Raw genomic sequence first — 71636 nt, 5'->3', positions numbered from 1 at the left:
CAAGAAAGCTGGAGCTGTTAAAATGCTTCCAGCATGCAATGTCCTCAATATAATGTAATTAACATTATGACCACTGGATGCTACTCTTGCTCCAAACATCTGCAAAAGGGACTGCTGGGTGAAGACTTACTAGCAATGCAATGTTGTAATTTTTTAACCTAGAACCTAGTTAAATCAGTCAGCGACCTGTGAAGAGGTGTTTATTGCCTGCCCATCAGCTGAAGATGAATAGTTAGGAAGTCTTTATGAGGATATAAAGGAATGTCTGCATTAGCTACACACAAGCAGATAATTAAATTAATGGTAATGGACTGAGATTTTAGTAGTGAGGAAGTGATTTTTCAAACCCTTAGGCCTGGGATTTCTAGCACACTGACCGAGACAAAGAAATGGTTTTGTATGTATTATATCACTGGTGCCCAAAGCCCAGCAATAAGCCACATTTTTTAGGCACATTTGACAATTTATACTGCTCTCTACTCACTATTACACCTGCCCTAGAAGAGTTAGTAAGCCTTATGTGTAAGCAGGTTCTTTTACCTTTACTGTTATTAGTTATTATTATTATTATCATCATCATTGTCATCAGCATTGGCAAACATTCGTGAACATTTCCCATTCTCTACTTGTTTTGCTCTCTCCTACGTGCCTCCCCCCAGCCTTTCTGCATGGCTCCCACGCACTTTGTCCCTGCTGCTTTCATTGATGTGAAGCAAAGCCTTCCCATCAGATGAGCACCGTTGCTATGGTTGAGATATGCCCAGAGCAATTCATCATTTATTGATTGGTACCTCTGTGAAATACTTCCTTTGTGCACACTGTGTTGCAGGAGCTCCTGTTTTCATCTTCCCCAAAGGAGGAGGAAAGCCTTTTAAATGTGCATGATAGTTTATCCACCCTGGGCACCATGAGGGTAGCTGATCTATCCTCCTCCAGGTGGACACAGCCCACACCCTATACAAACTGAAAGAAATTCTGTACGTTTACCTTGTACTTGCACAAAGATAATTCTGCTGCTCTCGGTGTTTTTTTTTGATTCCTCCCATATTGCAGGAAATATCCAGGAACAGTTCCCTGAGCAAGGCAGTGTTTTCTTACAGTTTAATTCTATCTGAAGACCCAGTAGCTTATTTACACATTTCCTTATCATCCCACAGTTCCAGTATCTTTGAGTAGGCATGTAGAAGAACAGGTTTTGCATGCTTTTCTGAGATCCTCAAGTGATCTCTGGGCCAGTTTGCCATGTCTGTAGAAACACTTTGCTTGAAATCAGAGGTAAAGCAAACTCCTGTTCAAGACATGAAAAGCATGAATCCTCACAGACAGTATCTAAATAGGGAACAATTCAAGGGTAATTCACATTGCCTAAATGTAAATGTTTAATGCTCCTAGAGGGGTGAGGCAACTGATACATGGCAGAAAACTAATCCAGGAAGAAATGAAGCTCATGATAAAAATGCTGGTTTCAGGCCATTTGTGTGTTGAATGGCAAAGGGAAGGCTTAATCACTCTGTATACCAATGCAGCATATTTTTATTAAAACCAAAACCAATCAAACAAAATATACTTTCTCTTTTTGACTCAGTGTTATCACTTACAAAGTCGCTGGCCAAAAATTCTGAACCACTTCCTTTATCTCATCCTGATAAATTGTTAGAGAATAGATACTTAAAATAGTTTATTTATCAAACTTCCTCTCTCTCAATTTTGTTTCTACCTTTTCTCTGAAAGACTGCTAGTGGGCTGACAGGATATTTTAACACAGAAAATGTGGGAGCTTTTTAAACTGACGTGTAAAAGTTCTTTCATGTTTGAACCTCCTGATCTAACTCTGCTTGCTTGCTAGGATAGAGCAATAGAGCAATCTACAGCTGTTGCTACACACTTGCCTGTTGTCATGATTTATGAAACAGATTAAGGTGAGGGATAATAAATTAACAAAGCGTACCTCCATAGTGCATGATCCTCATGCTTTAAATTAGAACTGTCTCTGGTGGGCACAAGAGCAATCGGAGAAGAATTTTGCCCTACAGGCAAATTTTTCACCACCCCATCTGTTGCCCCAGATACTAGGGATGGAAATGCCCATTGTGCTAATTTTTTTTTTCCCTTTAAAACCATTTTTCTTATATTTTCTCTCTCGAGACTGTTCCAAATGACATAGGAAAACAACATTCAAAACAGGGCACAGTAGTGGAATGCATGCTACATGCCAGAACAGCATAAAATATTCAAAGAAGGAATACGTGTGTATTCAGGCCAAGTAAAGAGAGGGATTCCTGCAGTCAGGAACCCTTTCAGTGGCTTGAACAAATTGTTACTCCTCAGTAATCATTTGCCAAGGATGCCCTCTTCTTTTAGCTCTCTTCAGCTGAAGAGCTGATGGCCCGACATTTGGTCCCTGGAGCCTTTCTATGAGATTTGCCTTCATCCCATGTCAATCCTCTTTCCAAGAGCTTGAAGAAGCAACTTTATCTTCCTGTAACCCAGAGTCAGGAATGCAGGACACCCAGAATAGAATAGGTCAAGTTCAAAGCATGAGATTATCCCTCTGAACTTAATCAAGAGCTGGTTTCTTTGGGATTCCTCATGAGTTAGTCAAAGTGAACTCTTAGCCAGATTAGCTCTGAGAGATTTGGAGAGAAGTATCCAGCTGCAAGCCAGAGCACCATATACATCAGCTTTACCTATAAGAGCTTTGCTTTCCTCTCTCCCTTTTTCCTCACTTCAGGACCATTATTTCCTGCTATGAGCTAGAAAAACATTTATTCTGGGTGAAGATGGAAACAAAGGACACTATTATTGTGAATTATTTGCCTTTTACTAAATCCATTTGATTCTCCATTGTGGCAAATTCAGGGCAAACAGTCTATTTCAAGGTTTCCTAATTGTGAAAAATTCCCTCCACACATACTTTTGGTGGTTTTTTTTTCTTCACATATTCTGTATGTGATATTGCAGCAGTGACAAGCCTCTTTGCCATGCTTGGATCTTGCTTAGAGCAGCCAATATGTGGGAGTTCAGAAAAGTTCAAGCTGCTCATTTCCCACAGCAATTTACCAATTAATGAAATGAAAACTGCTAGATCAGTAAATAAGCATAGTCAGGTTTTTAGGCTTTGCACATATAAATACAGGCCTAACTCAATAAGTGTTCAAAGCTTATGAATGACTGGACACTCTTGCATTCATCATTTCACATAACTTTTCAAATATTTATTCCTGAAATACTCCTGAGCGGTATGACTTTACAGCTAAAACTTTGCAGTTCCCTCCTGCCCCATGGAAAGAGCCAGCATGTTCCAAATACTGATCTTGATTTACACAGATGTAGGATCCCTGGAGGTCCTGAACACTGACCAGCAGCATCCAGGCTTCAGGTTGTGCCAGCTGCTGCTGAGAAAGAGCTTCTTTGAGGGTCTGTTGTTAGATCTTTGCAATTTGTTGAATGAAGGTGGGGAAAAATGTCCCTGGTTTTTGTGATCTCCCATTCTGTCACAAAGGGTATGTCCGCTGCTATGTCTAGAAAAGAAGAGCCCTGGACATTCAGTCATTTCAAGTCCAAATTATCTGACAGTGGTTGCTTCAAACATTGCTGCTCTCTGGTGGGATCTGCTCCCTGTAAATGTCTCTTTCCACCCTCAGAAGCAGATAAGTGATATCATATTTCTGCTGGTTCAGCAGGGAATTGCTGGCTGCCACAAGCAGGCAGGTCCCTCTTCCCAAGGCAGACATTGGGAGTTACTCCACCAGTGAGGAGTCCTATGAAACATCAGAATCAACCTCTGGGTCAGGATTTCCCTGTCTGACTCTGCACACTGTCTAATTTCCCCTTTCTTTAAACCTAACATATGCTCCATCTCCAACACGTGACTGCTCACCTCCAAATATTTAAGTAATACGACAAGCACTGAAAAGTTTATATATTTAATACTGTAATTGGTGCACATATTCCCTCTCGGGGTCTTCGAGTGCTCCTTGCCTTCTCCATTACTGCTTCTTATCACCACACATATCTATGCCTGTCCATTGCATGAAATTAATAAAATGAAAGCAACCACGTTAATCAGACTTTTTCTCTTTTCAGAGGCATCAGCATTTGTATAGAAGAATTAGGAAGGAGAGCTTGCTCCATATGCACTTTTGTCTGGTGCTGCTGGGTCCAGACCCAGCACTGGCGTGCAGAGCTGTTCCTGGCAAGGAAAGCTGCCAGGCTGCCCATCTACTTCAAGCCTAATAGACATTAATAGACATTTAATAGACATTAAAGCCACACTTAGAGCATGATCCCCCCAAAGTGGTAGATGTGCTTAGTAGTGGGAGCATTCATAGCAATAAGATGTATTTTGTGTGACTTTTCACCAGGGATGGGCCAGTTCCTCTAAATGGGTTATTTGTTTGACTGGGATAACCCCTCCCCCTGGTTTTCATACTCCCTGCAAAGAGCAAGCAGTATGTTAAGAAGATCTTCCTCTATCTAAACCCATGTTCTAATCCCCCAGATGTATTCTTAAAATTAAAATACACTTGCTTTCTTCTTTTATTGTGAAGTCACTCAAAAATCAGCCTGCTGAAGACTTGTGAAAATTTTAATTCATACTAATGAGATGCAGTTCTGTCTGACATCTGTCAAAAAGAGGAGGAGAAGGTGGAGAAAATTATATTTCTAAATAGGGATGGAAAAATGGAATCTCCGTGCCAGGACCCTGGGCAAATATCCTTCTGGAGCATAGCTGGCTATGTCCAAGGTCAACCAAGCTCCACTGATTGGGGCTGTTGGGAAGACACACAGAAGCACAGGCCTGTCCTCCTGCCTCCTGGGGGCTGTTTTTAGCTGAGGTTTTACCTCTGGCCTCACCTGGGCTGCACTGTTGCTGTGCTGCAGTGGTGCCTGTGCCCTGGATGCTGCTGCTGTGATTCTGACCCTGACCCAGATCCTCCAGATCAGCTTCCTGACTTGCCCTGGTACATGTCCTCTTGCTCCAGACTTGCTTGGTGACCACCCATCTGTGTCTGATGCCTGTTGCTGCCCTGGAGCCGATCCTGTCCTGGCTTCCTTGCTGGTGAGGACTCAGCTTTGCTGGCTGCGCTGCCAGGGAGCAGCACTGTACTCCTCACAGTACCCTGACTCATTTTTGGGTTTTCCAGAGAACAATTTAACCACTTTCTCTAAAATTGCCTTCAGTTCAAAACTCAAGTGAAACTGAATTGCCTTGTGCTGCACATGCTGAAGCTGTTTCTGCCCAGCTCATTATTTCCAATGAATAGCATTGGAATAGATTTTTATTTATATTTATATTGCCTCAGTAGATATTTATATTGCCTCAGTAGAAGTCAGCTTGTCTAAGCTGAAGTCAATATCAACTATACTGATTCATGCTGGTTGAAAAATCTGTTCACATTTTCTAAACACTTCAGTTGAGTTAAAACCCTTGCACCTTTAGAACAAGAAATATCTTGTGTTAATATCTCCGTGTTAATATTTTCCCCTTATGTAGATCACAGGCTTGAGGAACGACATTAGCACTTTCCTTCAGCACCATTTATGGCATTTGACAGCTTCCTGACATTGATAAAGAGTGTTATGAAAAGCAGAGTCAGCAGGCTGAAGACACTGACTGGGTTATGTTTTTATTAAAAGCATTATTCAGCTGTCACATAATGTCACACATAAATATCCTCATGAGGTTCTAGCAAAGCAATGTCATATAAGCAAAAGGTCTCTGTTTCCCGTGTTGCCTTTGCTGTAAGACTATCACACCAGCTGTAAGAGAAGGGAATGGGGGCCCTGAAGCCCAAATCCACCCCTCCTGGTTTGTGGGCATTCCTGAGGTCCTGGGCACAAGACACATGAATTCTCAAGCTATACGAGAGAGGTGTGACCTTCCAGATAGGTACCTCAAAATCTAAACAAATATTTAGAACCACTATTTTAACTCCATTTTTCATGTGAACAAGTGTGATCTGTGTTATAAACTCAGCTCAGAACTCAATTGTGATATACTCTCTGGAGAGTATCACCTCTGAACTCGGTTGTAATATACCCTGTGGAGATTATTTGGACTACTCCCACTGCAGTGTGCACCCCACAACAAACAAAGACACCTCTTTGCATACTGGTCTCACCACTAAAGCCATGTCCTGTGGAGTATGCCCTGACTAGCTCAGGATCTGATTATGTGTAGCTGTGCAAGCCCAGGACTCACCTGCAGTCCATATTTCTGCTGCCCCATGGCTAGATGACCACCTGCAATTCAATTTCTCGCTCTACAGCTACATTACTGAAAGTCCCAGAGTTAGGTACTGCAGAGCTGGCCTGGAGTGGCTGCAGTGATTGGTACAGCAGGTCCTTCTGCCTGCCTTGACACAAAAGGGTGATGGACAGCAAGAGAGTTCCACAGAACCATAAAACAGGATCACAGAATCATTTAGATTGGAAAAGACCCTTAAGAGCATCACCCCAACCATTAACCTAACATCACCAAGTTCACCACTAAACCCTGTCCTCAAGTGCTACATCTACACATCTTTTAAATACCTCCAGGGATAATGAATCAGTCACTTTCCTGGGCAGCCTGCTCCAATGCTTTATAACCTTTCAGTGAAGAAATTTTTACTAATAACCAATCCAGACCTCTCCAGGTGCGTCTTGAGGCCACTTCCTCTCCTGTCACTTGTTACTTGAGAGAAGACATTCACTACCACCTCCTTTCTGGCAGTGAGAGTAGAGAGTGATAAGGTCCTTTTTGAGCCTCCTTTTCTCCAGGCTAAACAACCTCAGTTTCCTCAGCTGCTCCTCATGAGTATATATATACACTAATAAAAAATTAATAACAATAAACAAATATGTCTCTGTTTATTGCAGCATCACAACTAAAGATGCCATGTGATTGACTGGGCCCACAAAATGCATTTCTGTTTGAATTTGGCATTGTTTTGCAAGTAATAAGCTTGTAGGAGTGATATAAAAATAGTAACTAATGGGTTTGGAAAATGAGTTCTGAGCACAAGACATCAGATTTGTGGTGAGCAAGTCTTGCAGCTTGATCTAAACGTAATATTTGGTGGGTTTTGCCCAAGTTTTGCTGTCTTCCAGTTCTTGATTATGTATGGCATTCACCTCCATTTTTCTTCTTTTTTTATGAAGTAGCATTAACTAAGCTGTTTTGACCTCAGTTTGCACATGAAGACAGCACTGTGTTGTTAGAACTGCCCAGAAGGCAGAAAGGTGAGTCTGAGGGCATGAAGCTCCCTCGAGGTTCTTGATGGGAAAAGAAAGTTAAAAGAACCAGAATTATATCAAATTCCATTTAAAAAACCCCATTTTCATTATTTTGGAGACTTTATCTTGTTTTCAACAGTGGCAATAAAGAAGTTGGAGCCTGGCCACTGATCACTGCTTACATGCCCAGCACACACACATTCATTAAGGCATTCATTAAGGCTGTGAAAGGGTGCATTCCTGCCCAGTCCTTTTAGTATTTATACTTCTGTTGACTAGAAAGAAGAAAAGGTAAATAAAGACAAGCCATGTAAGAAGCTTCATGAGAAAGGCAGGCTGTTGGAGCTTTGTCTTTTTTTTGTCTCTGGCAATGCCTCCTAGGAATGTCTTCCTCCAGCTGCTGTCTTAAGGGCTGTTTTTACTCTTTGGTCTGCTGGTCTCTCCTTTCCTCCTGTTTTGATGGGGGTGGGGGATCCATGGGGCTTGCAGGCTGGGAAGCTGCAAGCAATGCAAGGAGGGAATTCACTGTCAGCAGACCAGACTGCTGAACTCCAGCCCCTGTAAAAATGCATTGCACAGCGCCTGGAGGTGTTCTGAGGGAAGCTCATAAACATCACATGGGGGGTGCTGCCATTTTCTCTGGCCTGATAAATGATTACAGGCACCTTCCAAATGTTGTCCGAGGACAGTGAGACAGCACAATGGCAGTGAGGTGGCAGCTGCCACAGAAATGGGTCGCTGGAAGAGTCATGCAGCTAAGTAAAAGCCAAGAAATCATCCATGTGGAAACTGGCTTCCTAAACACCCACACCTTCTCTTATTGTGTGCACGTTTGTGCAGAGAGATGGAGCGTGTGAATAGGTGGAGTACTTATCATCAGCCAGTTTAGGAGGATTGTTGCTTTGGTTTTATTTGGGGGGGGAGGGGCAGTGGGCAGGGCTGAGCGGAAGTAGTGTACATCCTTTTTAAATATGAAAGAAATGACCACTTAGAGCTTTTCTAAAAGCTCTGTCTTCCCCAGCCCTTATTTATTATTTAGTTCTTCAGCTAACATATTTAATACTGCAAGGCCCTTGGAGACTCTAGTTTGACAGAAATACTCTGCACAAAATCAAGCTTCCTCACAGGAGCAGGATACATCTTCAAATGTTAATTACTTTTTCACCATTAGACAAACCTCTTTTTTACTGCTTTACTCAATAAGGAAAAAGAATGTGCAGCATGTCTTTAATTTCTTCAGGGTGCATGCTAAACTCCCCTTTCATTTTCTGTTTTGATAACAGTGAAAACTGCACACCAGTGAGTTGACTCTGACTGTGTCTTGGTACACAGAAGAAGAGAATTAGCTGTGTTATCTATTATATTTCCTCTTAATGCTGAAATTGGCTGGAAACACAGAGCCACATAGTGATTTACTTTATTAACCCCAAGGATAAACCATGTAAGAGCTGCCAAAGAAACTATGGGCCTTGTCATAGGCTGCTTTTATGTTGACAGCAGTAGATAAAACATGAAGTTGAATGCACACTGAAGATACCATTATGTACAATTTTCACAAGAGAAATAAAAATAGAGAGTTCAGTGTTCTGAGACAACAGCCACAAATATTAGTTTTTCTCCCGGAAAAGCAGGGTCTGGCTCCAGGCTGAGCAACAAAACCCTTCACATGCTTGTTTTCCTTCAGCAAATCAACATATTGCTCATAAAACTACTCTGAATACCTCGATTAAATGATTAATTATCATGAACCTGTGAGTTGCAGGACATGCTGCCTTACAGCTTTTGAACTTACTCACTCTTTTATGCCTTTTAACTACAGCACCTAGAGATGTCTGTGAGTGTAGGAGGGCTGTCATGCATTGATTTCTGGTTTTAAGTGAAAGGGAGTACATTCAAATACTTTCAGCAGAAGAAGGAAGAACAGGCAATCAGCTGTTTCCCTAGACCTCCTGTTGTGTTTTGCATTCTACCAGGGCTTTACAGAATGGATTAGGAGCTTGTCCTTGCAGCACCCCTTACTGCAGTGCAAAGTGAGTGTCATTATGTGTAGCATGTCCCTGCTTGGAGCCAGGAGCTCAGTGGACCCATCCATAGGAGATTTAAAAGTACGAGGCTGTGACCAAAACTCTGGGTTGCTTTGTGGGGTCCTGCCCTGCAGTGGGGTAGGAACATCCATGTGCCTGGAATGACTTTCCTCCAAAGTAGCAAAAGAAAGCTGTGTTGCCAAGTACACAGTCAACAGCCTCTGCTGCCATGAAGGAAACAGAATCTGTACTGAAACCAAGTCTAGCTGTTAGTTTGATTCATATTCAGACTATTTATTTAGTGAAGTAATGGGAATGAAGAATGTGTAATGAAAAAATACAGTTTTGGGAGAGTGGAGGGAATTTCTCAGACACAGGAGCTTCACAGTTATTCACCCAGTTCACGTCTATATATTGATCTGGAGAGCTGCTGCTGCTGCAGTGAGGACTGAGACTGAAAGGCTCAAAGCATGAACTGAGGACAACCTGAGGTCGAGAAGGAGCTGAGAGATACAAATTTAGAATGAAGGCATAAACATCTATATGTGGCCCAGCTAGTGCTGTAGGAGGGCAGGGTACTGCTTTAAGAGGCATAAATTCTCCTTTGGGTCGGTGGGCAGGTAACTGCACATGCACTGCTTGCCATCAGCCTGCAGTGTAGCTTTATCACTGCTTCCAAGCACAAACCTCAGTGAATGCACAGACAAACAAGAATGCCTTCCTGCTTGCATTTAGCACATGCAGCAATGTATAATTCAGACACAAAACCTACAGGCTATTGCAAATGAAATAAGTACAGTAATTTTCTCTTTGAAGGGAAAAAACTAAAACTGGAACCTGTTTGGACTGGGGGCTGGCTGGTGTCTGACTTCACAGAACCACCTCTGTGCCTCCTTGCCACTGATGGGCAGGGAAGTGGCCACCCCATTTTTGAAAAGTTCTGTTGGAGGTTTAGGCTCTCTGAGAAACTGGATAAACTTTGTGCTGCTTTTAAACAAATAGATATGTTGTGGGAAAAGAAGGGAGGAGACATGCTTTATCTGTTTTGTTGTGACTGGAATTGGAAGTATGGTCCATCTTCTTTGGGGGTATTTCAAGGCATGGTTTTTGCAAGGAGTTTCGAAGTGAGCTTTATAAGATCAGGTAGGAACTATGTTAAGACATGTAGCATAGTTGGCTTCACAACAGTCTGGAGGAAAGACTAACTTATATGAGTTATATCTGATTTGTGCATCTCTTACTGAAAACATTTCTAAGTGAGACTGTGATGGAACTGCCTAGTCACTATAATAATGGCAGCAGGGAGTAGACAGTGTTACTAGTAAAATATTAATGAGATGAATGAAAGTTTAATCTCAGTGTTTATAGTCTAATTTGTTGCTGTTATTTTCACTTTACATTGTCTAGCTCAATGGTATGCCTTTTCAATGAAAACAGCTATATATTTAGAAGCCTGAAACACAGATTTTGTCTCTTCAATAGGCTAGATGTTACATTATCAAGGAACTATGAGTCTTGACTTCTTGTTTGTAAAATGGATAAGGAAAAAATGTCTGAGGGAATTCAAAAGGCTGGAGTCCTACAGCTTCTGTTATGTAAGCAAGCAGGCTTTCCCATTAGTCTTCTGCCTGTAAAATACATAAACAATTTGCAGCAATTTTAGTTAATTGGATTGTTGCTTTTTTTCTCCCTTGTAACTTTGTAATTGCACTCCTACATATTTCTTCTGGCCCCAGTTCTGCTTTTCTTTTTTTTTGTCTGCGTCTAAAAAACATTAAATAATACTTGTGTTTTGGTTTACCAGTAATAAAGTGGACCTGGTAGTACATCTCACAAGAGCATACTGAAAGTTAACTACAATTTAAACCTGAATCCTCTGGTTCTTAATTATCATGTAGTAACTGTACAACACTGCAGCCTTAAAAATAATTTAGTAATGAGTTACTGCAGACACGACCTCATTTTATTCCAGTATCAATTTTAGAATGTTAAAATGTTCTATTTCATCTATTTTCTGAAATAGAATCATTGTGACTAATTAGCAGCAGTTAATTGCCATGGATTTAGTTTAGCTAAGGCTTTATCTACAGTATGTTTACTACAGCAATAAAGCTTGCTGTAGATGATGATGCATGTTGAAAAAAAAAAAGACTGTGCTCTCCAATCAATATATTTATGTCATAATTGGAAACAGCTAGAAGGCTTGAGAACACTTTATCACATCATTCCTGGAGCTATAATTGAGCAAATGCTATCAAAGACAGTTGTGGTACAAGATAAATAGGTAATGAGAAATTTGAAACATTTCTTCCGCTCACAAGTGAAAGAAGCAGGGATGGGGAGAGGGGGGAAAGAGAAATATGAGGTATTCCTAGATATACATTTACAGCATTCATGCATCTGTGTGCACATCTGCGCTCAATTTCTTGTATGTACGTCATGCAAAATGAGATCTGTTTGGAGATTTGGGCACTTAATTAAAATAAACATATAATTACTCTTTCTTTCTTGGGAGATAATGAAGTAACCAAGAGACATGCAAATTCCAAACTCATGCGGTGCTCTAGCCCTCCCTCTAGTGCCCCTGTAGCAGATTTAACACGGGATTAGTATTATTTACTTATTTATTTATTTAAAATGTTTACTTCCCACCCCAAGCCCTTTTACCCTGCACCTGCTAGCAGCTGTACACAGAGGATGCCAAAAGCCGCTACAGGTGGGAGGTACAAACTCCCAGTGAACAGCCTTCTGCGTGCACCCAGTCAGATTAGTCACAGGAAACAAGCTCGTGTAGGCACTTGAAGCTTGGTCCTTTGAAGGTTTAGTGGAAGGTTTAGTTCCTATAAAGATTTTGGGATTTGGCCCAGGACAAACAACAGTCTCACAGCTGGCTGACCACTGTGCAGTGCTTGTGGAGGCTTCTCTATGTTGGTCTACTCAGCTGAAGACCTCCAAGTTCTTTTGGAGTCATCTCCAACAGCCCTGCCCTCAATGTGTTCTCACTCAAATGCTTGAACTGCAGGGTGTTCAACATTTAACCAGTTCAGGATTGGTTTCAAAAGTGGCCTTGGACTTGGAGACACTCAGGCATTTAAAGAGGAAAGGCACCCACAGATATTTTCAGCAACGTGCTGCACTTTGCTTGTGGTGAGGCAGGAGCCTATGGGATTTTAGAATCCCACCAGGCATCTTCTTATCTATCCCAGTGGGTACCATGATATGATCTTGACCTGTAGACACTAAGAGGTATGAAGAATTGATTTTCCACATAAGACTTTTAGCAAGAAAAACATCATTAAAAACTATAAACTCTTTGACTTTTGGGTCAGATGATACCAGCCTAAAAAGGCTCTTTCTTGTTCAGTGTCTCTTTTTGATTGTACAGCTGATTTGGAATAAGCAGATCTGATTTTAGGGACTTGAAATACTTCCTCAGGAGGGACACATTGCATAACATTTCTGATCCAATGTATATGCCCCTCTGGCTGCCAGGACTTTGATCCAATTAAGTGCTTTCAGGGTTATGCTTGGTGCCTCAGGCAATAATGTAGTGGGAGGGAGTGTGCTTGCTGGTCTGTTTTCCTTCCACTAATATTCCAGTGATATTCACCTGGCATATGGTAAATACGGGTTCATTACAGTTTTTATTTACCTGTCATACTGATGGTTCAGAATGAGCATGTGTCCTCTGCTAAAGAGGTTTTGAATTTTTACTTTGCAAGAGTGCTCCCAAGCCAGAGGTTATGAGGAAAAGGCTACAAGATGAGCCAGAGAATGGTGTGCTTAGCTACATCATAATGAATATTGATAAATGTCCTTAGTGGAACCTAGCTAAGCAACAAGGCTCTTCTCCCGCTAAAATTGAATGTCACACTCTTTTGGTCCTGTGAATTTTTTTTATATGCACTGGAACCATTTCCATTGGAGGTTCCGAACATGATCCTAAACATGAACGTTGGATGTTCGGCCACATGATCCCGTGGCAGAGTACTTCCTCCTGAGCCTGGGACAGGTTTATGGGAGCTAAGGGCTTAATTCTCTGCCTAGAAGAGGTAGTTGAACAGAGGTTTAGCTTAATAAAATCATTCCAGGCTTTGAAAGAAACCAAGCCAATGGTGCTCTTTTACTGCATTTGAAACAAAATGGAAATAAATTAGTCTTAAATGTATATTCTTCAATATACATTCACTTTGGCAGTATTAATTCTTTGACACCTTGGCCTTTACTCACTTCTGACTGCCTTGCCAGTTATTTTCAATAAACAGCTGATCTAGAGGGAATGTATTTTAAATACATGGGCTCTGACTCCACAGTGGGAGACCAAGCCTATCAGTATGGCACAGTGCTGGGAAGGCTCCAGGGTTGTGAGTGGGAAATTAAATGTGACATGCAACCATAATGTCAGGTGTTTCTGTGTTTGTTGCTCTACTCATATTCCCTGGCAATAAACACCCCTTGCACAGGACAGGCAGGCCCAATACCACTCAGGACAAAGTACTTTCAAGTCCTGTTTTTAGGTGATTCAAAGTTCTAATAGGCTTGCCTTCTATAAAATCCTAGTATGGCTTGGGTTGGAAGGGACTTAAAAGATCATCTAGTTCCAACCCCACTAAAGTAGACAAGGACACCTTCCACTAGACCAGGTTGCTATACATGCGTTTGTTTTTATTTGTTATAACTGATTGGAGAAAACAAAACCTCGCAGGCAGTGAGCTCCGTACACCCCTAGCCCCATTGTCCTACATGTCTGTCCTTTTTCATAGACACAACAGGACCTTCAGGACAGATGCAGTCTTTTCTTCTCAGTTCATGTGTTTATGTTCTGTGATCATAATTGGAGCCTGTAGGCAACATTCATACAACTTTTAACAGGCTTCAGTGTGAGTAATAAATGCTTGTTGCAATTCCATCTCCTTGCTAGTCAGGGCAATGAGTAAAAAGGCAAAGCTGTATTCATCATTGCATTTGGAGATGGTGGGTTTTAACTGTGTCTCTTGTATCTAAAATTTTTCTGGGCAGGACAGCTGGGGACCTGCTTGGGACCTGGAACCCTGTTGCTACTTTGAGAGGGCCACAGCTGCTGGGGAAATTGGACAGCACAGTATCCAGCAGGACTGGGAAGGGGATATTTCTAAGCTTAGACACTTAGTTCAGCAAACTGGTAGCAAAACTGTGCATTGAGGCTGCACTTGCATTGAACAGGGTGTTCCTCAGCTGAGTGGGTGGTGAGTCAGCAGTGCTCTACTCTACCCAGACTGAGGTGGTGGGAATGCCACTGCCAGAGGGTATTGAATCAGCTCTCCAGGTAGCAGTCCTTTCCTGATGGCTAGTTCTTGCTTTTAGGGATGTGCTGGTGAAATGTCCCTTCCCCTACAAGAGGTATTGAGATGCTGACAGCTTCACTCCTCTACAAGTTGGTTCTTGACAGACATTTTAGAACTGCCAGGCCAGCTGGTAGTGAAAAGTACCTGCAAAGGAGGGCAAATTTTATTGCTACTGATATTCTTCCTCTGCAATTACAGATAATGTATCTCATATCAGCTGGTCAGTGGGAAAGCTTGGAACTTCAAGTGGAATACTGTGGGGAAAAAAATCTGTGGTTCTTTTTAACAGAAGCAGAGGTGCCCTCTCAAATATCTATTTGAATTTATTTTTTGAAACCATCATAAAACATATCTGAGATATGTAGGATGAATTTGTGTTGAGTCATATATCTGGGAAAAAATATAGTCATGCAGGGTATATTCTGATTGACTTCCTATTTTTATGGCATCACTCTGACAACCTCCTGCTGCAACTATGCATATCCTAGAACAACAGACTATAAACATGCTTTTCTTTTCCCCAGCAAAAGCTCACATTCCTCAGCTGCCTTGTGGATCGAAAACTACCTGGATTTGCTGCCGCTGTTTGTTATCCAGAGCAAGGACATTCTGAGTTGGCACCTCATGACTCTCTATTGTGCTTTGCTTTAGCATGTGACTGTGCATGCTGAACGCTGGGGACAATTTGGCTATTCACACAGCCCTGCCATGGAGGCCTTGCTGCTCATTCTGCACAAACATTGATCTTTTCAAACAATCAAATCCATAGATGTCAAGGCCAGAGATTTGAAAAGGGTGAAGCAAAGATCTATTTGGTAGCTTAATATTCTCGGTAAGGCAGCCTGCTGGTCAAATCGCATAATGAAAACTCTGCACTTAATGATATTTTAATCGAAAGAGCTGTGATTGCAGCTAGGATTGCAGGTAGAACAGTTTTGGTTTTCTCTTCAGCTGCTGAAGTCTCTTTAAGACAGCCACGGCCATTAGCTTGCCTGGTATAAATGCTAGTGAGTCTTGCAGGGCAATCTCTAAAGTGAGAATAAAATCACTTTAGTTAGACAGAAGTTTAACTTCCGTCACGCAGCACAATTTGTGTGGGTGGGTATGTTTTGATATACAACCAGAAGGAAGATTCCACAGCCGCACAAACGTGCTAGGGCATGTCCAGAGGACAAAAGCTGGTGAAGGGTCTGAAGCACAAGTCTTGTGAGGAATGGCTGAGGAAGCTGGGGTTGTTTAGCCTCGGGAAAGGGAGGCTCAGGGGTGATCTGATCACTCTCTACAACCACCTGAAAGGAGGTTGTGGCCAGGTGGGAAATCTACCTCTTTGCCAGGCAATCAGCAACAGGAACAAGATGACACAGTCTTAAGCTAGGAAGAACTTTTTCACTGAAAGAGGGATTAGATGTGGGAATGGGCTGCTCAGGGAGGCGATGGAGTCACTGTCCCTGGAGGTGTTTAAGCAAAGACTGGATTTGGCACTTAGTTCTATGGTCTGGTTGACAAGCCGGTCATAGGTTGGACTCAGTGACCTCAGAGATGTTATCCACCCTAACTGATTCTGTGAACTGGATCTCTTCGGTGCTAGCTTTCTCCTGCCCGTCGCACCAGCTGCGGGCAGCAGCTTGGTTGTCCCGCTCCGCACCGAGCCGGTGCCACGCGGTGTCAGCCAGCATAAGCCGAGGAGCAGCAGCTCTGCAGAGCAGGCGCTGCCCTGGAGCCAGGGTACAGCGGCGGGGCTCTGGCCGAGGGGCAGGCTCGGGGCTCACCTGTGCGGGGCGGGGCGGGGCGGGCGGTGCTCGCTCACCTGGGCGGGACGCGCCGCTGAGTGACGGGCGCGGCCCCGCCCCGCGGGCACGGGCGGTGCCTCCGCTGCCACCCAGGCGGGGGCGGGCGCCGAGCCGAGCCGAGCCGGGGCAGCCGCGACGGGCTCTGGAACGGGTGCGGGGTCGCCATGGAGCCCCCGCGGGACCAAGGTAGGGCGGGGGGTGGGCGCTGCCGCTGTGCCCCGGGCGGCTGGCGGCGCTGGCGCGGCGGGGACGGCGGTGGCTCTCGCAGCCCTTCGCTGCTCGGCCCGGACCTGCCCTGCTCAGCCCAGCCCAGCCCTGCCGGGCCGGGCAGCGCTGGGGCCGGGCCGGTGCGGAAGGGGCTGCCCGCGGCCTGCGCAAGGCTGTGCCGGCCGTCGGCTCGGGAAACGCGGAACCGGGGCCGGGCTGCGGAGCAGGGGCGGCTGCCGGGCCCCCAGCCGCGGATGCACGGGCAGCGCATCCCGGCCTTCCCGCGGCGCTTCGCGGGCAGAATAAACTTTCTGCTTTCACCCTGCAGTAAAAGTAAAGCTCTTCCATTATACGAGTGTGCAACTTTCGGTTGACCAGCGCTGTGCGCAGGGTTTGTTCCCTTTTAATTCTCTCCAGCCCGGGGTTGCTCCACAGCTGGCAGCTCCGTTTGGGCAGCTGTCCCTCGGCCGCTGAGCGGCAGCAGGGCCGGCGCCTCTGTGGCTCGGTGGTGCTCCACTGGTGTGCATTTTGCCTGGGAAGACTGTTGTCCTGCCTTCCGTGGCTGCAACACTCTTCCTAAAACTTCATAGTTTATTGAAACCCAAAAACCGTGGGACTGCTTGCCCAAGATAATAGTTGGTGCCCTGATGAGAACTGACATGAATGCAAGCAAAGCACGTTCTCTTGCTGTATAAGCTTAAGCCACAGAAGTGTATTACATTTATCCAACCCATTCATGAATCAGTTGGAGCCTTTTATATGGTGTAGTACTGAACGACAGGCCAGCTGCTCTCCTCTAGACGAGGTAGGGCAGGCTGGGGTCACTAAGTTACCTGCAGTAAGCTGGCAGGGTTGCTTGGCCCAGCTCGGTGTCTGTGCCCTTGGGCTGATTTCATTCAGGGTTTTCCTGCTTGGCATGCTGGGGATGGCAGGAAGCCTGCACTTGTGGCGGCTGGGATGTTGGAGGTGCAGGAGCTGCTGCGAATATACCCCTTACTCTGCCACGGTCAAGCTCTGTGCTCTGCCAGCTGAGCAGGCGCCAGCCTTGATTTGCTCGCAGTTAAGTGTTTCGAGGATTGTGTAGTACACTTGTACAGTTAACAATGCCTACTGAGTTTCTCTGTATTTACAGAAAAGGCTATCTCTGCCTGACCAGAAGGGGCTGAATCACCTCAGGGAGGTTCCTTCAACCATTTTGAAGTCCTGTGTCTATTTTCAGTATAAGTATAAATTAAAAACGAAACAATAATAAAAAAAAAAAAAACCGAAAAAAACCCACAAAAAACAAAAAAGGAAAGATAACAGCTCCCAAACCCTATTCTTGGGTACCAACAAACAGAATTGTGCCAGAAAATAGCACAACTGTCAGTCCCTTCAGAATTTTAATTCCAACTGCAGGAGCATTAAAACTGATTTCAGTATTTGTCTCAAAGTTCTTGAGGCTCTCCTACAGAAAAGACAGAGGTCTTTATTGCAACTGCAGGGTCTTGAACTACTAATGATGGGAAAGAAGAGTAAAATAACATGATCTTTTGAAAAACTTTAGTGACAGTCCTGACACTTACTAGAGGCTTGTTTTGCTGTTGTACTCACTTCTGTTATAAATTGCTTTGTACAAAGAGGGCATTGCACCTCAGGATGTTTATCAGAATGTGTATCTAATGTGATGTAAGGGACTGTTACAGAGAAAATGTGGTGCAACACCTTCCTCCTCTGCCTTCTTTTTGGAGTAATTGTGCTGTTTTCTCTTCATGGTGAGGTGGAGATCTACAGGTACAGTGGGAAAATCTAAATAGTCAACGCACTTGTGCCAGTTAATTAAAGGCTTCTAATATCCTGCCAATTAGACTTCAAAGACCACCTTTCTTGGCAAACTGGAGTACTTGCATTGGAAACTGCTAAATGATACAACATTATTACTCACTAAAGCCAACATGTATGGTTAAAGTCCAGGCCATCAGGTCCTGTCTCTGGTGCCAGCATACATTCTGGATTACTGCTTCCAAACAGAAATTAATTTGTTTAAAATGGCAAGTCAGAGGTTGCAGTCTTTGTTGTTACGGTGGCAGCTTTCTCAGGTAGCGGTAATTAGGAGGTAGGAAGAAAATCTAGGTTATGGTTAAGACTGCAGCCAAACTAGACAAGGCTAATGCTCCAGGTATAGAACCCGCTTAAGTCTCTCTTCTCTCTTGAGCAGTCAGGTTTGGTAGCAGTCCTTAAAATGTTGTTCCTAGCCTACCACCAGCAGCATCAGAATCACTGAGCAACTTTTCACTTGAAATGTCGTTGTTTTCAGTGAGGGGATATTTCAACTGGCTGGATGGCTCCATGTGGTTCTCAGTGTACTCCCAATAGCTCTGGAAATAGGTCTCCAAGCACTCAGAGTCTCTTGCTCTGTGATTACAGGCACCAAAGCAGTAGTGTCAGCTCAAGCCAAATGAATATAATATTATCCTGAGATGAGGAGTCCCTTGTTCTGTTGCTTTGCTTTAACTTGTCATGAACAAAAATCTGATTCACTGTATGGACTTAGTTGCTGAATAGATTAATAACTGCAGTTGTGCTTTCACAAAGATGCTGTTGTCCCTTCTTCCTCCCTACTCTCCCCTACCAAAAGAAAGCAAAACAACCAAACCACAGCCACACCTGATTTTGCTTGCAAAATGAGTCTCTCTCTGACTTGCCACTGTTACTGTTGGTGCTGGTACTATTTACCAGTGGAAAAATAAGGATGAAGCTGCCCCTACAGTGGAAGCAGTGTTCTGAATGAGGAGGCTGTGCCACTGAGCAGTCTCACAAACACATGCACCGCAGCACAGTTATCTAGTAATGATCCATCTCCAGTGTTGTGTTCAGGGGTTCCTCTTATGCTTCAGCAGCACTTCACTTATGTAATCTAGTATCTTTCAAAATCTTCAGGCTTTTGTGGTACTTAAAAGGAGTCCCAAAACACTACACGTGATTTCTTGAGAGACTATGTAAGCCTTTCTTTTCCTGTAGCCTTGACTTGCACTTTTGGCTGACAAAATGGATTTTAATATTCTTTTTTGTGCAGAAAGAACTTGTTGCTGGCAGTAGGACAAGGTTTCCCCTACTGGACAAAGCTGCACCTTTTCCTACTGCTTTATTTGTTTTCTTATCACTAGGTACTTGCAGTACCGTAGGTATGATTTTTTTTTTTTTTCACTTAACGTGCAATTGTGAAATCAAACAATTGTAAGTAAATACAAGTGGACAGCTGTTGTGGGAACTGCAAAGAAAGAATGATTTCGCTGAGCTGAGTGTCTGTAACAGTGACTTGAAGATGGCAGAAATATCAGAAGACTTACAGGAGTAGGTCCCTTGAACAGCAGCAGGCTTTCATTTCTTTTGCAATAAAAACTGTATTGGTGGGGAAAACCTTGTTCTGACTCAGGCTGAGGGTCCTGATGTGGTGAGGTGGCATTACACAGTTACTTGACGGCACACTGCTGTCCTCTCTCAGCCAGTGCATGAACGAGGTACAGAAATGTGGGGGATCAGTGTGCTGTGTTGGAGGGACGCTGGAGCAGCTGATGCACAACTGTTGGGCGGGCAGCTGGAGGCTGAGCAGTGTCAGCTGTTCCTGCCTTCTGCAATGCTTGAGCATTGCAGGGTAACTTGAACTCTTCATTCATACTCACACCCACTTCAGTAGGGTATGGAGAAGGGGCCAGCCCAGTGCTCCAACTGTGGAAAGAATCTGTTGCTTGTGGTATGCATGGACCTTTTTCCCTGTTCCCTACAACAAATTCTGTCCCAAGCAGTCAATACAGTCCTTCACTCAGGCAGAGTAAGGTCTGCTCTCACTCTTTTGGTGCAGGGAAAGCTTAGCTAAGGATCTATTTCCTTTGATCCTCCAATGAGGCCAAGCTGTAACTGCTTGGGGCTTTTAAAATCCTACATGAAACTGGTGCAATTCCTTTTTATTCCAGTTTTCCACACTTTGAAGCAGCCCACGAGTTCCCCCTTTCTCCCACTGCGAAAGCCCACCAAAGCAATGGGAGGTCTTGTAGGCTCAGGCTGATATTTCTGGCCTAAAATAAAGCACTGCAACTTGGCTTTGGTTTAAGAATGTACTGGTGGAGGCTGAAGAAGTGCCTTGCTCTGCTTGATATGGATGCTTTGTGGGTAACAGCTGATTTTCATGGCTGAAAGTTGGCTGCCATATGTTAACACCTCTCCTGGCCTGGGCAGGAGTGCTATTGAGCTGCTATGAACTGTTGCTTGGAGGCTGCAGAACACAGTCCCTTCCATCTGCAGGGGCTGTCAGTAACCACATACTGCACTACTCAGCCTTGGGAATGTTATCTCTATTAATTTTTAAGTCATTCATATCTCTATTCATGCTCCTGTCTATCTTGTATGTACATTTTTTCCCCTTGTCTTCTACAGCTGCTGAATACAGCAGCCTTTGACTAACAACTTCTGCTTTGTGAGCCAGATGTCAGTATAGTCCCAGGAGGAGCTGGGTGATAAATGAGGTGGGTGTTGGGGCTTCTGATGCTTTCTGCCATGCACTGACCCTGCTGGGTAAAGACATCTCAAAAATCTGCTTTGGCTACCTGAGTGTTGTAAAGGCTGCGAAGGCTTTGTCCTTTTTCTTCACAACTGTTTGCTCCTTTAACATGAAGATGTCCTGGTAGTTTTTATTGGCAGGAGGTCCCTCAGCCAGTACTGAGAAGTCTTGCAGGAAAACAAGGGACTAGATTTGCCATGTAAAGTCAGTGAGCTGTTTGTGGATTGATGATTCCTTAGGGTGCTGGACATTGCTGCAGGTAAGGGAGGATATGTGCTATATCTTTTCAAAAAGTGATGTTTCCATGGCAGCAGATACAGTGCAGGGAGTGTTATTGAAAGCCAATGTTTCTTGACTAATTTTCAAAAGAAAATAATCCAATCTCTTCCTTCTAATTTAATAGGAGAGAGCAATGGTGTCATTTGCTGAGCCCTGTGAAGCAGACACCTGATGGGTGTGGGGTTTTTGTGCTTTTACAAGATACTCCAGGTAGGAGAATGATGGCCCTGCTGTTGCCTCCACTGAAGTCTTTGTAATATGGGCACTTCTAATTTGAGATTTCCTATATGGAGGAAGGGAGGTGTTTACCCTTGTTCTTTCAATATCCTGCAGTGAGTAAGCAGAAAAATGTCAAACAAAGGGTGACTGAAAGGGAAAGCAAGCATTAAGTGAGATTAAGCACTAAATTGAAATTGAAATGCTCTTGTTCAGCCAACACAGTCACTCTGTATCAGCTTCAATTTAAGTCTCCAGAGGGACAGCTTTCTCTCCTGTTAAAGGTGGAGAGTGTCTTCAAAATTGCTCATATTTGGGTGTGTTAGCCAGAGTGATTGGGAACCTTCATTCAAAAACCTTGTAGTGGAGGACAGGCTTTGTTCTGCAAGCCTTCTGTTTTGAAAAGGGCTGCAGTAAGAGACCAGCTACCCAGAACTTTCTAATCTGAATCTCTCCTGAAGGTTCAGTGTCACTCCTCTTACTTGTCTTCCTCCTTTTCCTCTGCCTCTGGTTAAGGGACCAGAAGTGAAAGAATAAATAGCTGTGTGTTGGCTTTGGCATTTGGCAGGATGATACCATGAGTCGGGCTAACTGGTCTGGAGTGTCCTTGCCCTGCTATGAAAACACTTCTTTCTGGAGTCTGCAGCCACTTGCCCCGGGGCTGGGGGGGGGGGGAGCAGCACAGGCTGCCAGCAAATGCTGGCGTGTGGAAAAATGCTCATTGTGCTGTTACTTGCTCCTGAGCAGAAAGGGGTGGATTGATGCTATCCAGAGAGAAACCAGCACTACTGCTGTGGTGCGAATGCTGTCACTGAAAGAGACAGCTTTCCTGTTTTGCAAGCTGACTTCTCTATTCCGGAGTGTGACAGCAGAGCAGTAAGTGTCCTTGGATGCTGACTGACAGTGGAGTGGCCCAGCAAATGCTGCCTTGGCCAAGCCTGGAATGCTCCCTTTTCTGCAGAACTGAGGTCTATAGGTACATGCTGTAACACATGTGGTTTGAAGTGACAGACTTCTGAACTGCCCCTCTCCTGCTTGTAGACTCCCAGCAGAACAACAAATGTGTACTGTGCTTAAAAACTTCATAGATAAAGAGGAAGCACACTTTTTGTGTGTGTACATGGAAAGAAAACCTGTTTGTTGTTAGTGTAATTGAAATTTTAGCAGTCTAATTCAATAATAAGTTTAGAAAAAGACTACTACGCAGATGAAGTCTTAGTAATAATAAAGCTAACATACAAACTTAGTTTCTGCATCTTTTTCTTGGTGGTTTACTCATCCTTCCCCTGGCTTCTGAGCCTGGTAGTATCATTTTGGTGGTGGCAGGGGTATTAGAGCAAGTTGTCATATTGAGACTCCTTCTCTGGGAGGACTAGGATTGTGGTGGTTTCTTCCTCACTGTAGGATCCACTGGAATCCTTCTGTTATATTTGCTTTTTACGTATCTGTTGTTTCTTTCATGGCTTTGCAAGCTCTGTGTTTCATCCAAATCTATACATAAAGTGCCTTTTATATATGCTAGATATTATTCCTTTGCTCTCTGTTATCTCTAAAATAGCTTTGTCCAACTGCACATCTCCACTGGTTACTGATGACTTTCTCACAGCCATGGGCTCTCCACTGTCAACCCTGTGCTCCCTTACTTGTACCATGCCTGTGTTCTCACATTCTGTGTCTCTACTCTGAGACACACCAAGTAAAACAAACCCACAGGCAAATTAGGAAGGGTAGAAACAGAGCAAGCCTGACAAGTCTCTACTCCTGGGGCCTTGCAAGCTTGGCTCAAAGCTTATGTTCTGTCACTAGCAATGCCTGTGTTGTACTGTGGAGTAACAAAGAGGCTGGGGAGCACCTGCAGCTTGCTGGGGGTGGTGGGTTAGGCAAGCAGAGGCAGAAGAACAGGTATTTTTCCTGTTTAGCTTTCCCTTGTCTAGCAGCTAGAGGGAAGTGGTGGTTCATCAGAACCCCCTAACCCCCAGAAAGAGATGAAAAGATGTGCCAAGGGGGGCAACCTGGGCTGGAGTTGGTGTTTTCAGACAGGTGCTCCTCCTGTGCTTTGCTAGGATTGGACTCCATGTATGGCAGTGATGTTGGTTCATGAGAAAAAACTCAAAAAGGTTGAATGCTTTGTAAGTAATGTTTTTAACTGCTTCTTAGCCTGGCAAAGCTGTGTATTTCAGTTATGAGCATTGGGGATGTTGCTTGTGTCTGTTTTGCATTGTTTACTTTTTGCCTGAAGTATTTTAATTCAACTACTAGCAGGGACCCAAGATAAGCAAGAAGTGATCTTCCTCATGCCTCTTTGTGTGTTCTCTCCTAAATGTGTATCACATCATGACATCAGAAAGTCTTGATTAATTTGATCAGGATAGCAGAAATTGAAAGAAACTCCCCTTATGCTTCTTCTCGAGTCATCTCTCTTTGATGTTCACTGCAGTGTTCTACAGCAATCCTGTCTCTGGGAATAACATAGTAGTGGACATTTGCAGCTGCTGCCAGGACAGGCTGCGTTTGAAGAAGGTCGTTTCACTGAACTCGCATGTTCTGATACCCTGTAGTCCCTGCAGGAGTATATCAGAGTTCTGATATGTTTCTTGCTTTTCCGCACACAGGTTCCCAGGAATGGGGCTGTACAAGGACTTACCTAAAAGCATCTTTAAAGAAGCTGTCCTTTAAGTAGGAACCAGTATTTCCTACTCAAAAGAAGGGTCTGGGTTATGAAATGGGCACAGCTCCCACTGGCTAGAGTGCACCTTTCTCTCTAGTGTCTGATTTCTCTTCTACTGTTATGCAGATGAGAAATCCCTTCAGCACATCTCAAAAGTGTTTTGCCTACATCTGAGGAGTCTTGAAAAGCAGGGTGAAGGCAGAACAGAAAGCCCCCAGATCAGTCACTGTTTTTAACCTGCTGACTGCTCAGAGCTGCTTTGATTACTGCTGGCAGAGGTTAGTTCTGTGCCTGCACACACACAGGCCTCGGTGTGCGTGAGCGGATCACTGTGCAGGCTGTTTCCATAGCACCAAAAAATCTGCGCCAGGCAGTCCCTGAAGAGGCTTTGCTGAGCAGCTGACGTGCATTCAGGACTGAGGAGCATCAGAAGTAGTACCAGCCTAGGCATGGGGTGGGAATGGAGCCTGATTTAAATATTGACTTAGCTGTTGCCAGATGTCACTGTCTTGGCAGAAGGAAAACAGGCTGTTTTACTGCAGTGTGCTTTGCTTTGAGCTATGAGCTCTTGAAAGCTCCATTCATGCTCTGTTTCGTCTCCTCAGCAAGCTACTTTGCAAGTGTTGTGTTCCAAAACTTGTTTTCTTTTTTACAGGGAGTTTGTTCTTGAGTAAAAGGAAAGACCTGAAATGACTTCTTGTCTTTCTCTTAAGACTGCTCTGGTGCCTGCATGGCAGGTATGTTTTACCTTCTTGTGCTCTGAGTTGTGACAAGCCTTTTTGTCTGTTGCCTGGGCAGACTCTATAGGTGCCGCTCTGGTATCCCAAGTATGTCATGTAGAGGCCCCTGTGGCAGCTCTGATATCCCAAGTATGTCATGGGCCCTCAAGAAAGGGATATGTCCACCTGCTGTGTTCAGAGCATTGCCATGTGGTCTGTCACCACCTCTGAAGACACTTGTAGGAACAGGGAACAGAAGTTCCTGCAGAGGACTCCAAAGAGAACTGTCTGGACATCTCAAGAAGGTCACAACCCCAGCTTCCCGTTGTCTGAAATGGCAAACTGGTGCTGCTGTTTGCCAAGCAGGTGTTCATCCCTGATCTTCTTGTTGAGCAAGACTGAGCACATTGTGGGTCTGGCGTCCTGCTTCTTCCAGGGCTCAGGCTATGGTTGCATCCCTGCACAGTACCTTTTTCCACCAGCTCCTTTTCAGGGTGTGTGGGGACCTCAGCCCCAAGCTTGCTGGGGGATCCTGTGAATCATGGAAGTTGTTGTTTATGTAGTTTAACTGCCAAAAACTCTACTGCACTTCTAGCTGGCTGCTATTGTCATATAATTTAAGTGCAGTAATTTGGAAGGAGAGGAAGATTCTGAAACATTACTGTTATTTTCTCCAATAAAGCAGTCCTTAACTGCAGTAAAGATGTGCTTTCAATACCCACTCTAAACCTTCTTGCCTGAAAACTCTGATGAAGGAATAAACAGTTGCTGCTACCATTTAAATAACTGTTTATAGCAATCAGTCTTAAATACTAGCCTTCCTAAAATACATTTGAATTTATTAGTGCACTTCTAGTAAATGATGAGGTACAACAGAGACACCTGTCTGTGCCTTGGGAACTGCTACTTGAGCTTTGTATATTGAACTTAACACTTGATGTAGCAGAACAAGTGTGGACACTAAGCAGGTAGTAGTATGCTTCTTGGGAAAAGTGAAATGCAGTGGCTTAGTGTCTCTTTTTTGATATAGTCTTGATTTTTAGATGCAAACAAATTTTGTTTTCCTGCCCTTCAGTTTAATCTTTAAATAGTCAGTTAACTTATTTGATTTTGTTTTTCTGGAGGAATCTTTGATTAGTGTAAGGGGAAGAATTCTGTTTTGGACAGTGGTGTCGCTAACAGTTGACTTTTTCAAAAGAAATCAGTCTGCTGCAAATGCATTTTTGATTATTCATTTCCAGCAGTGCTGACATTCAATATAAACTTGTTTAATTCTGTTTAATATCAAAGAAGGAAAAAGCTAGCGGCTCACCAGGCATGTAACAAGGGCCAGAGAGGTGCTGCATGTATTGCAGGACGTGGCCTCTGTGTGCTGGGCTGCACTAACTGCCCACTGATTGAGCTGGTTGGACAATACAGAGCAGGTACTTCTGTAAAGAAGCAAGAGTTTAATGGTTTTGCTGGTGTATGTATGGGGATCCTTCAGGTTCAAATGTGGTTTTGAGGACTTGGTTTTAACAGTCCAGCAGTCCTGCAGGGAAGGTGGTTGGTGCTCTCGAGGCACAGCTGTAAACCTTCTGCCTAATGCTCCCCTCTGGGTGCATTGCTTAAAACACCAACTTCTGAGCTGCAAGTTGTTCACACTCTGAAGTGTGTAATTTGTCTCTGTAAATTATTCTGCATTAAGGCATTAAGGCAACCTGTGGTATCAGTACAGGCTGGGGAAGGGATTGAGAACAGCTCTGCAGAGAGGGACTTAGGCTGGTGCTGGTATATGAAAAGCTAGACAGGAATCAACAGTGTGCACTTGCAGCCCAGAAAGCCATAACACATCCTGGGCTTTATCAAAAGCAGCAGTGGCCAGCTGGTCGAGGGAGGTGATTCTTCCTCTCTTCTTGGATCTCATGGGATCCCACCTGGAGTATTGCATCCAGTTCTGTGATCCCTAGAACAGGAAAAACTTGGACCTGTTGAAGCAGGTTCAAAGGAGGGCTGTAAAAATCATTGGAGGGGTGGAACACCTATTATATGAGGAAAGGCTGAGCGAGCTGAGCTTGTTCAGCCTGGAGAAAAGAAGGCTCCAGGGAAATCTTAGTGCAGCCTTTCAGTAGTTAAAGGAGACTTATAAGAAAGATGGCGACAGATTTCTTAGCAGCACCTGTTGTGATAGAACAAGGGGTAGTGGTTTTAAACTGAAGGAGGGTAGCTTCAGACTAGATATAGAGAATTTTTTTTTGATGAAGGTGGTGAAACGCTGGAACAGGTTGCCTAGAGAGGTAGTGGATGCTTGATTCCTCAAGACATTGGAGGTTTTTGGTGGTCTTCTGAACATTTGGAAGGTCCAATGGAAACACTGTGCAGGGCTTTGAGCAACCTGATCTAGTTTAATATGTCCCTAGCAGGGGAGCTGGAGCTCCTTTCCAACCCAAACCATTCTATGGTGAAACGCAGATACTGACCAAATCTTTAACTGGGAAACTTACACCACCCTTAAAGGGTATTTGGGGCATTCTGCTTTGCTACCTTTGTGTGTGAATTGCAGATGAACATGAGTACTATGGTTCATGAGCTATGGTGAGCAGGGAGAATTAGTTTCTGCACATTTCTGAACAGTAGCAAGTGACATCTGTTGGAGTTGCTGCTTTGAAGCTGAGTGGTTTCGATTGGTTTCTGTGCCTGTCACTGTGCAATGACATGGCATGACAGTGTTTTGGAGATTGTATAAGAAGGAAGGCAACTTGAGTGTCAACGGAATCAGCGGAGTGACTTGCTGAGTACTTCCCCTGTGGTGAGGAAGTGTTTTTGGGATAAATGGCACAAGGGAAAGCTTTATTGGAGTGAATGTACAGACCTTCATTCTGTGTTAGCACACTTCTACATGAAGTCTTTGGTATGCTTCTATTTCTTATTTACAATTCAAGACCAAGCTTCACCTTGGTGAATCCCAGAAACATACTTCCCTCCCATCCCCAATGGAGAGCATTTTCCTATTCAAAAGCAACTTTTGAGAAAGTGAAAACATGAGAAGAGGGATACAAAAGTCAAAGCATGACCTCTGTGTTTTGTCAAGAGGAGCTGAAAAGACTTTTTAATATTTTTAGAAGGGAAAACTGATGAATTAAGGATAGAGAAAGTGCCAAGTAAAGTAACTTCTCTAGTCTTCCTGTTCCAAGGTGATATTACTGGAGAGGCCTTGTTTCTCCTTCATGCAAGGTGGTGCTGGCAGCATTTCTAAGGGATGTGATGGCTTCATAGTAATAATGCTGTATCACAGCTCCCTGCTACAGGGCACTTATGGATTGACAATTGAGGACTGGCAGTATGCAAGGCAGTGTTTCGACTCCCATTTCTTCAATATCCTGGTCAAGGTTTTTACCAGAATGAAAAATTCAGGATTGCACTATTCATAGCTGTTTAAGCTCTGAGTTATTCTGAGTAGTTTTTTGTGCTGATGGCCGAGCTGTGATGTGCTAAATCTGATGTAACAATAACCTGGGTACCAGCTAGAGCAGTCCTTAACCATAAGGTTTGAAAAGTTTACCAGACTAATATGTTAAACACAATGGATCCATTAAACTAGGGCATGACCAGTACTCAGAATGGCTATGAATATATGTATTTTTTTGTTTGACATATACGGTTGTGAAATGAGCTTTGTGGTGGATTAACTTGTGCAATAGGGAGTGATGCTAAACTTAGATTTCACATAGCGGTGTAAAGCTTTTTTCTTGGAGTTTGCATTGATGTTCTGTTCCAGGTCAAATACTGGGAGTAGGCAACTTGTGGAGCAGTGCAGTTCTGGAGCAGCAGGTCACTAAAATCAGTGGAGGCGTGCTTTTTTCACCAAAAAAAAAACCCAACCACAAATCCCAAAAACCCACAACCAACCAAACCCACATAAAACTAAAAAAAAAAACCCCAGTCACCCCCTCCCCTTCCTTTCTTTCATTTCCTGTCTACTTTTAGAGATGAAGCTCAATATCCTTCAAACTTTGTTTCTTTAAGCCTGCACTTCTTTCCTCCTCCTGTAGTTTCCATCACATCAACTGCCCCAGAATCAGGAAAAATGCCTGCCTGACTTTGTGTGCATTTGATAGGTCTTTCCAGTTTTGTCCACTATCATATATTTCAGTAAAATGAATGGTTAAACTCATTCTACTTACTTTGCTGTGAAATATAAATGAGGAGCCTGGCCACTTATCTAAGCATGCTGATATTTAGGAAAGCTTCCTTTTGTATGGAATAGGCTGGAACACAACTAGATGGTGCATAAATATATTGCTTGGAGATCTTGAGAGATTAGTACTTTCATGATCTGAACTTGTGTAGGTTGTCAAAAACGAAATACAGGTTGCCTATAATGTCACCCAGCAGCAAAAAGTAGCATCTCATGTCCAAAGTCTGATCTGATGGAGGCAGGTATGCTCAAGTCCTTTAAAGGTTTATGTCTTTTTGTGGAATCATCACTGGACAAACTTGCTTGACCCTTATCTTTGCCACCTTCAGCTTTTGGAGTGATTAGTGTTTTATGACTGTCTGTTGATTTATGTGACAGCAGTATCTCTCTAGGCTAACAGTTTCATTTAATTTACTGTCCTAGTGTGACTTGGAGTTGGGGCAAATGTCTCTTAACAGGATTTACTCAGCTCAAGCAGCATTAAAAGTCAGTCAAGGACATATCAATCGGATAAAATCGCAGAGTACTTATTAATATAATGGCAACTTCAGCGGTCATAATAATCTAAAGGTAGATGCATTATCTGCATTATATTCGAAAAAAAAGCTGGTCAGTGCAGTTGGTTTGTTAGTGAATTGCTGCTGGTTGCTGCATGCACAGTTGCAGGATTCTCCCTCTTATCTGTTAAATGAGATTAAGAGCGGTGCAGAAGTATTCAAGCCCACATCCTGAGTTTGTCCAGTTTGCAGACCTCGCAGGATGTGTCCAAGGTTCTTTAAGTAGTGATAACTATTGCTCCAAATCCGTTCGGAAGCACTGTAGGAATTGGTGCCTCCCAGCTGGATGTGGAATTTAGCAGCATGGGCAAGCAGCAGCCTCACTCCATCTGGAACAGGACACTTGAAGCACTACACAGTTGAATGGGTGGCTGGTAAAGTGCTGGATTGTAAAGGAGTAGGTAATGTGTCTTGTTTGATGCTGCAGGAAAAACAACACAACTTATTCTGGGTTTTCAAGTGAGAGATTCCCAGTAATAGTGAGCTGCTGCTCAAGTACTTTATACCAGCAATCTGGTAGTGTGCCATTAGCACTGCTTTGTTAGGTCGTACTTCCTTAAGTTTAGGAGGGTGCACTGAAACTCTGCAGTGTGAGAAATGTAGATGAATGGTAAGGGATTGTCTTCATTATGGGCTTATCTGCTTGGAAAAGCTGTAACTGGCTCAGTGTCTATTGTCAGCTTTTAGGTACCTCAAGAACAGGCTGGTTCTCTGAGGAGTTTGTAGCAAAACCCACTACTGGTCTAAAGGTGTGAATTGACTAGTTGAGGAAGGGGAATCAGGAGCAGGTTCTCATGACCCGAATCATTTCTGGGGCATATGTCTGTGAATTTATTGTACGAGTGCACTTTGCTGCTGACTAGGCAGAGTTTTACAGTTTCACAAATATTTCATACTATGCTCTCAGATAAGCCAAGAGCAGAAATGTTAATAGGATTTCTATACAGCTTGCTACTTGCAGTTGCTTGCCTTTGAGAAATTGTACTTTAAGTTTTATGTAATTACACTTGTTTGACAGTACAAGTCAAAATCGTAAACTTACTTAGTCAAGTCCTGAGAAGGGAAGAAATCTGGTGGTTTGTCATTATTGCTAAGCAAAAAGCTGATCTTTATCATGGATAGCAGAATAAGGTGCCAGGCTACAGCAGACGTGCACCTTAACCATGCAACCAGTAACTTGTGTGTGGTAAAATTAGCAGCACTTCTAGAAAATGTCACTCCTTTTGGTGTTATATGTGCATCCTTTGTGGAAGCTCATGTGGTGATTACTGTGCTCTGAGTATTTTGGGGAGATTTGTGTGGTTGTGCTAAAAATTACTGTGTCCTGAGTGCAGAAGTGACTCTTGCAGTGCTTCTGAAGGGCAAGCTGACATCTCTAGATGAACTGACGTGTTTGGAAGCTTTTGTATCAGCTTTTTTCTAGGCTGAGGAACTTTGCTAGGGGAACCTAGGAGCATGCACTAGAGAGAGTTACTGGAGGAATAAAGGAAACTGCACTGGAGTGGATGAAAAATAAATTGAGGAGTCTGAGAAGGGAATTCAAAGACTTCACTTGAGCCTCGTTTCCTTGGGCTCTGTACAATTGATAAAGGGTAAAAGGAGAAGAGGCTCCTGCTGAAAGGCAGCTTTAGCTCAGTGACATGGGTAGTTTGTCTACTGCAACTTTTTCTTTCTGTACAAGAGTGAACTCCTCCTGCTGCAGAGGCATACATTCACTTCCCTCCTGGACAAGGGGTGTCAGGAGGAAGTAGATGGCTTTTGTACTTGCCAAGAGTTGCTTCTGTGTCTGGAGTCACATGTCAGGCCCAAAAAGTTGCTTGCTCATTCATTTAGTGAGCGAAGTGTAAGCCTGTCCCTTTTGTGAAAATACAGATTTTTTTCCCCTTTCAGATTCTCTCAGCTTTTTCCTGCAGCCTCGTAACAGAAACCAGTGTAGTCTGCAAATGCTTTTGCTTTGCTTGTCAGCCATCGTAATACTCCTATACACTGGGTAGATGTGCGAAGTGAAAAGTCTCCCATAAGTCACTGTCCATATCTCAGTTTAGAAAGTGTGAGAGAAAATGAAACTTTATTCTGTCAGCAGGTAGGTTTTTGTAAATCTACTTCACAAGATGAAGGGTGGGCCACAGACCTGCCCTAAGGCAGGGTGCCAGGACCCCTTGTGTTGCTGAGGAAGAGAGGTCCCTGGAGGATCCTTGGAGAATCTGGAGGAGCAGCCTGTGACTTATTACAGCCATTGTGTTAGTCACAGGATGGTTAAGGTGGGAAGGACCTCTGGAGGTTCAACCCTTCTGTTAGGGCAGAGCCACCTGGAGCTGGTTGCCCACCAGGACCATATCACAGAATGGTTTGAGTTGGAAGGGACCTTAGCGCTCATCAGTTCAACCCCCAGGCATGGGCAGGGATGCCACCCACTAACTAGAGCAGGTCAGGGGCCTGCTCAGGGCTTGTCTAACCTGGCCGCAAATACTTCCAGGGATGGGGCATCTACCACTTCTGGGCAGCCTGTTCCAGTGCCTGACCAGCCTCTGAGAAAATAATTTCTGACTAATGTCAAATGTAAATTTCTCCTCTTTAGTTTGAAACTGTTCCCCTTTATCCTGTCACTATCTACCTACAAAGTAAGAAGTTGTTCTTCCTCTTTTACAAGTCCCCTTTAGATACTGTAAGGCCACAGTGAGGCCTCCCTGGAGTCCTCTTTAGGCTGAACAACCCCAACTTCCTCAGTCTGTCTTTCAGACAGACTCAGTAGGATCTTTCGTAGAGAGATCATCTTTGTGACCTTTCTCTGGATCAGCTCTAGCAGGTCAATGCTCTTCTTTGCTGAGAACTTTGCTGAGAGCTGGATGCTGTGCTTTAGGTGGTGTCTCACAAGGGCAGTGTAGAGGTGCAGAATCACCTCCTTTGACCTGCTGGCCACTCTGCTTTCAGTGCAGCCCGGGAGGTGTTTGGCTCTCTGGGCTGTAAGCACACACTGGTGGGTTGTGTCTGGCTTTTTATCCACCCAAGTCCTTCTCTGCAGGGCTGCTCTCAAGGACTTTTCCCAGCCTGTACTTATATTTGGGATTCACCTGACTCAGATGCAGCACGTTGCACTTGGATCTGTTGAACTTGATGAGGTTCTTATGGGCCCACTTCTTGAGTTTCTCCAGGTCTTTCTGGATGGCACCTTGTCCTTCTATTCTGTCACCTACACAGTGCAACTTTGCATCATCTACAAACTTGCTGAATGTGCAGTTGATGCCACTATCCGTGTCATCAATAAAGATATTAAAGACTACTGGTCCTTGATATCCATGTCCACCTTGATGACCATGTCCAGATGGCTTTTGAATATCTTCAAGAATGGATTTTGTGAAGTACTTACCCTAAAACCTTGTTGCTTGCATCACTTTGTGTGCTGCTTGGTTGCTTCTGTACTTCTGCCCTTGGTAGTAAATGATGGAATTTCTGTGCTACATCAAATCCAGGCATCAACTTGGTAATTATATGGTGGGAGCTACTGAGTACCACAAGCAAGGAAGATTTTGTTGGTATTATTAAGGTACTGCTAAGACTACAGAGGGTGCTTTTTTTTGGGTGTTTCTAATTTTAGATATCACAATATGTAATTCAGCTTAAGTATAATTGAATTTGCTCTCTTCTTAAAACATCAGTGTCAATTTCATGGTGGGACCTGGTAACATAGATTGGGGATGGTGGACTTTTCTGGAGCTGCTTTTCAGAAATGGAGGCTCTGGGATGCTGTGTTAAAAGAGGGACATTTGCTTTAAGAGTGCAGAAAAGCAGTCTTGTCTTCTGAGGGAGGCTGGGAGTCACATCAGAGTCACTCAAGTAAAACTTTTAATTAGATTGCAAGGTTACACACTGAAATTTTGCTTGAGAGAATCCCATTTCTGCACCGCAGTGTTCCTAATATTTTCCAGCTATCATCTAGCTGCAGCTCAGCACTGTTTCTTTACTTTTTTGACAGGGTCAGTGTCTATAGAGAATGACAGCATAACTGGGATAAGTGGCTGAAGTGAAATAACTAAATACGTTCCTCTAAAATCCACCTGACAGTGTTTTGACTCTGTTAATCTCACTTGGAAGTGTTCCTCTGAGTTTGCAGGCTTTGATCTGACTTCTCCAAAGTCAGTGCAAACTCAGATCACTGGTGTTGGGGTGTACTCTGTCCTTTGGCCTGGTCGTTTTCCGTAGATTGGAACGCTTTTCACCTGTTACTGTTGGAGCTGACAAACGTGAGCTTTGAGCACTGTTTGTGACACACAACTTTGTCATAAATCTGGGATTTGCGCCTAATCTTCTAAATGCTGAAACACTTGCAAGGTAGTAGAGAATATGTGCAAATGTAGAGAATTCTGTCTGACAGGAATGGGTTAAGTATTTTACTGTAGTATCAGCTTGTCTCGTCGCAGGATATGCTGGAGCGTGGATCTACTCCCTCACAAGAGCTCAGGAAATTAGTCTGAGTTTATAATTGGATTGAGAGGAGAGATGAGAACTGCTGCCTTAGCCAAGACATGCGTCAGCTGTCTGAAATACCGTGGGCTGAGACTGTGGTTTAAGAGAAGAGCAGCACTGGCAACCCAGTGATCCCACCTGCAACAATGGAAATGTTTGTGTTGCAGGGAGATACATCTTCAAAGAGGTGGTAGTTGTTGGTGGTGGTTTTTTCTTTGGGTTTTTTGTTTCTTTTAATAAGAGTAATGAAGCAGCACTTAGGCTAAGGAAAGTGCTGGAGAAGATATTTCTGTACAAAGAACTGTACTGAATGATGTAGTTGTATCAGAAAGAGCTTGTCCAGAGAAAGCATGTGGGGGAGGCTGAAGTACTGAGATTAATATAATGGTGTTGAGTTGTGCTAGAAGACAGCAGATACTTAACCTCTTCAGCCACATTCTGCTGACCATTACTTACAGGGCTGCAGAAGCCTGTGCTTGTACTGTTCAGAAATTGCTGTAGCTGTGCAGCTCCATTTATGTCATGCACAAATCTCAGGGGACTGAAAGACGTGTCTGCTGTTAAAGGAAGGGGAGAGAGGACAATGTGATAGGAGCTCTAATGTACAAATTTCAGGCTTGTTTAGTCTTTGGGCTTCTGTCCTCTTGCTTCACAGCATCTTTTTCTCTTAAAGCAGCTTTAAGTCCTCAGATCAGGTGCTGAAAGGCTTTACTTGTCTGTAAACTGGGAAGACTTTGAAGATCAAATTGATGCTACAGAATCTAGAGTGGCTTAAGATGCTTAAGTAGATTTATGGCTCTTAAAATGGCTTATGCCATATAGAACTCTGTTGGAGTGGGGAGAGGAGCCTGACTGTTGCTGCCTGATTGGGATCTACCTGGGAAAGATGGGGATGGTGGAAGACCACCTGGCTGGAAGTCTTTGCCCCAGACACACTTACTGGAAGGCCTCTTATCAATCTTGCCTCTTAGCAGACTGCAGAAGTTGAAATTCAAACCAAGTATATGCTAAGAAGGCAATTGAATCTCAACAGGCAACCATGAAATAAGAGACTGAATGTTTTTGCTGTGCCCCCACAGAGCAAGTGCTTCTTGCACCTCTTGCCCTCTTTGTCAACAAAGTTTTCCGATCATTTTCCCTCATTTTCTTTTGCTTGCTTGATTAAGTGCTGGAGTCGTGATAGCCTTGCCAAAAGTACGAGCTATGGTGCACAAGTTTGGCAGCTCCGGGTATAATCAGGACACAAACACAGGATGTTCATTGTGGTGAAGGTGCCTGTGTACAGCAGAACTCAGAGTAGATTTTGTCCAAAATATTGTTTAGATCATGTCCTAGGATAGCTTCTGCATTCCTCCAATCCTGAGGCATGAGTGGTAGCCTTTCCTGAGTTTAACTGTTTGTATTAAACGCTAGTTAATACATAGCTCAGTTTCTTCAAAGCCCAGAGGTGGTACTCATTCATACTTCCTCAGGAAACTTCATCCTACTTTCTATAGGGAAAGAGGGATATAAGGTTTCTATATAGGGAAAGAGGGATATAAGGTTTCCATGTATAAACAAACTATTGTTCTGCTAGACCTATATGTGGGAAAAGCAGCTTCTCCACAAGGCTACCATAACATCCTATCCTTGCTTAGCTGCCATCAAGGTAAAAGTGCTTCAATACTATATTGCATTGCTTAAATTGTTGCTAGAGCCTTAGGTTAAGGTGGAAGTTGCAGACCTGGGTGTAGCAGGTGCTAGCTGAAGAAAGAACAACGCCTGATACTAGGCAGGCAGATATCTGGTGAACGGTGTTTGCTCAAACTTAACAGCTTTTCTAGCTGTGGAGGGAGTTCCCTTCCTTATGATTCATGAGGTGCACAATCTGTACTGACTGTTAATGCTAAATAGTTACCTGGGAAAGCTTTAAGTACACTCTGTAACCTTAAGAGGAGATAACACCTCTGTAACCTTAAGAGGAGATTACAACATGGTTAATGGTAGGAATTGTGATGGTAATGCTTTGCTGAGGCTTGCCAAGCCTTCCTGAGACACTTTGTGACATTCAGTTGAACTTGTCAGTGATTGGTTCAAGCATCCTTGCCAGAAGGTATGTACCTTTGTGCCAGTCTCTCAGACACCAGCTGACTTAAGTACTAACCTCTAAGTTATCCTGAGGGGTTAAGGGTAAATGAATGCTTGTTCTAGAATGGCAAAATCTTCAGTTTTAATCTCTTGCATAGTAAGCAAAAAACCACTGCTACTTTGCTCTGGAAGAGCTCCTTCCTTAGGCTTCAAGATCTTTGCAGGTACTGCCTTGCAGCTGGTATCTGCAGTAACAACCAAGGTACACAGTAAAACTGCGTTTGCAATGCAGGGCAAAGAACAGAGATACTTGAGGATTCTCAGTTAGTTACTCTAAACCATGTAATAGAAGCCTAAACTTAAGCTTCAGCACTGAAATGTGTGTGTCATGCCCTGGGAAGGCAGCATCCATCTATTAGGGTATGGCTCTACAGCCTCAGTTCCACCTCCAGCCAGCTGCAAGTACTCTGAATTATTGTGAAGCCCATCCAGCAGGATATTTTGGTCATGGGAGGGCCCTTTAGAAAGGCCTCATAATGTGCCTGTTATCATAGTGTACAGAAATCTTGATTGCTGTGAATGTCAAGAGCTGCTAAACTGGTCAGAAAACTTCACACTGCAGGGAAAAACCTTGCTTTTTGGTTCTGTGCAGCTGCTGTTTGTGCTCCCCATCCTGCTTTGTTTCCTTAGGCCATCACTTGAATTTCGAAAATCCCTTGGAGAGAGATTCATTCCTGCTCCAAATGCACCACAGCAAGCAGAACCTATCTTCTTTAGACTGACTCTGGGCAGTATGGGGGAGTGCTGCCTTGCTCTGCCCTGAATCCCTGGATGTGCTGAGGAGCTTCCAGGGAAGAAGCAGATAAAATTATTGTTATGGCTGGCAGGGGGTCTCTTAAAACTAGAGATTGTCTTCCCTGAAGTGGATGAGTTAGGAATGACAGCCTAGAAGTTATCCTACAGGAGATTTGGAAGGGTGGACTGCAGTCCTTTCTCTCTACAGATAGATTGACTTATACTTCAGTTTGAAGGCCATCAAATTTCCCTAAGGGATGAGGAAGGAGCTTATTCAGCAAAATAGCTTCCTTCATTACCAGGTAGGATTTGTACCTGAGAAAAGTGAGGAGCAATACTTGTGTAAACTCCAGCAGGTAAAGAGAGCAGGAGGCTGATGTGTTTGGTAGGTGATGTAGAACCCATCTGTATGGCCACTATAATTGAGCAAAGAGAGGAACTTGAAGTAAGGAGCACTTGCATGGTGCCCCTCTCTTGGCAATGACCTTAGAACAGTAATATTTCTGTAATATTTCTAAAAACTAGAGATTATCTTGGGTGACTTCTGGGCTTGTGCTCAGGCTATGCATAAAGAAGAACAAAAGCAGAATTCAGCCTCTCAGATTTGTAATTCAGCAAATCTTCCCTGTAAGCCAAATGTATGTTCCAGCAGTGAATGAATGTTCCAGCAGCCACATCCTGTATGTGTCTCTGACTACACTGAAGAGGTGTTGAAGAGTTTGGCCCATACAGATTTCTGTCAGTAGAGGTGGCAGGCCAGGTCAGTGGTTGAGACTGATCCAGATGTCTCTAGGGACATTAAACCAACTTGTGCACTATAAAGATACAGGAAGAGTACCAGATTTTTTTGAATGGTTGGTAATGGGTAAATCTGAATGTAGGGAATTTCCTGTAAAAACAAGAATGTAATGGTTACTCCAGGAAATGCCTTGATTGTTAGCAGGGATCAACAGATTTTCAAAAGGGGTTCTTTCTCCTATAATAGCTACTTGCAGTTGTAGCCAGCTAGCACTGAGCAGTGTTAAAGTGAATGATTATCTAGGGTTAGGAAAAGTCTTAGGGTGTAGGCTCCCCTTCTCTCTCTCTCTCTCTCTCTCTCTCTCTCTGTGTGTGTTGGGAGAATGATGGTAGAAAACACCCAGCTCTTTGTGTGCCACATCTGATAACTTGTCATTTTGCCCAACCCAGTTAGCACAACTACTGCCTGAGCCTTTTGCACAGAAGGCAGCCCCTGACTGCTGAGTTATACAAGGGAAAGCTGCGAAGCACAATCTGTAGCTGTTCATATTAACAAACTTGGTTAATTGAGTATGTTATTACTGTAGCTGTGTTACAGTTCTCTGCTGCCTCTGGATGCTTTAACTACAATCTGTGACCAAAGCTTTGACCTTTTCCAGGTGAACTTTGCAGTATTTCTGGAGATGTCACGTGTCAGAAGTGCAGAGGGGCATTCTATTTTCTTCTTTTCAGTGGGTTTGGAAAATAGCAGAGACCTGTATTTCAGGCTTCAGCACTCTCATTGTTATGAGCCTGCAGGTACTCTGCACCAGAAGTGAATGTAGGTCTTTAGCCTAAAGGATCTGCTTTTTAATTAGCTGAAAGGTCTGTTCCTGTGGTGACTGACTGACTGCAGTGGAAATGGGAAGTTAAAATTCCAGAAGGGGTGTGCTTTCTTCTCATATGGCCAGGGATTACTTTACTTGGACTTGACTTCGGAATTCTGCAAGGCTCCTTCGCTTCTCTGGAATAGTGCCTGATCAGCTCTGTCTTTACTGTGCAGGAAAATATTAACTTCCATTTGATTATGCTTCTCTGTGTGCAGGCTACAGTGAGAATCCCAGGTGAAAGTGTGGGGTTTGGGAAGAAATTGTTACTCAGCTCTAAAGGTGATCTACATTGCTGGTAACCTTGTGTTTTCAGTGAAAGAAGCTGACCTTGAAATAAAAATATAACAATGTAGTGAAGTGCTGCAAAACTCTGCTGAGTGCCTCTTTTAGGTAAGAAGCATTTCTTCTTCCTGGATTTGAATCTTAGAGGCCTGGCATGAAGTCAGATGGCTTATGTAAGTTGATCTTTCTTTGTGGTGTATGTCTCAAAACATACATTTCAGGCAATGCATTACTGCTGTTACTGGCTGCTCTAAACAATGCTGGTTGAAGCACCAAGGATGTAGGAGAGTGTACTTCATAAATATTTAACAACCCCCACCCCCAAACAAAACCCCCTCAGACCCAGATATGTTTAGCCTCATGAGCAACAGTCATAATGCACATTAGAAGGTTCATCAATAAACCTAGGTGGTGTTTATAGGTCAGCCTTCAGAGAGGAGTGCTGCTCTCTCCTGTTCTGAACTTGCACTGTGGTGTGATACCTGGGCAGCAGAGACTGAATTCTCACTAGTGGTTATTACACTGATGAAAGCAGCTGGAGAAATAGCTATGCACACAGAATTTTCCATTAATCAGAGGAAAAAGTCCAACACAGATGGTATATAGGATAGATTATGGCTGGTAATCCTTTTGTGTCCTAGAAGATTAAGGATATCCTGGTGTAGCTGCAGTCAGCTGACCTTTTTTTATTTAAATGATTTAACACAGTTGATGCAGTTCTGCAGAGGACCAAGGCTCTTCCAGAAGCCATGAGTGGTGCTCTGTGAATGTTTGTTAAAGGAACGGTCTGTTTAAGTCCAGCCTCAGTTATAAATTTACAGGAACTTAACTTTGTGCCATGTAAACAGCAGCAGCTACAGGATGGCTAAGAAATCACTTGCTAGAGGGCTCTATCATATGTAGCAGAGCTGAATTCTCCGAGGAGGCACAGTGAGTGTCATGTGGAGAAATGGAAGGTTTCTGAATCTTGCTGTCTGGGTCGTCCCAGAAAGCAAAGATGAATGCTTCAGTGGAAGAGGAGGATGGCTGCACGCACTGAACTGTCTGGCATGGATCTATATGAGGATTACAAATCACCCTTCGATTTCAATGCTGGAGTGAACAGAAATTATCTTTACTTGTCACCTGGCATAAACCTTTCTCCACCTGGATCACCTACACTGGCAAAGTCTGGTAACTTCCTTCTCTTCCTTCTTTAAAATCTCTACATGAAATGCTCAGCAATTAATATCTGTAAAATTTCTCAAATTAAAAATCTGTAAAAGTCGTCCTCCTGTTAATTCTGGTAGTGTGTTAGCTTCAGTGTGTCATGTAGATAATATCTCGTGTGTTATACATTTACCAGCTTTACATTATTTGTTATTTATTCAGCAGAAAGGTAGTTTGAGGGAAAATGAAGTGACAAAAACAATAAAGAACAAAACTTCTGCAAGATTGGAATAATTTGCTTAGTTTGACTATTAGATTTTTTTGAGGGAGGAGGTAGAAATTGTGTTTTTAGTAGTACTTCAGAGCTCTGGATAGTCTAAAATCTGCTTTTGCCTTAATACTGAAAATCTCACTGATTAATGAAAATGCCCTCTAAAACCTTTACTCTGTTCCACCTACCATTTAAAATGCTGCAAACCTTCCACCTGCAGATACAAACTGCACTGGGACTACCCTGTGCTGTGCTGCAGTGGCATCCATTTAGTGTTTAACCCTATGAGTTTCTTGCTGGTAGCCTGTTGTACAGAACACCTACAGCTGTGTCTCCCAACGCATCCTAGTCTGGTTTTACTGTCGTCATTCCTTTCCATTCCTTGCTGCCAGGTGTAATCTTCCAAGTAATTTTAAATATAGAAAGCTAAGACCTCCTTCAGGTGTGGCAAAGCAAAGTTACACAGGTGTTAACTTTTTTTAAATGGGCTTGTTATGTAAAATTTTAAAGAAACGTGCATCCCTTGGGTAACCTCTGTGTGAACTATAGCAACCCTTTCTGTGAACTTGATGAGCCAGGAGCTACTGGGAAACAGTGGTCAGCCTTCACTTCTGCAATTACTGGTTCTCCCAGCCCGTCTAAAGGAGAGGGGAAGCAGCTCTCAGTGTCAGGTGATGATGCATCACCATTACCATCAGTGTTTTCTGGGCTTTATTTTCTTTTTCATTTGCTTTGAATGAATACCTATTTGGGAGAAGCCAAATAATTTTCTGCCCCATGTTGAAGAAATACGTCTCACTTTGGCTTTTTCACTGAGATAAATGAGAAGCGCTTAAATCTGATCTTTCTTATATACTGCAGAGTAAATATGCTCTGTAGTAGTGTATGTTACTCAGTTAGAGTGGTCTTATAACTAACAACCAACAGCTTGTTCTCTTGAACTATAAGAAGCACCTTTTTTCTTTAGCTTTGCCAACTCTATAGTTGTAACCACAATGCTCATTCTGAGTGTCGCATGCAGAACATGTTGGTGTAAAAGAAAGCTTTGTGGAGGCTAACCCGTCCCACCCTGAGGCTGCTTGTCCAAAATGAAAAGTACTTCTTAAAACTGCTCCTGTTTGCTGCTGATCTCTGCATTCAGGCCAGGGAGGTGGGTATTTATGGTCAAAATAGGGCATGAACTTGGATTGAAACTGGCCAAAGCAAACCCCAAATCAGGAGAACTGAATGTTAATTGATTTACTCTAATGCTTTGCCTACCCTGGCAGAATAATAGGGACTTAAATGCCATTTCCCTGAATGTGATCTATGGAGTTCTGGATCAGTCCTAATCAACTGACTTCATGTCTTTATTTGGTTCATTTAAGTAGATCTAATAAACTGCTGAGAAAAAAGGTTAATCTTAGAAATACAGACCTAAAAACTGACCTTAAAGCTATGTAAGTTTTCTCAATATTAAGTCTTTATGATTTTTTGCCCCAAACAGATTTTTTTATTCTGTTTGAGAGACATGAAATATTCAGTTAAACTTGGTTACAACAGATTACCAAATGACTGAATTTTAAGTCCTTTACAACCTAATGATGCAAGGAACTAACATAATGAAAGCTAACAAGTTGAAAGCTGTAATAATAATTTTACATAGCAATATAAAATAATAATGGCAACAGTTCTGTTGGCAATAAAAGACCACAAGTGAGAAATGCTCTCTTAGTAGTAGTTTGAGCCAAAGCATTTCCATCTGATTGCTGATTTCTTGGTTTCTTGCCCCATGCCCCATAGAAAGATATAAGGTGGGCTGTGCACGTTTCCTTAGGAAGTTTTTTCAAAGCCAGGATCTTACTGGCTGTCAGCCCTAGTTTATGGGATGCATTTGGATTGTAGCCACACCATTCTGGAGGTCTGTGGGTTGTTGGCTGTGTAGAAAACTGCTCCTTGGTCAGATGGCTCAGCACAGCCTTGCCCATAGCATGGATGATCCCTGTGTCCTGCAGGTATTGAACTGAGGAATGGGAGCAAAGGGAACAGAGGGGTGAGCAGTGACAGGAGAGAGAGCAGAGGTGCCAGAGTGAAGATTGATGGGAAGGTGTTCATATACTTCATGCGGAGCTCAAAAAAGTAATAAACGGGAGGGGCTCCGAGGGCAAGAAGAGGAAGGCATGGTCAGAAGGGTGAGGTATGGAGGACTCTGAATAGCAGTGATTTCCTGTTTCCCTAAAAACTCTAGGAATGTGAAGGGGAGGAGAGATCATTCCCTTGCTTCTTAGCATTGTGCCTTAAATTCTTTTTGGTAGGCAAGAAGCAGAACAGTCTTAAAAATGAGTTTTCCAAAGAGAAGCTACATTCCCCAAATGGAAGCTGTTGCTGCAGGAGACAATCTGGCATGTTTTCTTATTGGTTGATTTACTTGATCTATTTTTGGTGATTTAATCCAGATGACTCCTCATAATCTGATTGAACAGACTTTCAGCTGGTTTTGCTAATGCTCATGGAGTCAGGGTGGTTTTGGTACTTGCAAACTTTCTGAAATGGCTTTGTGATGGCAAGCAGGTGGTCCCTGAAAGGCTGCAGGTGAGAGCAAGGTCAGGAGTCACAGTAGAACATACTGAGGGGGTGTAGGGTGTGGAGGAGAAATGCAGTTCAAATTGTTTTCCTTCAGGGTAGGTTTATGTAATTAATAGGTTAAATAGCAATTTAACAAAAAGGTGTGGCATTCTTAACTGTTAAGGAAATATGTTGATGCATAATGATCATGTTGATGCTTATGAGACATAATCCTTTGTTTTAGATGCCATAGTGCTGTGCGTTGGTTTGGGCATTAGACTTTGAAGTTCTACTGCCTTAGATTTTTGACAGAAAATAGTGTATTGGGAAACCCACAGGACCTACATTATGGTTGTGTAGAAGACACATGTAAATCTCTGGGAAAATGTGGCACAGATCTCATGAACAGATGCAGAATTAGGTTTAATTTTCCTCCTGTAGACTTCCTTCTCAGTGCACTTGGTAGTAACAGCATTCACAAAGTCCTGTCCATGTAGCAGTGTGCTTCTAGAGGGCAAGTGTTCTGGACAGAGATACAGGCAGACAGCATACCGTTTTGGAAAGAATTTGTGGAATTGAATTTTACCTGAGTTCAGTAATTTGATCCAAGAACAAGGTTTCTTCATTTTTCAGCTTGACAGCTGCTAGGAGCATGTTTCATAGAATGCATACAACTAATTACAGACTCACAGAATCTTTTTTTCCCCTGATTTTTCAGTAGATTTTGATGTAGCTGTTTGATGTGAAACCTCACAGCAAAATCATAGCTGTGATTAATGAGTTTTTGATTCCCAAAGGATAGTATGGTGTGCCATCAGAAGCTGCTGAAATGAGAATGGAATTTTATTGGCTAGATGGTTAATTTTATTGGCTAGATGGTTAATAGAAAATGTTACTTAATGCCTCTTCAACTTAGATCAATTAAACATTTATGTACATATACACACACATACGTATGTATGTATATACACACACACATATATGTATACATACACACATTCTTCCTCACTCCTTATTGACAGACAATCCTGATCTCTTTCCTCTTGTATTTTAAGATTTTTATTTGGCTTCTTTTTTTAAATTATCTGTAAGGCTGTTTTACATCTTGAATAGAGAATTACTTCTGGGAATTTACAACCATTCCAGCATACAGTCTCCCTGCAAACTGGTCTCTCTGCAATTAGAACAGAATTCCTTGATTTTGGCAAACTTTATGGTTAAGTGTCAGCTACAAAGACTCAAAATGGGAAATCTTTTGCTGGAAATTTTGTTGCATAAAAGGTGTTTAAAATGGTCTTACTGCAAGCACTAAGGAGTAAAGAAATGAATCATTGAAGTTACTGCATCGTAGTAATACAAATAATAGCATACTCCTTCCTTGCCCTGAAGCTGTGAAAGCAAAAGTTGATGAAGACCATGGGGATGTTTGTGATTTATGTTGGAAAATTAGGCAGAGTTTTGGTTTCTGGATTTGGAAGAGGAAGAGGCAGCAGTTTGAGTGGATGCACATTCTTATCAGTCCCTTCTCAGTACTCTCCTGCTTTGAAGCAACAGCCTTTTGTTCCCAAGCTCTGTCTCTGGACTTCCCATGTGTCTTAAGGTCCAGGTGCAAACCAGCAGCTTACTTCCAGTTCCATGATATCTGCAACTTCTAGGTACTGTGGTCCCAGTTACTAGGGACAGAGAGATCAAGCAGGGTACAGAGTTCATACTTGCAGTGCAGTAGTTTTCTTCACTGTTCTTAACCTTGCTTGTGGCTGCACCCCGTGTGCACTTTAGAATCTGATCTAGAGAGTAGTAAGGGAGGGAGCCTCTGCATTGGCCTTGAGCATCTCCAGCACGTCCAGAGTTTCTGTGCCAGATGAATGAGAGACCAGAGGGTGCACACTCTGGGCACGTTGTGTAGGAAACACTGGTTGGGATGTAGTGTTCTGCGTCTTGTTTTCTGCACAGAGTAGGGAGATGTGTTGTTCTTAACAGGTTTCCAGTCTCCTATTGCAGCAGCAGTTGCCATTATATTGAGCTTTAATACAGCTTGATCGAATGAAATATAAAATGCCTTTGGTTTCCTTCCTGTAGTTGGGGAGCATGACTTTGGTGTCTTCTCCTCTTTTTTTGTGCACTGGCACAAAAGAGCTGTGTGCTTATGTAAGCTGCTGTTTCGCAGACTTGTGATAATCGGTCTTTTAATGCTTTTTATTGATCTCAAGGGCTGCTGAGGAGTGACTCTATACCAGAGGTTGGAGAGGATGCTGCTGCTACAGTCAGTATGGCAGAAACACTCTCAGAAGAAGAACGGGATGAGCTAAGAAAAGAGCTTGCCAAGGTAATTCTTTTGCAACTAGCTCTTAAACTTGTTTTGATAATGAAAATCTGGAGTAATTTTATCTTTGAGCATACAGTTAATGTTTTGCATAGTTATTCTGTGAGTGTCTAAAGCTGGCACTACTGTGTATTGCACAGATAGGAAGGAAGGGTGTCAAGGAGAAAAGAACAGCCAGTTCTAGTGATGGTGAAATAAGCTGGAAGTGCTGAATGTACAGATTTTAAACTGAGATACATAAATACCTAACCCTTTTTTTTTTGTTTTCTCGAGTGAGAAGGAGGTAAATCAGCAAAGGGAACATGGTTGGAAGCCAAAACCCAAGTATTGTCTCAACTGGTGTGGAGTAACTAAAGCAGTTTCTTTCATGAAGAATGCTAATGTCTAACCATGTTATTGTTCTTGTCCTTAACAGAATATTTTTAAGAGTGAGAAAAAGTAGCATTCTTTGAAGAACAGACAGGCAAATATTCAAGCCTGATACATGCCAAAGTCAAGCTTTATTAAGCAGCTAGTCTTTTTTCTTTAGTAGCTCTATGGGACTTTAGGACCCTGATGAAAGACACTGACTTAACGTTAGCAACCAAAGGTTAGCTTTAAATTAAGCACATTTAATGCATTCTTGTATTTGGCAGTCCTGAGTATCGTTTCATGCAAAGATAGTGAAGGTGGGCTGGGCCTGCTAGGGTATGTCATGCTGGACTTCAGACAGATTTCCAAAACAGAGGTGCATTGAAGATACTGTAAGGAGTACAGTAAGGAGCTGTACTCCTGTGAGGAGCTTAAATGAGTGGGCAACCTACTGCTCTAAACTGAGGTGATCTTGCCTGGATGAGGAGGTAGGATGGGAGGGATGCCCTTGCCTTTATAAGTATGGCCTTAGTGCCTCTGACATTTCCATAATGCTCACAGAATGACATTGTAGAACTGTGCTGATGTCTCTGGTCATGTTTCCAGGAGAGGCTTAAGTGACCATCTGAGTAAAGAAGGAAGTACACAAACAATATAGTTTTCTAGTTACAGAGGTGGTGCTGTGTTGTGTGTTTCTGTGGGTTTTGACTGCTCAGTCTGCCACCATTTCCACACCTGCGCTGGGGAAGGCGCTCCCGTGGCTGGATCCAGTCTACAGGTGCTGGCTTAAGCCACAAAAGGACCTTTCTGTTGAAGCAAGGAGACAAATTTTGTGTATGACAGACATGCTCTGAAGTTCCTGATACTAGTCACACATTGGTGTATCTTCTGACATGGAAGTAGAACAAAGGCTTGGCAATTGTCCCGGGTTTGACTAATCTTCAACCTTTACATATCATAGGTAGTAATTTCTAACTATGCAGTCTTTTAGTTACCAACTTCCTTGTACATATTCCAGTAACAGAGCTAGCTGTAGGTAGATTACTTTCTCACTAGCCTTTGTAGTGTCTCTTAGATTTCCCTTTTAGTATTTAGGAATGACTGTGAGGCAATGTTAAAAACCTCTGTTAGCCCTCCCATTACTCATGTCTAGTAGGTGCTTTAAAGAAATACATAGTTAAATGGTTGGGTATATTCCTTGTTAACTGTTAACCACTTGTTAACAACTCTCCTGCCACAGGTGGAAGAGGAAATCCAGACGCTCTCACAAGTGCTAGCTGCCAAAGAGAAGCATCTAGCAGAAATCAAGAGAAAGCTGGGAATTAACTCACTACAGGAACTAAAGCAGAACATTACCAAAAGCTGGCAAGACGTTACATCAACCACAGCGTATGTACCAGCTCATGATAATTGTTTAGACTGTTGAAGTGAAAACTGTTTAGATCTTCTGTTAAGTCTAAACACTCTTGTGAAATGAGTATATCTAACACAAAGTTAAGTTGTATTAATATTTCTCTGGGTAAATCAGCATAGACTTTTTAAAAGAAGAACATTCTAAGCCATATCTCATGCAAAAGAAGAATGATTGACCAAAATATGGGCTATTCTAACACACTTTTTTTTTGTCTGATACATCTGAGATACCAAGGTGTCCTAAGTCAAACAGAATACCCTTCTTTTCCACCCTGAAAAACTGTTCTAAACTGAGCCCATGCAGGAAGAGTATGAAGTCACAGTTACTGTTCTTGCCAAACACAATTGTTAGCTGAAGGTCTAGGGCGAGCTGCCTTCTGCAATTAACCACAGAATGTCACAAGATGTACCTCAGACTTTTTATGGTGAATTTTATTGACAGAACTGTGCAGTACAAGAATTTAGACACTTGGCACAAAAAATAGACCTTTTTTAGTGTGTGTGCATAGTTTTCTTTATTTGTGTTTTGTTTTCTTTTGTAATTTTTGATTTTTCTTTTCTTGATTGGGGTGTTTGCTGTGTGAATTTATTTTGTATTTTAATAAATCCTACAATAGCAGATAGCATCTGTTTTAGGGGTGGGGTAGTAGGTGTGTGTTGGTGAACTGTGTCTGGTCAGAGCTGGCAGAGATGCTGGTAGCCAGGAGGGACTGCAAAGGCTCAAAATAACATCATAAGCAGGTTCTCCATTTGGCCCCAAAGCTGAAGTGTACCTCTGCATTTAATACAAAGAGACACACACTAAAAGTTTCTTCATGTGTTCATTTAAAATAACTAAAAAAAATGGTTTTTTGAGCACAGATACAAGAGAACATCAGAAACCCTGTCTCAGGCTGGTCAGAAGGCTTCTGCTGCTTTTTCCTCTGTTGGTTCAGTCATAACCAAGAAATTTGAAGATGTCAGGTAGGTTTATTTACCTTTTCCCAAGTAATTACATTTTTTATTTAGGTCACTGCAATAAATTTATGCTGCTAACATACCTAGTGCTTCTAAAAGCTAATCTGTCAAGAGCCTTCAGCAACTGTTTTAGGGGAGGTAAGAGACTTGCTGCAGAATCTGCTTGTATGGCCTCACTGATGCTGAGGAGTTCTGTGGTGTGTGTTTTATGTAGGCAAGAGAAGCAATGTGTGCTACCACCTCCACTGCTGCTCTTATTTTTCTGGTGTGATTGCAGGTGGCACTGTCTGCCTGCCTCTGTGGGATACACATAGCACTGTCATTTCTGCTCTCTTTCTCAGCTTGTGGAATATTATATTTAAACAACTAATATCTTTAACTGTTTGTGTTTTGTTGTTTTGCTCTTTTTTGTTGTTGTTGTTTTTTGTTTGGGTTTTTTGTTTGTTTTTGTTTTGTGTGTCAATTCCTTCCAGGTCTGTTTTATTTCTTTCTAAGCTGTTCTGCCTCATAGAAGTGGCTTGATTTTATTACATTTTTAAGAAACTATTGGCACTTTTTAATTCTTAACTATTGTTGGCATGCAACATATTTTGACTTTGTGGCAAATGACACAGCCCTTCATACACATTAGGTAAGTCTGCCATGTCATTTTTAGAACTATTTTGAGCTGCTTGCAAAAATCCTGCTGGATGCAATACAATCAGATGCTTAGCTTACAATTCTTTGATTATGTACTTCTTAGTACTGGAACCTATGGAATTATTCATCTCCACAGGTAATTTGTTATTGTTAAACTTATTTTTCAGTTATTGGGCAAATAAAAATTCATTCATTCTCACAGAATATTGCTGCTTTGGCAGCAGTGTAATAAAATCAGCCATTTTAAAGTGCTGCCATTAACTTCTTGCTTTTTGAAGTCTAGTGAGAAAATGCTTTGAGTACAGCTACACAGTTACAGATTTTTCTTCAGATTTATCAGAAGTTCATTTCTCTCTTTAATGCTTACTCTGGCATTGTGCAGACTACAGGCATTTTCACATTCCTTTAGGTAAGGTGGGCACAAGAATTGCTTCTCAAACTAAGCATGTAGTCAGACTGTCTCCATTAAAGTTTTTGATTTAAGTTTTGTCTGTAAAAGGTAATTTCTTCTTTTCTTCAGGGTTAGTAAGGGTACTGAAGCCCTTTTAATGTGAGGGAGGATGTTTCTTCATGTTCACCTGGTAACTATCTCAAAACATGAAAACTTGAGTATACATAATAATTAATTAGTCTCTCTTCCTTGTTAGAAAGAAACCCACTAAAATGATGCTGCAAGGTTTTTTATCAGGCGACAGAATATGGTGTTGAGGTCAATGGCATGCAGGATTCTTCCTTCGTTGTCTGTACAGTGTTTGTGCTGTGGCAGAGCAGAGATTTTCCCCTTTTGTGTCTATTCCAATGGCTGTTTTGCATTGTGATTCTAACTAAATTACTAGAGTCTAAATGTGAAATAGTTTATACGTTCTTTGTTCATAGTTTGTCCAGTGAAACAGTCCTTGAGTTGATTACTTTAGCAATGCCAGTATTTTAATTACTTCATCTACATTACCTTTGATCTAAGTAAATACTCAGTGTTTTCAGCAGTTAAAATTCCTGTGTAACAACTTCTGCCATTGCCTCTCAGCCCATCTATCTGAGTCTTTCTGTACTCCCCCACTGAGGAGCCAAATACAGCAGTAGGATCTCTATAAAGATGTTGGGATTTGGCTCCTAGAGTACTAACTGGGAGCTGTTGTCCCAGGGGATGAGGTGGGCAGAGGCACAGGATGCTATGAGAACTGACTCTGAAGTGAGCTCAGTTTGATCAGGTATAAGAATAGCAGCCAGTCTCAAATATGTCCTGTTCAGCAGCAGTGAGACAGTGGGAACCTGGAAGACTTCTCTGTTCCTTTGGGATGCAGAGCTCAGCTGCTCACTTAAGAGGAGTCACTTTTCTGCCTTAAGGCTGTGGTGTTCCCCAGTTAATATTGGACTATTTCACTGGACAAGGACAAGCACAGACTTAAAACTGTCTTCTACTTCAGGAATACCTTAGGAGTGTCTTAATTACTCCAGTTAGTGGCTCTGTGAGTGTTGAGTACTCTATCAGAAACGGGGCCACTGGGAGAGAGTGTAACAGTATCCAAGAAGTCTGCACTGTTGGTGTGCTTCTCAGGGAGAATCGTGATGATGGAAATGCAAGGTATTGTTACAAATTCAGGGGTAGCTGTGTTTAGAAAACAAAACAAAAGTGTGAAGAATTAGTGCTGTTAAAGATCTTAGTTGAACTTCAAACAAAATATTAAAGATGTTTTTCATGAGAACCAAATTAATCTGAAATTCAGCCAGTGAATTCAGGTCTGAGGGCTATATAACTACTCAAGGGCAAGTCTGAGCTTCAGAAAGGTTTAGATGCCTAAATTCTTTCCTGAAGTGAGAGTTGATGGGCCTGATACTTACTTGAACTAATAGTGAATATGCAGGTTCATTTTTGTTCTTAAACTCTTGCATTGGCTTCATTGTGGCTTCACTTTCCCTTGTCTTGTCTTGGTTGAGGGACTTCTGAGCTATAGTGGTGGGATTTTTTCCATATTGGACTATTTCTACATATTCCATGCAGCAAATATCACACACAGATCTTTATTTGGGTACTGCAAAATGATGTAACAGGGAGTTGCAAAAGGGAGCGAGGCAGCTGCTGGAGCTGTGATTTTGGAAACTACTGAAATGGAGAGGAAGGGAGGACTGGTAGTGCAATGTCAGTGTATTTTTGCTTCCTTTTTGTATTTGTTTCCTCTGCTCTTTGTTATGATGGAAATGAACTCTGTTCCATCTTAGGTTTTTCTTAATATCTTTATTCTCTTTATAAGAATTTGTTGAAGTTTTGATGAGCTAACCTTCCTTCTGTGGGCAACATCGGTATTCTGTGCATAGTAGTAGTACCAAGATGTAGCTTCTGAGCAGTCATGATTTCACACTTGGCTCTTCTTGCACAGCATCCCTATAATAGAGCAAAGTCCATCTTTGCCTTGCTCTGAAATTACAGAATAACTTTCTTTGCTTGGTTTAAAAGTCTGATCTATGATCATGGATTCCTAAATACCATAACTTATCAGCATATCAGCTGGTAATTTAACTACAAAGTAACTAGCTAACTGTGTATGTTAAGCTGTGTTTTCTAGGCTGGGACTCTGGCATACCTCCTTGTGCCTTTTCAAAATGTGAGGCAATGGAGTAGCTTAAAAAATTATTGTGTAGAGGATAAGGAAGCTTTAATACAATACAAAATACATGGATGACTGGAGAGCAGCTTACTGTGCATTTTTTATTTATTATCTTTTTATGCTAGGGGTTTGCTTTTGAGCATTGCAAAGAGGACTTGTCTTTCAAACTGCCCAAGTTGATGTACTAGTTGAGTGAGTGCTTTAGTGTGGCATTCTGTCATTCGGGAAAGAAATACAAGTTCTCTTCTTCATAAACCTGTTCAAGGCTTAATTGTGCCTCTTGCATTACCTGAAGAATAAGTGGTTTACGTTAAAAAAAAAATCTGCATTTATCTAATTCAGTTCTGCAAACCAGATTATTGTATGATAAAGCCATGTAATATCTTATGGTGTTACTTTGCAAACTGAATATTGAGAGTATACAGAAGTGTATTGTCCAGCAGCAAGTAAATTCTTCATGAATACATGAATAGTTCTTCTATTAAATGATGTCTGAGATGAAAGTAAATTTTTGTAGACACCTGTTAGAACATCTGTGATATACCATAGGTTGTTGTTTTTCAGTGTGAGCAGTTCTACAGCTTGTAAATATATGCATTTAATCCTCTTTAGCCTTAAACTTCTTGCAGGGAGAAACTTCTTGCAGCATGAGGGGAATTGGCTGAGCATTGACTGAAACTAGTTAGTGTTGGTGTAGCTCTGTAATAAAACCTGCCATGTAGCAAGCCCAGAACTTGTAGTAATCCACATCACAGTGAAGAATATATATTAGAGTCCAGAAGACAGTCAGCTTGTCTGTGATCTGGAAAAGCCTGTGGAAGCCAGGCCATCCATAAGAATGAAACACAGGAGAAATGGGCTTGGGGAAATAGATGAAACATAGCTGTGCATTACTGAAGTGTCAGGAAAGCATCTGGCTTTGTGTATCTGATTCTCAGTACACTGTAACTACAAATCAACGTGTAGTTGTGCTCTGCCTCAAGGGATCCCAGCCTTTTTGTTCTATCATGGTATTTTACTGATGAGCCCTCATAAAGGATCTCTTAAAACTTCTTCTGCAATAAACATAGAACTTTTTTTCTTCTGTAAATGTATCTTCTGTTAATTGTGCTGAGATGCTAATTGTAAGTTTGAAGGTACATTTTATGAGAGTTGTTTCCCTTCCGTCCTCTCCTTCCCCAGCAACTGCCTGGAAAGTATTCTCTTGAAAGGCATCATAAAGCCCAGACAAATTTCGACATTCCATATATAATTACAAAAAACTGAGATCATCACTTGTAATAATTAAAGGTTACTGTTATGGTATTTGGTAAGATTTATGTAACACATAAGGCTTGTTTGTATCTGCAGTAAACAGGGATTTCCTGTATGGAACTAAATTAGATGTGTGGTAGTGGTGTTGAGGCCATGCAGGAGCTCCTTTATCTATATCCAATTACCTTCTAGGACTAGACGTGTTTTCTTGCTAGACAAACAGTAACTTTATAGCAACACTGGCAGGTTATAGAAAGACTCCATGAATTTCAGAACACAGGACTTTATCCTGCTCCCAGCATAAACCTGACCTTGAATACTGAACTGATGTGTTGATTGATGAGTAGATAATTTGTATCAATGAGTGTAAAAAACTTGTACTGAATGTAAATGGAAGCCTTCTGGATGTAGAGATAATTTTTTCAGTAGGAAGACTAGCTGATTTATAAGACTCTCAAGTGTTTGCTACTTGCTATTGCCAAAACTGTAAATGCAGCATGACTCGTGTTGGTTGAGAAACTTAAGGAGAGGACAGACTGTTGCAGCTAAGCAGAACACGTACTAACAAGCATGGCCCTTGAATCTTTCTAAAAGAGAAAAAGGTTGCTGCAGCTTTTGCTCTGGTGTACTTGTGTGTGTGTGCATGGCTAAGCAATTTAAGAAAGCAAACCCAAGCAGTTACTAAGACTGTGTAAGACTGTTTGGCTGTTTACCAAAGATAGTTTACAGAAGTCAGCTCTCTAAGCCAATTTCTTCTCAATGCAATACTTAAACTAACTTGTCGCTTTCTTTTCTCTTAATGCTGGCATTTAGTATACGCTCCATACAACATTCAATTAGTATGCCTATTATGAGGTAATGTATGCATAATCCAGCTGTTTGGTTTATTTATTTTCATGTGTGGAATCAAGTCAGATTGAACTTAAGTCAACTAACAGTTTTACTAAAAAAACCCAAAAAACCCACCCAGCTTTGTAGTGGATTTCTTGTACTAACATATAGGATAAAATTTGTTTTATTTCTCATTAACGGAGGTGGTTATCAAACATCTGGAAAGTGACATTTCCCTACTGTTTGGAAAACTATAGCAGCTTTTCCCTGTCTGTTAGAGTGTAACGTTATTAAGTGATTCCGAGTTTAAAAGGCAGTAGCTTGGCATATGGTTTTGAAAATGAAAGTAAGTAAAAAAAACTCCTGTGGTTTCACAAAAAGTCTCTTGGTGATCGGGGTGCTTGCCTTTTCTCTCCACTTGCTTGGCACTGTGTCCCTCTGTTTCCTGAGAGTCTGGTTTGATGCATGTGTCACTGTGTGCTTTCCCAAGGGAAAAGAGTGCAGCTAAGTGTGGCTGACCTACACAAATGCCAAGCAAAGGAAGAAGGGAAGCTGTAGGCTTCTTTTGAAAAACACCCTTGACTTCAATATTTATATAATACATTTTTGAGTAATCCTTAGTCCTGGTCCAATGAAGGCAAGCATTTTCCATCCTATGTAAAGGCAGAAAAAGTTGCACAAATTTGCACATGGCAGTGACAGCTACTTGGAGCATTAAGCCATTCTTCTGACCCTAATGAATTATACACCAGCTCTCAGCACTGGAAATCCCAAGCCGTCCTGCTTTTTGTCTGCAAAACTTACTATTTGTAATTACAGCTGCCTTTGGCACTTAAAGGCAAGGGGGAGTCTCACTTAAATGTAACATGTTAGCAGAAGATGCCACTGTGAACCATGTTTTATTTATTGAACATATAGCAAAGTCAACTGAACTAGTTTTCCTGTAAAAAGTAAAAAAAAAAACCTGATGAGTTCTCTTCAGCAATAATGTATTAGGCTAACCAGAAGTGATGACTAAGATTTTCTGAACAAATGCTTCAAGCCAGAAACATGTTTGAAACGACTGGGAATAATACGCTAAACCTAAAATACTTGCTAGTTCTCTCTGCTATGTTGATAGGAAAGATCCTATCGGTGGACCTGGCAATGTTTAGTTGCCAAAGATGAAAGTGAGCCTGCAATTTGAGTATGTTTGAATTTTAGTTTTGTAGTACTTGAGAGGATCCAGATGTAAGCTATTCTTAGGCTAACTTTAAAACAGGGAAAGAGCCCCAAACAAATCTCTTGTTACTGTTGGGAAAAAGGAACTTTCTGCTTAGTTTGTGATGTTTATAGGTTAACTAGATGTGGTTTTAATTCTGTGGATCCTTTTTTTTATTTTCGTAGAAATTCTCCTACTTTCAAATCCTTTGAGGAAAAAGTTGAAAACTTCAAGGTAAGAATTTCTAAAAGACGTTATTGATTGTCCAGTTGTGGATGTGGAGAAAAGACTCGAGTCTTTTTGGACAGCCTATTTTTTAGTTACTGCTAAACTCTTGAAGAGGTTCTTGGATGAACATCTTTTTAAGTCCTGTGGAAACAATTTCTCTGCCTAATGATTTGCAAATAAAGTAATGGGCTGCCTGCACCTCATACAGGAGGATGCCTTCAGAAGAACTAACAGCCAGCTAACCTGCACAAACAGCTACTATTAGGTATGCAAAATAATTAATACTTAATGCTAGGTATCCAGAATTGTCTAGGCTTTTATTTCATGCCTTTCTAGGAACTAATATCCTACTAAGGAGAATACCTTGGGATACATCTCTCACTTCTGGCATAAAAGACAAAAGGCCTTTGCACCTTAATTTTAACTTCATTCCTCAAAGCCTCAAGTGCCAGAAACAACCATTATTAACTTCTCCAAGTAAAAACTCACTTCAAAAATAACTAATCTGTGTAATCAGAACCAGATTTTACTTCTCCTGGGCACACTGGGCTGGATGAGAAGCATGCAAGTGATAGCAAGAGGAACTGGGCAACTCTTGAGACTACTTGGCATTAATACCCCTGCAGTCCCACAGAGCCCTGGAGGGAGAAATGGAGAAAGTAACATAGTTGCTCTGCTCCTCTGAAGATCTCAGGACTTGCTCTTGAGACTCAAAACTGTCCAAAGTTCTTTCTTGGGAAATAAAGTAGTGAGTTTTAACTCTGAATCTCTTAAAGACTTCATGGTTTGAAAGGCTTCATACCTTTATCCAGTTGTAACTGAGGGTGTATCAACCTTTGGACTCTGGAATGAGCCCTGGAATAAGGGCTGCTTCTTGTATCTCAAAGTCAAAGGGAGATTGCTGTGTTAATCTGCTGGTGAGTGTTTCCTGCCAGATATGTACAGATTTGTTTCAAGAATATTGTGGAGGTCTCCTAGGCCTGGAAAATCTGCTTTGCTGAAGAGAATTATTAAACCAGACATACTGGTTTTGTGCAGTTAAACATGTTTGGCATGCCAACTAACTACTATGCTTTGTTGGGGCTCTCTCTGTGTTCTAGTCTAAAGTTGGAGGGAGCAAACCTGCTGGAGGAGACTTTGGAGAAGTTCTCAACTCTGCTGCCAATGCCAGTGCCACAGAAACTATTGCAGAACAGACAGAGGAAGAGACCCACTGAGATTTCTGCTTCTGTCCTGCTACCCACTGCCAGATGCTGCAAGGAAAACCAAGCACACTTGTAACATTCTCTGCACTCTTTCCACCAGATGTGCTTTTATTTAGCACGTAGTTATTTTACCTGATTAACTGATACCAAGCTTTTGTTTGTGGGTTCAAAATATTTTTGAAACTAAAATACATTGTTTGGGGTTTTGTGTGGGCAAGGAAATTTCTATGCCTTTCAAGCATTTAAAGGACTTACCTGTAATTTGAAGACAACCTTTAAAATATAGCAATGAAAAAAACTCTTTTGAGAAGTTAATTATCTTGTACAGATACTGTGGATACATATTTTCTTTTCTATCTGTAATTACTGCTCAACTTAATCCTTATGAATCTACTGCTGCTGCCAAACTGAAGCTTGTTACGTCGCTCCCTTGTTATTGTTTCAGTTGAGTGTTGCCTGCAAGGGACACTGGACTAGGAGACGGGACAAGGAGGAAGGATCACTCCCAGCTAAAGAAAGGACTTCAGTTTCAGCAGGCTTTACACAAGTTATAGCAGGATCACACACGAGTAGGAATGTACTGTCTTTTGAGCGTGTTCCTCATACAGCAGGTGTGGATAGGTGATAGAACATGTAATACTTACCCGTCTGTCCGTGCACTGTCCACATCAGAAACTTCTGACCAACACAGATGGAAGCAAGATGCCTCATAGTGTGCTGGTTTGGTTCAGTCACCATAGCATTTTCAGTCTTGTTTTTTGTACAGGATGTCACTGTGGTAAGATAAGACTCTTCTGAACATTGGACCAGTCACAAATATATTCATTCACACGTGGTGGTGTCATATTCACACTAACAAAGCATGGACTAGAAGAATAAGCCTGACCCCAGAAGTGGTTCTTTTTTAGTCATCAAGAGAATTGCTCCTATAGCCTAATGTTGTTTCTCTTGTAGGCTGAACCCTGAAAACATCTGCTACGCCACCTTACTCTTTTTTTATGTATTTAAGCCAACACCCCTGTTCCCAGCCCCAGAAGTCTGTTTTGAGAGGTGCACAGTGTCATTGCTCAGCGTAGCTCTCCTAAAAGACATGTCTTCCTACATCTTGTTTTGTCTGCTCTACTCCTCAAATTTCTTTTGTTTTATGTGTTTCTGCCACATGGTTAAAACATTTTATCACCATGCTTAGAACTGGAAACAAGTTTTGCTACATTTGTGTGGAATCCATGAAACTTCAACTGCCACAGGTGTCTGGAGGAAAAACAGTTGGCTCCTGACAACCTTGCTAGCATGTCAGATGTAGAATGTGTGCTTAATTAAAATGTGAGAAGCTTAATAAAAGTGTATATGAGGAATGTATTGTCCTGTGAACATGGAGGATAATGTAAATAAGTAAGGAAATTTCATTTCTGATTGAAGCAGTCCTTTAAGTTCGGTTCAAAGCAGTGTTGATACATACTACTGGTACTGCTGGGACTCTGCATGGCTGAACTTGGCATTTCTAGAGAAGACTGAGCCTAGGTTGCCTTCTAGTGGCTTACATAAAATTACAGATCACATATTTTTAGGGTTGTAAGTGACCTCTGGAGTTCATCTAGTCCAAACTCCCTGTTGAGGCAGGCTCACCCCTGGAGCAGGTTGTACAGGACTGTGCCCAGGTGGGTTTTGAATGTCTCCAGAGAGTGAGAATCCAGGACCTTCTTCAGCAGCCTGTTCCAGTGCTCTGCCACTACATAAAATTAAACTGCCCTGGTTACATTGTGAAGTTCAGAAAACGTTGACATGTTCCTTCAGCCTCTGGCAGCTCCAACTTAACAAAGGAACAGAGAATTGAGTGGTATAGAGAGAATGCAGCTCTTCCTCTTTTGGTCAGTACCGTGTAGGACAGGTTCTTCTGGAACGTGATCCTTATTGGATGGGTCTTTTATTTATTTATCTGACAAAGAGAAAGGTCATCTAGTCCAGAGCTGAGCTTTCTGTTTTCTGAAGGAATTTTTTTTTTTTTTTTTTTAAGGCCACGTGGCAGTAATTTTATTGTGACACATTATTACACTCCAGGAGCTTTTGCTGCATCTTCCTCTGCCCATAGCTTCCTTTCCTTGTATGCAGCTGGCTTTGGGGCTGCTGTGACCACCGAAGCTTTGCTTTCAGGGCTGGTGTAGTAATCACATAATCAATTAGGCTGGCAAATACCTCTTAGAGCAGGGAGTCCAACCTGTGACCAAACAGCACCTTGTCAGCTAGACCATGGCACTCAGTGGGCAGAGGGGGAGGGCAGAAGGTTGTGCCAGGGAACGTTCAGGCTGGGTATTACAAGAAGGTTTTTCCCGCAGAGGGTGTTTGGGCACTGGATCAGGTTCCCCAGGGAAGTGGTCACAGCACCAAGCTTGGCAGAGTTCAAGAAGTGTTTGGCCAATGCTCTCAGGCGCATGGTGTGACTCTTGGGTGTCCTGTGCAGGGTCAGGTGTTGAACTCCATGATCCTTGTGGGTCCCGTCCAACTCGGGTTTTTCTATGAAGTACCACGTCCAGTCGTTCCTTAAACACCTCCAGGGACGGTGACTCCACCCCCTCCCTGGGCACTGCAATAGGTAATGACCTTTTCCGTGAAGAAACTCCCCCGGGTGTCCAGCCCACCCAGCGGTTCCCTGCCGCAGCTTCAGCTCCGTCCCTCGTTCCCGCTGCCGGCGCCCGGGGCAGCGCGGCGCCGCCGTCCCTCACCCAACATGGCGCCGCCCGCCTCAGCCCCGCGCGCTGCGCCTGCGCCCCGGCCGGCGGTACCGCCCCCGGGCAGTCATGGCGGCGGCGCTGTGGGGCCGCGCGGCCCGGCCATGGCGGGTGCTGCTGCCCGCGGCCCGCAGGGCCAGCGGGGCCGCGCCGGGAGCCGCCGAGACTCCCCCGCAGCGAACGGAGCAGCGCCCGGGCAGCGGCACCGCGGGCTTCGGTCCCCGGCAGGTGAGGGCGCGAGGGGATCGAGCCGGGGCAGCGTCCTCGGCCCGAGTGCGGCCGCATCTGGCGTGCTGTGTGCGGTTCTGGTCTCGGCGGTACGAAAGAGACGAGGAGCTGCTGGAGAGGGACCAGCGGAAGGCTAGAAAGATGAGGAGAGGTCTGAAGCATCTCTCTTACGAGGGGAGGCTGCGGGAGCTGGGCCTGTTCAGTCTGGAGAAGACAAGACTGAGAGGGGATCTCATCAGTGCCTGTAAATACCTCAAAGGCAGGTGCCAACAAGATGGTGCCAGAGTGTTTTCAGTGGTGCCTAGCGACACCGCTAGGATAGGGAGCAGTGGCCATAAACTTAAATACAAGGAGTTTCATGTCAACACGAGGAAGAACTTCTTTGCACTGAGGGTGGCAGAGCACTGGAACAAGCTGCCTGAGGAGGTTGTAGAGTCTCCCTCTCTGGAGACACTCAAAACCCAGAAATCCACACATTCCAGTGTCACCTGCTCCAGGTGACCCTGCCTTGGCAGGAGGGTTGGCCTGGATGATGTCCAGAGGTCCTCTCCAACCCTAACAACTCTGATTCTCTCTTCTCCCCACTTCACCCTACATAATAAGGAGCCTGCAGAAATGTAGACAGCTCATATTTCTTTTAAAGATGCTCCTACAAAAATGTTATGTAGAAAGCGTGCAAGCAGTTTTGGTTGTGTAGAATGTGAGGTACTGCTGCATGGGCAAAGCTGTGTTCTGACTTTTTACAAGCTGGCAGGGAGGATGTGGAAAATCTCTCAATGATTTTATTGGGTCTGTCACGATCCGCCCTCACGGACAGAGGTCAGATCAAAGACCTGTTAAACCAGTATTCCAGAGACTTTTAGTGGAAATATAAAAGGCTTTTATGAATGAAACACCTGTAGAATTGTATTTGTGTGAAGCCAGCAAAAGAAACATCAGGACAAGTGTTGAAAGGATGCTGCATATTATTGTGAAGACCCACAGTTCTCTGGGAAGCTGTCCTTGGCTGTAAAATTAGGATGGTGTGCTTGGCAAGGCCTGCACTCTGGTGAGCTGCAGCATGAATGATTCATCTGCTCCTGAAGTGCACAAGGAGGGTTACAAGATTGTGTCCCATATCTTACGTGCCATTTGTTTTCCTGTTACTCCACCATGAACCAGTCATGGAGAGAGAGAGACGATGAACAGCAGTCTGCTCTTTATTGAGGCTGCAGTAGGTAGAATTCTGGAGCAAAGGAACACCCCATAAGCAGCTGTTGACTCCTGAAGGGTGTGAAAGATTTGTCCGAAACCTAGTTCACCATCAAACAGGAATAATGTCAGAGGTGTGGTGAGGCCTTGATAGCTGGCAGCCTTCATCCTCAGTGTTGTACCCAAATGGGTTTTCCCCACATGCTTGTTGGAATCTGGGGGTATGGGAATGTGAGTGGATGGAACTTGGGAGAGAGTGAGTGGTAAAATAAATGTAGAGATTTTGTGAATAACCATCACTTTCTCTAGCAATGCATTGAGTTTTGTCGTGCTGATTTTTTGCCACATATTGTGACAATTCCCATTAGCAGACAGGTAGGAAAACCGAAGACAGCTCTTTGTGTGTACTGACATATTCCAGAATATCTCTTCCAAACTGAAAACCCCTGACCTCTGCTTATTCCTCAGGTGGAAGTGATTCCATGCTGGTGTTTATCCGTGACAGTCATCTTTTTGTAACTTTTTTCAGTTCTATTTGACTACAGCTGTATCTGAGATTACTTGAAATGTGCTTGGTAGGATATGGAGATTAAGAGATTAAGGCTGTGAATTATTATGACAGGATTTACTTGGTACTGCAGGTGTAGAACTGGAAGTGCCTATCACTGAATCGAAGACCTGATATCCCAAGTTACTGCACAATGTATAACATTCTGTTTTCCATTGAAAAGTCACACTAGCAAGGCTGGCTGTGCAAAGATCAAAGGTTTGCCTAACCTAGCAGCTCAGGTGGTGTCCAAGGAGGTGTCCACAGAAGAGTTTAGGAGCAGAATCACTTGATGTAGCTGTAGCAGATACTGAATGCTACTTTGGGAATTTGGGCATTTTAATTTTTTTCCCCTTTTTGTTTTTCTGTTTAAGTGAGTAGCTGGAAACATTATTTTCTATCTACATGATCTCTTTCTGTCTGTAAATGAATTGTTGTCAAGCCTTTAAAGCTTCTCAATTAACTCACATGTTACATTTTATTCACAACATGTGAATTGCATACACAAATACAAATAATGCATTACTAGAAATCAAACTAGAGTTTTAAAATGAATATCTGGACCACAACTCTGAATTTCTGAACACTTTGCTGAGCTACTTTTTCATTTGAACCAAAGGAAGGAAAGTAGCTTGCTTCCCAGTGCCTAATGATGTTCAAAGCATAATGAGATGATTATCATGAGTCCACTTTCATGCTGTTCTCAGCCCAGGTGTGTGAGTCTGAGTGTGATTAATGTTTATTCACTGATTGCTCTTTGATTAGTTTACTGAAGAGGGAGAGGGTTTTGGTGAGAATGAGTTAGCAGTGGAAGGGGTCATGAAACAAGAGGAAAATGAATGGGATCTGACTACAGTGTAATCTGTTCATTTTTGTTTTGTTTTCTTGAAATCCCATTATCACCACTTTTAGCTGGTATTTGGTTGCTCGAAAGTATGTTATGTGGTAAATAAACTTTCCATAGATGGGAGTAACCCTGATACTACTTTGGTAAAGCTGGGTAATGCATATGGTACGATGCACTGTATGCTGATGGTAAAACTCAAATATTTGGAAGACCTTTTGATAAGATCCTTCTAAGAGAAGCACCAACTTCCCTTGGGAGAGGCTGTGGTGGCTCTACTTGCAGTCCCTTCCTGTGGTCCCAGCAACTGCAGGATCTGCTTTTTGAAGAAGGAGGAATGTGATCTTGCTCATCCCTTACCTGAGCTAAAGTTAGAGGAAAACTTGTGTTCCTTATGTCAGCTGACAAATGCTGCCTGTATTTTGCTGTGCTTCGTCCTGTAAGAGCCAGAGCTGGTGTTTGGATTCTTTGCATTTCTCTTTGTTTTGGGAAGAGGCTTGATAACAGTTCCTGCATAGGTTTCCAATGTCAGCTGCTCCTTCATTTTTGAAACTGGATGAACTGGCTGATATTTGGGTGGCAGTGGCTTATTTTGGGCAAATATAAATAAAGTTGATAAATGGGCATGTTGATACGTGTTTGTCTTCAGATGATTGAAAAAGCATAGGGATGATATTTTTCCTAGGTAGCTCTTGAAGTTTTTTTTGTAGCAATGTGTGCTGCTGCCCTTACCTCGGAACTGCCTGGTGGTGTCTCTGCTGTGTTGGTAATTTTATAGGGGTTCAGGTTTGTGTTTTAGCTTTCACCTTCAGTTTACAGTTCTGTTGTTACTGTTTGGTTAACAGTGAAACTTACAGACAAGGCACCTAAATGTTTATAATGTTTATTAAAATTGTTAAAGAGGTAGCAACTTGGTAAGCCAAATATCCTAGTAAACCTGCATGATAATTGTCTACAGCAGGCAACTCACTTTTTGCTGTGTTTGCCTTCTGCATTTTTATATTTAAGTTTTGCATTATGAACAACAAATAAAAAAACAGGATTAAAGTTCTTTTTTTTTTCTCTATGGAATTGCTTAATGAAATCTTTCAGAAGGACCAAATGCTTTAAGTGCTACCTTCATTAATGGTTTAAAGCTGCTTGCCTAGTACAATAGGAAACCTTGTCTTTAGGAAGGATGAGATGGTTTTTGATACAGGTAGAAAAATGTTTTTTGAGCAGTGTTGTTAGCTCAGTTACCAAATTTGAAGAAAATGTAAGAATAAAGTCACTAATTAAGAATAAATGGACTTTTTTTTCTTCATTGTGAACGAAGTAGTCTAAAAATGTTTCAAATGTGAGTGGTGAAGTTTGTCAAGTGTCCTTTTAGGTGGAAAGGGGCTGTCATTAAGTGAGCTTTGCTGCTAATCCGCTCTGTGTGCCGCAGTGTGATGAAGCTGCTCCGCTGGGACGTTTTCATGTGAGAGGAGCCGGGTGCGCCCATCAGGTGCGCGTCAGGCACTGCTTACACGGGCAGAAAGTTGTCCTTGCTCAGAAGGAGGGATCTGCAGCCCCTGGCTCGGCCAGGCCGGGCCCAGCCGGGCAGGGATGCTGCTCCGGGGGCTGGGTGAGCATCCCCGCCCGGCACAGCAGAGGGCACTGCATGTTTCCAAATGTCGCAGCAAAAGCAGCACGTTTGAGGGATTTCCTGTTTAATTCCTTGAATACCGTGTTGGAAGGGAAAGCATCTGCTAAGAAGAGACGTAACTGATTTTGTCTAAAGTTCAGATAGAAGGGATTGGGTTGGTGTCAGTACATTATAATATCTAATTTCTGAGAGAGAGATTAGAAATTATTCTTCGAGGCACATATATGTTTTTAAATTAACTTAGCAACAGGTCCTTTGCTGAAAGGATTAGTAAATTTGAGGAAGGTGTCTGTGTATTTAAATGTCACTATTTAAAAAATAAAATATCAGTATTCATTAAGAAAGAAAATGAAAAAAAATTTTCATAGGTGATAAAGAGCTGTTTCATCTGTTTATGTTTTGGGGGAGAAATTAAAAACTAAAACACAGAAGTGACAATTTAAAAGGAATGTATTACATTTCTGAAAGTTACATGGGTATCTTTATAAAGAATGTGTAGTTGTCTCGCTTGTGCAGTATCTGGGCATCCTCAGGTTAAAATAATGTGTGTCACTGGATGATTTGAAATCAAATGGTAAAAAAAATTAAATTATTTTTATCTAATAATTATTGGGAAATATTTCTCTCAATCTGTCTTCCCACATAGGTTAACATTTAGAAGATGATTTTCCTGAAGTTGCAGTTGAGAGCAAAAATACTGATTAATATTTATTGCAATTTTCACTTGTAATTTTCATAGTGTAATATCTCTTAGTATACCCAGAATCTTTGTGTGACTGGAGTGCTTTGCTAGTGCTAATAAATAACAATAAATAACATTCTTTGTTTGATTACAAATGTGACAGCTATATGCTAAGCGCAGAGGTCACTGTTAAAGGTGGATTATCTTCTGGCCAGCATTCAGGTGCTGGAAACTGCTGGCTAACTGAGAGAGGGACATTCCAGTTGTGGGGTCTGTGGGATGTGGAATGAGTGGTCTTTACCTGGAAGTTTCTCTCAATTTGCTTTGCCAGATTGTAATTCTGTGTTTGAGAAACTTGGGTTATGTGTGCTTATGCTGTGCTGTGAACATGTCCTGGTGCTTTCAGGTTCATGCTAAATAAGGACTGTGCCACAGCCTTCTCAGCATCCTCTCAGCTGGATCTGCTTGAAATGCTGGTTTGTATTACAGTAGGAATCAACCTGTTTGTCCTTCTTTTGACCTCTGTGAAGGAGCAGTTCTGTCTTGTGAATGCTCTGGCTGAGGCACCAAAACTTGTCTTGATCTGACTTGGGTTTGTCCCTGCTGAAGACAGCTGGGTCTGTCGGATGACCTGCTTTGCATGTGACAGAAGTGCTCGCCTGACAGGATTTTGTAAAACTCACACGGAGCAGCACTCTCTGAAAGGAAGTAGACAGAACTTCTGATGTTGGACAACAGAGGAATGACGCATGCTGCCCTTTGGAGAACTTAATTGTAGTACAGCAACACTGTCACTGCTGCCTATCACAGCCATGTACTCAGGGAAGCAATTCACATGGGAAGGCCTTGGGCCTTTAGTCCTTGGTTGACTTGAGGAAGACGAAGATCACAGCTCTGGAGGAGTTGTCTCTGGAACTTGCTCCCTCAGATAGCTCTGGGTTGGCGAGTTGGCTGCTTTGGCACTGCTGAGTGGTAGGTGATATGCCCTTGGTGAGTGGCTGTCAGAGTGAAATCCCTAAAATTAAACTGTCTTGGGACTGCCACTATCATGGAGAAAAGGAAGTGCATGACAGCTGCCTGAGCTTGATTGACTGCATGTGAGATATCTGGAAGATGGTGCATGTAACCATAATGCGACAGTTAAATAGGAATTGAAATCCTTTCTACTATTATCAACAGGATATTTACGTCCCCTGCTGCTGTGGGAGAGCCCAGTTATTCTCCTATTATGACTATAGAAACAGCATTCTGTCCCCCAGGAACCTGGAAAAAAAGAAGTGCCTGGAAGAGCAGGGTAGTGATAAATGGAGAAAGGCAGATACTGGGCTCAAAACACCATGGGCTGTTCTCAGGACTGTGTGTGCTCATCTGGTTAGATTTTCTTTTTGACATAATCCATTGCAGTAGGTTCACCCCCTTTCTGTGATTTAGATGCTAATGTTCTATTTGTTTGCTATAAAGTTACCCTTGAAAGAAATATATGGATAAATACTTCATGTTTTAAATTCTATATAGAAGTTATTTAATTTCAAGAAAAGCAAGCTGCTTTATTGTGACCAAATTCTGTGCTATTTTGTGTTGTGAAATAAAATCTTAGCTCAGCGTTGTTTAGTAAATGATCCACCTGGCTAGTCAACAGCATATTTTCAAAGCTGCATTTGAAATTCTTTATGAAAGTCTTGTTTTGCAGTTTCTTTGCTGTGTATCCAGTCAAAATGTGAAGATAAATGGAAAACCTTCCATTTACTACAAACACAAAGAAGCTGGTATTGAGTCAACCAGTGCAGCAGATTGTACATTTATAAGACTTGTTGGGTAAGCCTTGGTGGTTTGGGTAGCTTTATAGTGTGTTAGCAATTTGACTTTCTGGTTTTAAATGGGCAGCTGATTGGTGAAAAAGTTTCAAAAAAGGATCTAGAAGTAGTAGATGATTAATTTTTGTGATACAGCTGGGCTGACCTTCCCCTCCCCAGATGTCCTCTAATGTTTTATGCTATTCCTCCTAAGCACATGCTCAGTTACATAAAGTCACAGGAAAAAAAAAAGTATGTTTTTAAATTTTAGTAATGTGTGTCACTGTTTATAATACCAAAACACCCAGACTCAAACACAATAGTGTAAACCTTTGACTTTTCTGATAATGGGCAAGGATAGCCGTAACTGACTAAAAAATATCACCTTAATTTGCATTTACTCTGGTAGCACAATATTTGTTGTAGGACATATGAGATGAGTCTGTTAATTGAAAAAATTGACATTTGTTTTGTGAACAGTACTGCTACACTTGAATTAGTAGCATGTAGTAAGGCCCTGGTAAGTTAAAAACGTTTACAAAGTATTGTGAGTAATTGTGCTCTTTCATGAGTTGAAGGCATCTCAATGATAAGGTTAAGAAGCACACATCCCATCTTCAAATAGAGAAAAAGCTGCAAATAGCTTTAACGATGGGGATTTCTAGACAACAAAGAAGTTTTGATACTGAAACTACAGTTCAGAAAAACCTGTTGAATATTAGGCACAGTACCCAAATCCTATTTCTGTGATTTTTTTTTTTCTTTTGAGATCTACATGATCCTTCTTGAAAAGTGTAATTGTGAGAGACAAAAGGTAGTTTTCACCATGGTTTTGTACTGATTTAGTACTACAGGTATTTGGTTCTCTTTTAAAAATGTGCTTAGTTCACAGTATTACATTGTTCATTATTATGAGGGCAATATAGATACAAATATATACATTCAAGCATATCATGTGTTCTCTGCACAGCTGAGATATTTTTAATTAGAAGTTGTTCCTTATGCAAAAATTAAAATAGATTTGGAATATGCTGTATTCGTCAGTCAACACTGCAGTGAGTACCAAAATATGGAGCTTGATGGAAGGCTGTTAATGAAGATAAATTTATATCCAGTAGTGTATGATGAAAATTTTGTTGTTTTTAAAATTGAAGTGTAATCCTTTCCTAATCTGCAATCAAAATATGATTTCAAACACTTTTAAAAAATGTATAATTTCACTATGGGAAGTTGGCTTAACATTTGTGTCAGTAGCCAGGCAAAATCTTCCAGTGGTCTTTGCCAAGTATGACAACCCTTATAACTTCCTATAACTGTGTTTGCTTCCCTTTGGACAATGCTACTAAATATGAATAATACTGTTCTTGGTAACACTGAAGTTTAGTACTCCTCATATTTTTTCTTTTTCAGATAAGAAAGGTTGGTAAACAGGAGCTGTAACTTGGATAAAATTACGATACTCTTCAGTGAAAATAATTTAGTCCTGCATTATATGAATTCAAAATACCCCTGTAGATATTTTTGTGCAGTAGCCTCTTTCTTAATTAGTTACAGTTCTTCCTAGGTGAAGCAGTACAGTTCTTACATTTTTTTTTAGGAGTTATGTGCCAGAAGGTTTTATGGCTTGCATGGTATTTGTATTGTTGAAAGTATAACGTGTACTTATGTAACTGAAGCTTAGACTATTGATTTTTAGGCTGGAGATGATCACTGGGGCCATGTAGGCTGACTTGGACTGACTGAATTTCAGCCAGAGACTTTTGCATTTACCCTAGCAAGCATGTCTTTCAGACAGATTTGTGGACTTCAAAACTGATGAATACCCTTTGCATTTGTGAGACCCCACCTGGAGTACTCCATCCAGTTCTGGGGTCCCCAGTATATGAAAGATGGAGCGAGTCCAGAGAAGGCCACATAAATGATTGCAGGGCTGCAGCACTGCTGCTGTGAAGAAGACAGGCTGAGAGAGTTGGGGTTGTCCAGCCTGGAGAAGAGAAGGCTCTGGGAAGACCTTTCTGTGTACTTTTAAAATAAAGTAAAAGTCTCTCTCAGTCTTTATTAGTAGGGTCTGTAGTGATGGGGGCAATGATTTTAAACTGGAAGAGAGTTGATCTAGGTTGGACAAAAGGAAGAATGGTGGGGGTGGTGAAGCACTGGAATAGGAAGCTGTGGATGCCCCATCCCTGGAAGTGTTCAAGTCCAGGTTGGATGGGGCTCTGAGCAACCAGGTCCAGTGGCAGATGTCCCAGCCCATGGCAGGGGGCATTAGGACTAAGTGACCTTTATGGTCCTTCCAGCCCAAACCATTCTGTGAAAAAAATACCAATTGTAATATGTGTGTGTAAGAAAGCAGCATCCATCCAAGTTTCTATTCCAGTGTTACCTTTGGTGTTTTCAGCCTTTTGGGGGCAGTTGGATATCTAGTTAATGTAATTAAGTGGGATTTCCTAGAGGCTTTTTATTAGCATTATTGTAGTTTATTTAGTTTATTTAAATTGATAACTAAGTTTGTAGTTTATTTAAATTGATAACTAAGTAGGACATTCTTCATATTCCAGTGCTTACAGCTTGGCTGATTTCAAATGGAGTGGCAAGAGCAGCTCTAAGTTCACTGGTTTACAACTAAGATTTTAAATACTGTCAGATTGTTTTGTCCAAGCTGTAGAGAAGGCTTATGGAGATCATGCTGTCTGAGATATTCCACAGGGGAGAGGGTGCTCTCCTCCAGAGAGTTCTGTTCAGTATGCTCACAGGTATGCTGGGACTTTGAGACTTTCAGCACACGTATGCAGCAGGCACTAAAAGATTTTGCCTTCAAGTTAGCAGTGAGAATGGAATTCTGTGCTCCTTGAATCCTAATCCTGAAGTATGAACAAAAATAAGGACTCAGGGCTTTCAGGAGATCGATTTTACAAAATATTATTAGGCTTTGACAATAAAATCTCAAATCCACCAAAAATCTTAATATTTGGAGTGAAGTTGGAGTGGTGCTTTGCCAGACAGTTACTGCTCCTCATCAAGGGATGGTTAAATGCCTCATTTCAGCTTCTTCCAACCTTTCTGGCTGATGACTTTTGTTTGGTTTGCATTTTAAAATAAAACCATATTTCTTCACTGCGCTGAGGAAGAGTTATGGATGTTCCTCTTTTGATTGAAACAGCAGAAGTTTTTTTTTGCTTTCTGGTCATTCTTTAGGGGTACTTGCAGTTTTAAAATTACGGTAAGAAATAACTCTGGACAATTAAAACCTGAAGTAAAGGTTTTGAAAGTTAATAAAAATTTAGTAAAGAATGAATATATAGCAGTCAATTTACCTCATCCTCTTATAGGCAAGACAAATCTGTTTTTGTTTCCCTTGCTTTTTCCAATCATAAAATCTGAAAGATTTTTTCCCTCCAAATGCTACAGTTTTGGAGGAAAATCTTCAGGTGCTTACTGTGTCCTTCTTGAAAATTACTTTTGTAGTACCACATTGTACTAAGAAGTGGTTCTGTTTTCTTCTCCTCTATCCTACATTTTTCAAAACTTGACTGCAAAAAGTTGGATACTCTCTATGTTTATTCCAAAACTAGAGAATTTGGAGTTTGCTACCATTGATGGTGCAATTCAAGTCATTACTCAGACTGGGAGGAAATGAAGGAATATGGTGTCTGCTGGAACTCTTAGTTACACTGTTATTTGTTCTACTGGCTTGTAGATATTAAATAGCTAATATTAGACTAGAATGCTTATAAGAAAAATAATTCCCTTATAGAATTCAGAACATGCTAGCTGATGTGGAAGTGCTGTCTTCATGGAAATTTGGCCTTGTAGCAACTGTTGCATAGGAAGTGATTCATATGAAGCTTTTTATAAATATCTTGTATATATATCTATATGCATCTGTATATCTTTTAAATATCTAGCAGGGAAGCTTCCAGTTTTCTCCTTGACTGCTTTCAAAGCTCTTCTTCATGACTTTGTCATTAATCTTAGATTTTTCTCCAAATTACTGCTTTGAATCACAAATCCTTGTTTTATGCTTTCTGTTTGGACTCTTTCCCTTCAGTAGTATTATTAAATAACACCAGTCTTGCTTTTGTTTAAGCTTTGTTCAGTGTTTAGTCTTCAAAGCTTTTTGTTAACAAGAAGTTTAAATCAGTTCTTCACTTCAGTCTTTTTGTACAGAATAAAGGGGAAAAGTCTCTTGTTTAGAGGAAACTGAAGAGGTCTTCCCTGTCTTTGTGGTTGCCCACTTTGTGTTGTAAATTGAATCTGTGGGGAAATACCATAAACTTCAGTTTTTTTGGTATTTTTTTAATGGAACAAAACCTCAGGCCACTCATTGGGGAGGAAAAATAGTTGTATTCTTGTGAGGATAAATGTAAAACAGAGACTGGACTTTAAAGAATAGACTCTGTGTTCATGCTGTCTTTGGTTATAATTGTGCCTGTGCTGTATGTGGGATGATGTGCTGTTATTTATGAGCATTAGTAGGTGAATTTTACGGCTTTTATATTTAGTTATGTGTATGCTAGGTAAATTCTGTGTCCCTGTTTATTCTTACACAGCTCTGCCTGATCTGATCTTCCTATTTTCTACTCTCTCCTATTTTCTACTGAACTATGTGGTTCATAGTTTCACCTGTCTGTTTTACCCATAAACATTTGGAGTTTTTAAATAATAGTACTGTAAAATTTTCCTTAGTACGTATTGCAGAATTAAACATTGGATTTCAATAAAATTCTAGAATAGCCTTATACATTTTTAAAGCACTGGCATCATGCTGGTGTTTATTTTATGTGTTATCTATGTATATGAGTGGCATATATTAATGAGCAATTTGCAGATTCTCTTCCTTAATACTGCCCAAGATGAATGTCATTGGCAAATAGGAGAATAACAAGTAATTTGATACTTTTTCCAATGGTTGTCAAATACTAGAATAGAGATAGAGAAGAGATGGTTCCTGTCTTTGCATTACTGTTCACATTCAAGCACAAAAGATGCTTCTGAGTTATATTTCATCTTAGACTTCGATTTCATAGAATCATAGGATTGTCTGAGTTGGAAGGAACCTTAAGGATCATCTAGTTCCAGCCCTCCTTCCATGGGCAGGGACACCTTCCACTAGATCAGGTTTCTCAGAGCCCTGTCCAACCTGGTCTGAAGCACTTCCAGGGATGGGGCATCCACAGCTTCTCCGTTCTTCCATGTACTACAAGCAACTCATATAATGTATATTGTGAGTACAAGTATTTATCAGATTTTGTTCCTCTTTATTGTTTACTGTTTATTGTTGTATCTATTGATAATAAACAAGTAGGTGAACCCCTGCAGAACTATAGTTTGTCTTGTCTGAAAAAATAATGGTAGGCACAAATCTTCTCCAAAGGAGTATGTTGTATTATACTGTAGTTATTGCTGTATACTGAGGTGGCTACTGATGGTGTTTTCTGCATCTCAGGATGTATCTAAACTGTGGGATAGAGTTTAAAAGATTTGAAGGAAAGAAGAAAATTATGTGTCATCTTGTCTGTTGGGTAGAAGTATAGGTGGTAGAGACCCAAGACGGGCAGTGGAGGATGTTTTGCTCTGTGCAGAATTACTTTAGAAGAGGAGACAAAATGTCTGTGACTACTCGAGATGTGGAGGTTTAGTGGGAATGCTGTCTTGATAGATAATGGCTGTACAGTAAAATGAGCCTGAATAGTCAAAGCTTAGTTGGTTTTTAAGAAATGTAGCTTAGGCACATACTAGAGGTTGGCTGTATTTTTTGAGTAAGTAAGAAATAAATGTTAATGTCAGTTCTTACACTTTAAAAATATTTTTCCCTAAACTTTTTTTTTCCCTACTAATATGGGAAGCAGAGTTTTTTCCTTTGGTAAAGCTCTAAGAATCACTGATTACTGCTAAACACAAAGTTGTGAACATGTTCAAAGTTGAAGGTAGAAAAGCTACATGAACTTATTTGGTCAAGGGGAGACTGAGAGCTGTTCATCCCTGAGATGAGTTAAAGGCATGATGCGTAAAATTTGAGTGGTTATATTCTGAGAGGAGAATAAGATACATGGAGCTTCTCAAGAAGGACTCATCAGCATTAGAACAAGTAGTTT

The 71636-nt window shown here is 42.0% G+C and overlaps 1 protein-coding gene across 6 annotated transcripts; it reads left to right on the top strand.

Moving 5' to 3' along the window:
- Positions 1-16388: 16388 nt before the first annotated feature.
- TPD52 (tumor protein D52) lies at positions 16389-57312 on the top strand. 6 transcript variants are annotated; one of them, XM_038162350.1, is made up of 9 exons: positions 16408-16545; positions 24922-25003; positions 45109-45224; positions 46813-46961; positions 47847-47948; positions 48964-48990; positions 53252-53293; positions 54656-54704; positions 55799-57312. In XM_038162350.1, the coding sequence occupies exons 2-9, from the start codon at positions 24997-24999 to the stop codon at positions 55913-55915; spliced, it is 609 nt and encodes a 202-aa protein (XP_038018278.1). In that variant the 5' UTR covers positions 16408-16545; positions 24922-24996; the 3' UTR covers positions 55916-57312. The 6 variants fall into 6 exon arrangements, with proteins under 6 accessions (XP_038018268.1, XP_038018286.1, XP_038018278.1 ...); XM_038162340.1 differs by lacking the exon at positions 24922-25003 and having other exon boundaries at positions 16389-16545; XM_038162312.1 differs by lacking the exons at positions 16408-16545; positions 24922-25003 and adding an exon at positions 39630-40107.
- The last annotated feature ends 14324 nt before the right edge of the window (positions 57313-71636 follow it).

Source organism: Motacilla alba, chromosome 2 (genome assembly GCF_015832195.1).
Source record: "Motacilla alba alba isolate MOTALB_02 chromosome 2, Motacilla_alba_V1.0_pri, whole genome shotgun sequence".
Classification (NCBI taxonomy): Eukaryota; Metazoa; Chordata; class Aves; order Passeriformes; family Motacillidae; genus Motacilla; species Motacilla alba.
Note: the sequence above shows the minus strand (reverse complement) of the source record. Positions and strands in the feature narration are given on the sequence as shown.

Excerpts from the sequence above, each read along its gene's own strand:
- TPD52 (XM_038162312.1), top strand. The coding sequence starts at position 39,936 with ATGCTTCAGTGGAAGAGGAGGATGGCTGCACGCACTGAACTGTCTGGC. Across the intron at positions 40,108-45,108 it reads ACCTACACTGGCAAAGTCTG|GGCTGCTGAGGAGTGACTCT; the intron begins GTAACTTCCTTC and ends ATTGATCTCAAG. Across the intron at positions 54,705-55,798 it reads AAAAAGTTGAAAACTTCAAG|TCTAAAGTTGGAGGGAGCAA; the intron begins GTAAGAATTTCT and ends TCTGTGTTCTAG.